The 72089-nt window shown below is 38.8% G+C and overlaps 1 protein-coding gene across 1 annotated transcript; it reads left to right on the top strand.

Moving 5' to 3' along the window:
- Positions 1-21693: 21693 nt before the first annotated feature.
- ERICH2 (glutamate rich 2) lies at positions 21694-60697 on the top strand (the record flags this gene model as incomplete). The annotated part of the gene is made up of 10 exons (XM_080799406.1): positions 21694-22268; positions 22394-22439; positions 31170-31218; positions 31447-31483; positions 33534-33629; positions 35635-35783; positions 39216-39403; positions 53145-53202; positions 59760-59831; positions 60489-60697. The coding sequence occupies 10 exons, from the start codon at positions 21694-21696 to the stop codon at positions 60608-60610; spliced, it is 1392 nt and encodes a 463-aa protein (XP_080655532.1). The 3' UTR covers positions 60611-60697.
- Between the last annotated feature and the right edge of the window lie 11392 nt (positions 60698-72089).

Here is a 72089-nt window from a genome sequence, read left to right as displayed (position 1 = left end):
ACAGCCCCTTCTGTACGGTTCCTTGACATCTGAAGACTTAAACCAAAGAGACAAGTGGTGCCTTACCATCCTTAAAAGGCCAATTATTTAAAAAAAAAAAAAAAGCCAATTATCTGTCTGAAATGGTTCATGGGGCACCGCTTTAAATCTGTCAGAGATCTTAAAAAGTATTTAAAGTCACATCAGTGGCTTCATTTCAACCCTGGCACTAGGTCTTCCTGACAGCACCTTGGACCTTTGCAGATCTTTCCTCGAGAATGCTTTACTGACTGGACGACTAGGTTGAGTCTTCCTGACAGCACCTTGGACCTTTGAAGATCTTTCCTCGAGAATGCTTTACTGACTGGACGACTAGGTTGAGTCCCCAATACTTCCTCTAAATTTTGCTGGAAAATTGAATGGTTCCTCTTTCTTCCACCATATTTTATCAGCAGTAACTGAAAGAAACCAGTTAGTCCTTTCAATTTTCTGCCAGGAAATCTTAGCCAGATCTACCAGTTCATTCAGTGTATTTTCTATTTCTCATGTTACTGGAGGTGACAGTGTTGCTAAACCTTTTGCTACAGGATAGCAAGGTCACCTTTTCTACTTTCCAACAATAATTTCCTCCTCGTCCCTCTTGCCTTCACTGACAGTCTTCTCAAGGCCCATCCACATTTCACCAACAAAAGTCCCAAGGTCATTCAACCTTGAGAGATTGAACATACAGATTATGGCCAGATAATACATAGAAATGGAACTCTAACTCACATTCTATAACAACCAGGCTAAAAAACTTACCCATAATCTACAGTAACAAGCCGAGGAAGCCAGCCTACTATAAGTCAAACTGGCAAGAAGTCAGAATGTCAATCACTAGAAAAATTCTAGAAGAGCAGACTTAGCCCTTATAACGATCAGCCTAAAGTGACCAGGACTTGACTAATAACTGATAGCTCTCCCAATTTTTGTCACTGCTTCCAACTTAGGACCAACCAGAAAAAGCTAGATGTGTACCCTAATCGATCACGCAGGATGTCCTGCTTCTAGCTGGCCCACCCACAGCAGCCCCAGGCCAGCAGCCTCTAATCAGAACAAACTCAATGTTTTCCCTTTTCGCCACTAAAACTATCCCACTCCTCTGCCTGCCTTTGAGTTTCCGCCAAAATTCAAGTGATGGTGGCTGACTCCCTGTAACAAGTTCTGAATAAGGTTTCTTGCCTCTTCTCATGTGGTTGGTCTTACTTTACTTCCACAAACTTCTTCCTGTTGCTCAGTAAAAAACCAATGGCTTCTGCTTTTGTTTGTGTTGTTGTTGTGATGGAATAATCCCACTTCCACATACCAAATTCTGTTCTGGTTATCTATTACTGCAGAAAAACCACTCCTACCAGGTGGTTCAGTAGGTTGTATCCAACTCTTGATCTCAATTCAGGTCTTGATCTCAGGTCATAAGTTCAAGCCCAGCATGGAGCCTACTTGGAAAAAAAAAAAAAAGTGACATAAACCAACCATTCTAGGGGCGCCTGGGTGGCTCAGTTGGTTGAGCGACTGCCTTGGGCTCAGGTCATGATCCCAGACTTCCAGGATCGAGTCCCGCATCCGGCTCCCAGCTCCTTGGGGAGTCTGCTTCTCCCTCTGACCTTCTCCTCTCTCATGCTCTCTCTCACTCATTCTCTCTCAAATAAATAAATACAATCTTAAAAAAAATTTAAAAAAAAAAAGGAAAAAAAAACATTCTAAAACTTAGTGAAATAAAACAAGTCACCTTATGTTCACAGATTCTGTGGATCAGGAATTCTTACAGGGCAAATAGGGATGGCTTATCTTTGCTCCACAATGTCTGAGCCCTCAGCTGGGAAAACTCCTATGGCTGAGGGCAGGAATCACCTGGAGGCTGCCTCATTCACATGTCCAACGCTGGGGCTGGGGCAACTAGAAGCCTGGGCTCCCCTGGGACTGGCAACCATTGGCTTGAACACTTGCCAGAGAGGTGGCTGGGCTCTGTGAGGGAGTGTCCTGAGAGATACTGCCAGACCATGTTCTAAGAGAGAAAGGCAAAAACTACACAGTCTTTCCTAAATTAGCCTTGGAAGTCCCCTTTGTCAGCTTTAGGGAAGCAAATCCCTAAAGCTCATGTAAATTCGAAGGGAGGGAATTAGACTCCCCTCTTAATGGGAGAGTGGCAAAGACCCTCTGCACAATTACACAGGGGATGGGTGATGCTGCTGCAGCCATCTTTGGTAATTGTGATTTGCCACTCCGGGTCACCTTCTTCCTGACATCTGTCTACTCATTCATTCCTACCATCACTTACTTTTATCCTGCTTCCTCTCAAAAATAATTTGAAGGCACTGGGTCATAGGTAGAAGGAAAGGGCTGGTGGGCATGGAAACAAAACAAATAAAGTTGATTGATCGCTGGTGAAAATCTCATACAGGTATTCATTTATTCATTCTATAAGCATTTTTTAAGCGTTAACAGTGGGTTGGACACTGTGATCACCTCAGGAGATGGGAGGTGAGCAAAATTAAGTCAGTTCCTGTTCTCATGATGTGTAAGCCCCACTGGGGAGGAAGACATTTAAAAATAATCCCACAAATATCGGGTGCCTGGGTGGCTCAGTGGGTTAAAGCCTCTGCCTTCGGCTCAGGTCATGGTCTCGGGGTCTGGGGATCGAGTCCAGCATAAGGCTCTCTGCTCAGCGGGGAGCCTGCTTCCCCTTCTCTCTCTGCCTGCCTCTCTGCCTACTTGTGATCTCTGTGTCAAATAAATAAAATCTTTAAAAAATAATAATAATCCCACAAATATATAGTGACAATTTCTTTTTTTTTAAGATGATTGATTGATTGATTGATTGATTTTTTGAGAGAGACAGAGAGAACACAAGTTGGGGGAAAGGGACTGAAGGAGAAGCAGACTCCCCACAGAGCAGGGATCCTGATGTGGGGCTCGATATCCAAACTCTGGGATCATGACCCAAGCCAAAGGCAGACATTCAACCAACTGAGCCATCCAGGTGCCCCTACAATTTCTATAATCTCATGAGTGTTACACAACAATGGTAACAAGTGGGCAACACAGAAGGCTGGTCCAGCCCACGGAATGAGAGATTTCCCTGAAAAAAAAAAAAATGCCGCTTAGGTTAATAACTCAAAGATGAATCAAAAGGCTGGTCACTCAACTAGGAGGTTGCCAAGTATGTTACATGAACCACTGGTAGCACCGAGGTGTGTTCTTGTTGTCATTATTATGCTTTTATTTTACAGCCTTGTGTGATTTGTAACAAGTGATACTGCTTTTCCGGATTTGTTAGCAGGTAAGGTTTTCTTGTAAGAATAAATATTTTTAAGTCTAACAAAGTTGTCAATTTAAAGAAATTTGGTAAGTTAAATACTAGGCTAAGCCTTACACAAGAAAGTCAAACATCACGTAGGCGATGGGTAGCTACCTGAAGCTTAGGATACACTGAGTTTAATGTGTTGGGGGATGGAGTAGGGAGGGGAGTCAGGGGCAGGAAAGGGAACATCCTGGTGCCAAAGCGCTGAGGTGGAAGCTGGGGGAAGGGCAGTCTGAGAAACAGAAAGGTAGCTAATATGGCTTGAGCAAAAAGCAAGAGAGAGTAGCTCCTAATGAGCCAGGGGAGGTTCAGGGACTTCAGCTCACAACTGAAACCTCCAAAACGAAAAATGAGCAATTGTACTTTTTTTTCCCAGCTTAAATATTATACCTGTAGTAGGTTTGTACAACATCACTGGCGTTTGATTAGTACCCTTATAACAGAACAAATTTAGACTATAGATAGTCATACTGACATTTCAGAGTCTGGGAGCTAATATTCAGTGGAAATGGTGTCGTTTAACATGTTTTTATTATCCTAATAGCAATGGGAGATCACGGAAGAATTTGGGAAAGGAGAGTGATAAGATCTAGCTTGCAACGTCTTTTAAAAAAAGAATTTTTATCAATATAATCCATGCATTTGAAAAAATTTGTACAGAAGAGCTAATAGTACCGGTGCCTGGGTGGCTCAGTTGGTTAAGCGTCTACCTTCAGATCAGGTCATGATCCCAGGGCCCTGGGATTGAGCCCCATATTGGGCTCCTTGTTCAGCAGGAAGTCTGCTTCTCCCTCTCCCTCTGTGCTCTCACTCTCTCACTCTCTCTCAAATAAATAAATTTAAATTTTTTTTTTAAAAAGAGGTAATAGTAAGTAGTATTTTTGCTCTCCAACCTCTTTCCCACCCCCAGAAACAACCACTTGAACTTCCGTTTTTATTCTTTCCGGACAGTTTTCTTATCTCTATATATGAACTATATATGCTTATCTCTCTATTTCTTTTTTTTTTTTAATAAATCTGATAACTGATAGGGCAAGTGTCCTCTTTTCTTTTTCTTTTTCTTTTTTAAGATTTTATTTATTTATTTGACAGACAGAGATCACAAGCAGGCAGAGAGGCAGGCAGAGAGAGAGGAAGGGAAGCAGGCTCCCTGCCCAGCGGAGAGCCCGACTCGGGGCTCGATTCCAGGCCCCTGAGATCATGACCTGAGCCAAAGGCAGATGCTTAACACACTGAGCGACCCAGGAGCCCCTCTCTATTTCTTGATCTATGGAGTTCAGGCTGTGCATAGCACACACCACATGTGCTTGCTGAGATGTCTTCGGGCTCACCTTCCTCCCAGATTCGTGGCTTGCCCTGCCTAGGCCAACCCAGTCGTGACCACTAAGTCTGAGCTTCTGGTTCTGCTGCAGGAGGCCATCAGGCCCGGTACCCAGATCTGGCTTCCCCAGTGGGACCACCTTGCAGGCAATATAACCTGCAAGGGGGTGAGGGTGGGTAACGCTCCCGGCAGCACATTTTGACCGATGGAACACAGAACACAAAAGGAGGTTACAGTTATACTTTCTCCTCTTTTCTCTCTCTGATGAATTCTTCCAGCACAGTATTTCCATACAGGTCCAAAGAGGTCCTTTGTGACTGAGTCGTCATCTGCTGAGGAACCAGCTACGCTTATTGGCAGCCCTTTATGAAACCAGGCTAGCACAGTGATTCAACTCCTTGGATTTGCTGCCAGTCCTTTCCAGATTCTCTTCTCTTCCTGTTTCCTTAAGTCTCGAAGAGCTGGGACAGCACATCCTAATAAAGCATTAGCTCTTGAGCTTTGCCTCAGGCTATTTTCTAGGAAAATTCGGCTCAGACAGATATTGCCAATCTTATCTATTGATTTACAGCTATGACTTAACACCATCACTCACATCTTTCTCCCGTGTTCTTCTAGTTAACTCATTATTCTTAGTTCTGTGAGCTATGTTTGTAGCTTCCAGCTTTGGGCTTATAACTTTACTTCTTTTTGGAACCACCAGAGACAGGATCTCTTGTCTCTGGTGTTCTGCAGGATGAAGACACTGGTATCCCTTTCCTTCCTTCTCTTGCCCTCCTTTCATTCCAAACTTCTGCATCATACTTTCTCGTGCTTAAACTGGACAGCATTTACATCCTGTTCTCTAATGATTGTTGCCATGAGTGTACTATGAAGGCGCACACTCGCGTTGTGTCTTTCCACGATGTCAGCTTTATTCAATCATAAAGCAGCATTAAATCACAATGATAAAACAGGTTCAGGATTCCAAACTCAATGGCAACTCACCATGTGATTAAACTTGGCTTCTCGCACAGCACACAAAGCAGGACAGGAGACACGCAACACAACATACAAGCTAACAGAGGAGGGCAGACAATTAAGGAACCAAACTTGAAGTCAGTCTGTGGGTGCACAGTTGAAATAAGGCCTTGGTCTGGTCCGGGTCAGCTCTCGGCCCTGACTGCTTCTGACGTTCAAGCAGCGAAGGATCTCGGTTCTGTCCGGAGATCCATCTGGCAAAGCCTTTGACGGCAGTTGCCTTTTTAAAGTTGTCAGACATAGAGGGGTCATGCCTGAAGAGTCTGACAGTTTGCTGCCAAAATCCTTCCCTTTTTAGGGGTGCTTGGGTGGCTCAGTCTGTTAAGCGTCTGCCTTTTGGCTCACGTCAGGATCTCAGGGTCCTGGGATCGAGCCCTGCCTCAACTCCCTGCTCAGCGGGAAGTCTGCTTCTCCCTCTGTGATCTTTTTCTCTTTCTCTCTCAAATAAATAAATAAAATCTTTTTAAAAATTAATTAATTTCAAAACCACAATGAGATACCACCTCACACCAGTCAGAATGGCTAAAATTAACAAGTCAAGAAATGACAGATGCTGGCGAGGATGCGGAGAGAGGGGAACCCTCCTACACTGTTGGTGGGAATGCAAGCTGGTGCAACCACTCTGGAAAACAGTGTGGAGGTTCCTCAAAAAACTGAAAATAGAGCTACCCTACGACCCAGCAATTGCACTCCTGGGTATATATCCTAAAGATACAAACGTGGTGCTCCGAAGGGGCACGTGCACCCGAATGTTTATAGCAGCAATGTCCACAATAGCCAAACTGTGGAAAGCGCCTAGATGTCCATCAACAGATGAATGGATAAAGAAGAAGTGGTATATATACACAATGGAATACTATGCAGCCATCAAAAGACATGAAATCTTGCCATTTGCGACGACGTGGATGGAACTAGAGGGTATCATGCTTAGCGAAATAAGTCAATCGGAGAAATATAACTATCATATGATCTCTTTGATATGAGGAAGTGGAGATGCAAGGTGGGGGGGTTTGGGGGGAGGTAGGAAAAGAAAAAATGAAAAGATGGGATTGGGAGGGAGACAAACCATAAAAGACTCAATCTCAAGAAACAGACTGAGGGTTGCGGGGGGGAAGGGGGATGGGAGAGGGTGGTGGGGAAATGGACATTGGGGAGGGTATGTGCTATGATGAGTGCTGTGAAATGTGTAAACCAGACGATTCACAGACCTGTACCCCTGGGGATAAAAATACATTATATGTTTATTGAAATAAAAAAAAATAAAAAAAAAATTAATTAATTAATTTAATTTTTAAAAAATCCTTCCCTTTTTAATGGATGTAATCAGTTTGGGGGTCTCTGCAGACCTCTTCTGGTTCTCTCCCCTAGCTGTGGTACCTTAACTGCTTGTGTCATTACTTGACACAGGCTTGTGCTTGACATGAGAGACTCCATTTTGTTCTCTACCACTGTCTTCTGTTATTTCCCTCAGTGCTGTGTCTAAATTTGAAGGTCAGCATGCAGTGCATATACTATGATGACTATCTGTCGAACAATAAAGGTTCACCAAGAGTTTACTGTACTTTAGGTGCTGTTCCCTAGGCTGTAGGGATAGAACCATGAACAAAACAGAAAGATCCTTGCCCTTGTGGAGCTCTCACTTCCGTGGAGAGACAAAGAATAAACAAGATAAATATGTAAAATATATAGTTAATGGGGAAGAACTAAGAAGAAAATAAAGCAAGGAAGGAGAACCGGAAAGGTCAGCCTAAAAGGCTGAAATTTTAGATAGGCTGGGCAGGGAAGGTAACCTTACAGAAGTGAGGGAGAAAGACAAAGCACCATCGGGGCAAAGGGAACAGCATTCAAAGTGAAAGGAACAGTAAGTACAGGGGCCCTGAGGCAGGAGTGTGCTTATCATGTTGGAATGACAGCAAGGAAGCCCATATGGTTGGAGCAGCTGGATCATGGAGGAGATGTAGAGGGGAACAAAGAGAAGAAATAGGGAGCAGATTGTCTAGGGCCAGTGAGGACACTGACTTTTGCTGTAGGAGAGATGGGACACCTTGAGAGGGTTTCGAGCAGTGGAATGACAGGATCTAGTATACATTTTGATGGGATCACTCTGGGTATCGTGTTGAGAAGAGACTGAAGGGGAGCAAAGAGGAAGCAGGAAAACTAGTGAAGAGACTGTTGAAATCATCTAAGCAAGAGAAAATGATGGCTTGAAATAGAGTGGAAGCAGTGGAAAAGATGAGAAGTAGTCAGAATCTGAATATACGTTGAAGGTAGAACTAACATAATCAGTGAATGGTTAGATGTAGGAGAATGGAGTTAATAGTGACTGTATGGTTTTTGACTCGAGCAATGGGAAGGATAGAGTTCTACGCTGAGATGAGGAAGACAGTAAAAGCAGGCTTCGAGGGAAAAGATCAGGGACCCAACTGTAGCGGGTTTGGGCTGCTATTTTGGTTATCTATTAGGGCATAGTAAATCGCCCCCAAAACTTAGTGGCTTAAAACAGCAGTAATTAATTGCCATGGCTCATGGTTTCTTTGGGTCAGGATTTAGATAGGGTTCAGCTGAACAGTCTTTATTTAAGGTTTCTCATTGAAATTATCCTCATTTTAGCACTGAAAGCCCTGGTTCACTGGGATACCCCTTCCAAGAATGCACAAAATCATGAGTCTCGGTGATGAGTGCCAAATTTGGTCAGGGTAGAGTATAAAACCCATACTCAAAACCCAAAGAAACCCAAAGAAATAGGGCCTGAAGGCAGCACTGTGTTTAGTGCCAATGAATATAGTATAAACTCTCAGCCCAAAGTAGCCACCACCACTGATTTCTCCCCTGACCACTCATGTTGGCAAACATGATTTTCAGTTCACAATAATGAATCACCCGTTGTTACCTCCTTTCAAGTGATAGGAGTTAAGTTTACAACTCAAGTGCATTGTGATCACATCATTAACAGTCCATGTGTGACATGGCTTGTGGATTCACTGTTGTACTTTGTATTAAGATTCTTGTGGCCCCCTTGGATAATCAGGCTTGAACCCCACCCAAAATTTGGTTCAGATGTTGAAATTGATGCACACATGAAGAGGCTATGGAAAAGATAATTTATTTACATCGTTGAAGTCTCTGAGGGAGAGCAGGACAGCCATCTCCCCCAGGTCCCAGGGAGGGCAGGGACAGGAGTCAGACTGGCTTGGGGTTTCTGTGGTGAGGGGGTGAGCATGGGATTAGGGTTCCAAGTGTGGGTACAGATTGTGTGGTTTGAACCTCCCACCAGCACCAAAAGAGAAAGCAGGCTTTCTAGGAGCTTGCCCAGATGGAGGGCAGAGGGAGGAGAGGGAAGAGAGGAGGTTTAAAGTTATTGGCAGCCCAATATAAAAAATGGAGTCAGCCTCCTATTACAGAGAAAGTACTAGGTTAAATTTCTTTTTGCATTAGGTTAATTTTTAACACTGAAAATATTGTGACAATATTTTTAAAGGTTCAGATTATAAAAATGGGAGCACCTGTAATATCACAAGCATGATCCAGATATCCCTGAAAGAAGGAGGTTAAATGTATTGTTTTATGACAGAGGAAAAGACACATCCAGCTGGACCAGGGAAATAAATAGCCCAAATAGAGCATGAGGTACGATATGCAGAAAATAATTTTAGGTTGGGCACCGCAGAAGAGGAGACTGTGAAAACACACACGGAGACTGAATCTGCCAAGTCTGGTATTGGACAAGGAAGCACTAAGTTAGTCAAACGTTTGTCCCTCCCAGGTGGCGATGCTCATTTAAAAATAGTGACCACAGGGGCGCCTGGGTGGCTCAGTGGGTTAAAGCCGCTGCCTTCAGCTCAGGTCATGATCCCAGCGTCCTTGGATCGAGCCCCGCATCGGGCTCTCCGCTCAGCAGGGAGCCTGCTTCCTCCCTTCTCTCTCTGCCTGCCTCTCTGCCTACTTGTGATCTGTCTGTCAAATAAATAAATAAAATCTTAAAAAAAAAAAAATAGTGACCACAGAGTCCTTGTGGGCATACCACATGAATGGACCCACATTACTTTATCATTCCTTTTCTGGCTCCGTGGTCGCGAGTGCAGTTACATTTATTGAGTCACGGGCTGGAACTAAAATGTCCTGTGGGGAAATTTGAGAACAGATATGCTGTCTCTGTCTGAGGTTGTTAGGGCCACCATAACGAAGTCCCACACCCCAGGTGGCTTCAAACAACAAAGAAAATGTTAGTCCCTCACAGTTCTGGAGACTGGAGGTCTGAAATCAATGGGTCAGCAGGGCTATGCTCCCTCTGCGGTACTAGGGAGGAATCTGCTCCCGGCCCTCGTCCCAGTTTCCGATGGCTCCGGCAATCCTCGCCCTTCCTTGACTTGCAGCTTCATCAGTCCGGTTTCTGCCTTCATCTTCCTGTGGCCGTTTTCCTCCTGCGTCCAAATTTCCCTCTCCTTAAAGGACACCTGTTATATTAGATTCAGGGCATGCTAATCCTGTATGACTTTATCTTAACTTGATTACATCTGCAAAGACCCTATTTCCAAATAAGGTCACACTGAGAGGTTTCAGAAGGACATGACTTTTGCGGGGGGAGGCTGTTCAACCCAGAACAGCCCTTCACAGTGTAGAACTCATTCTGTTGGATCGTACCTGTGATTGCACTTTCTATAATATACTAAATAATGTGTTGGATTCCAGCAACAACAAAAAATGTTCACCCCCCACTTAGGTATTTATTTTTATTTTTTTAATTTCTTTTCAGTGTACCAGAATTCACTCTTTATGTACCACACCCAGTGTTCCATGCAACACGTGCCCTCCACTATACCCACCACCAGGCTCACCCAACCTCCCACCCCCTACTTAGGTATTTTAATTTGAAAAGTGGAGTCTCCAAGGATTTTCTTGGTTTCTATGAAGATTTTAATAAAACTACAGAAGACAAAAGACAAAAGCTTGTTGATATCTTGCTCAAATAAAAACTAGACTTTGCTCATCTATCTGCATATTCAGCAGAGAGTGCAAATGTAAAACCTGGCAAATTCTTTTCAGTCTATAAATTTCTATAATGCAGACTCAGTACTAGCAGTTAACATGGATTTACATTTGACTGTATTCAGTTTAACCACTACATAAAAGAAAAAAAAAAAAACATGTCTTAAAGACTGTAGGCAGTTCAGAGAAATATTATCAGAAAAGGAAACAGAGATTCAAAATAACCTACTTATAAGACAGAAAAAAAGCATGTTGTTCTTATTTTTTATTAAATATAGGGTATACCTGTTTAATTAATGCTACTGTATTTATGTTCTTAAAATATCTTACATTTACATATCTTAAGATCTATAACTGCATAGCCTATAAAATGTAAATATCCAATATAAAGTTTCAAAAGAGATAAAATAAATTGCTATATCCAAGGACAAGAAGGAAATTGTTAAAATATTGTTGCTTTTCTCAAACATATTATTTGTTTAATTAGTCCTATTAATTACTTCTAAATGCCATTCTTGACTAGTCCTATTATTGTTTATTTATGTACTTACTGTAGCATTTATGTTTATGACCACATATTGATCTCTACCCTTCTGCTTTTGAGAGTAGTTTTCAAATAAAAATTAGAAAGAACTCCATCAATTTTAGACATCATAATCACATTTTCCTATGTATTTAATGAAATAATCTATAGCCAGATGAAAAAACAAACTAATTTGAAGCTAGCAACCATTTTTTAATAGGAGATAGACATATTTAACATTTTATAAGGTGACAATTAATTGTAACTGAAATAAATATTTCATTATATGATTTAATAAAGTGGGTACTAACTACGTTATTTAATAATGTACACCCAATCTGAAAGAAATCACATGAAAGCTTTATCTGTGGCTTTTATCTAAAGTGTCTTTTAAAACTCAGTAGTCCCAGGAATCCTGCCATTCACACTGAAAAGAATCCGTGTTATTAATTTACAGTGATTTGCTGTTCAAAATTCTTTCCTTCTAGCTAATGACTTGGCCCTAAGGATGAATACTGAGAATAGCTAAAAAGATTTGCTAATGTTTAAATACTTTTAAAAAGCCAATTTGAGCCTTCATTGTTTTTCACCAATCTTCTGTGGACTCTTTCCCAAGAATACCCTTTTCTTGACGACAGCCTGGGGGTGGAGGAAGCCAGGTCTTTCCACAAAGACTGCCCTCATTGGCCTCATTCCCACCATCCCACTCCACTATGTCTCATGGCTAAAAACATTTCAGCATTTCAAATACCCTATTTCTTTTTTTTTAAATGATTTTTAAATTTTTTAATTATAACTTTAATTAAGATTTTATTTATTTGAGAGAGCACAAGAGGGGGAGGGTTAGAGGGAGAAGCAGACTCCCAGCGAGCGGGGAGCCTGATATTGGACTGGATCCCAGGCCCCCAGGATCATGACCTGAGCCGAAGGCAGTCGCTCAACCGAGCCACCCAGGCGCCCTAATTTTTTTTTTTTTTTTTTTTGAGAGAGATAGAGGTAGCAAGAGAGAGCAGGAGCAGGGAGGAGGGAGAAGGAAGCTCCCCACTGAGCAGGAAACCTGATATGGGGCTCAATCCCAGGACCCTGGGACCATGACCCGAGCTAAAGTCAGACGCTTAACTGACTGAGCCACCCACGGCCCCAAAATACCCTGTTTCTGGGATGCCTGGGTGGCTCAGTCGGTTAAGCATCTGCCTTCGGCTCAGGTCATGATCTCATATCCTGGGATCGGGTCCCGCATCGGGGTCCTTGCTCCACGGGGAGCCTGCTTCTCCTTCTGCCTGTTCTGCCTCTCTCTTCTGCTTCTCTCTCTCTCTGACAAATAAATAAATAAAATCCTTCAAAAAAAAAAAAAAACCCTATTTCTAACACTGGTTCCATTTTAACTGAAATATACGTAGAACAGAGAAAGACAGGAAATCCAACATGCTGATGATGTCTTGATCCATTATGAAAAGGAACAGTCCTTTGGCTTGGCCCAGGAGGTATTTGCCATGCGACTACCTCTGAGCTTCAGATGGGTGAGAAGTATGTCTTTCTTTTGTAAAGTGAGAGGAGAAACAGAAACATTTTAGGAAAGAGTCCATACATATGTTGAGGATCCGGTGGCTGATTCCCTTAAACTCTTCTCTTCTTGGAAAGCAACCACAGTTTGAAGACCACTGGTGTAGGAAAGGGAGAGCAGATGGACTAAGGACATGTGGCCTGATAGTGGGGCAGCACTGAGGACCCCCTGGAGGTTAATGGTAATGAATTTAAAATGAAACTAGTCATGTGTTTTCCATCAGCCACAGTCTGCTGGACGGACACAGGCATGAAGAAGGCAGAGAACTGGATTTAACCAGGGTTGTGGATTTAACCAAGCAAGTAGTTTCAAGAATCTAAAGATATGATACAGTGGCCAACAGGAAAAAGAAAGAGAAAGGGAGAGGAAAAAAGAAAAGAAAGGAAATGGAATCACAGTGCCTATTAGATTCTGCAGTAATACATTTTTATATAGATTTTAACTCCTGACACATCACACCATCTAGGACCAACCAGTCTGTCTAATGGTCACCTCTCCAGCCTCATTCTCTTTTGTTGTGGATCTAGACTTTTTTATTCTTATATTATCTTGGTAAGTGTATTGAGAGAAAGAGGTAGGTGATAAACCTGAACATAGTTTCTCATTTTGAACAAAATTTCTCAAATTACATTTTAAAAGATCGCTCTGGCTTTCGAAGAATGGATGTGGTAGAAGAGACAAGACTGGATATAGTAACCTCAGGGTAATCTTTGTAGCAATCCAAGTAAAAGGTGCTGGTAACTTGGTCAAAGGTGGTAGACATGGAAATGGAAAAAAAGACATGATGTGGAGTTGCTCAGGATATAAAATTGACATGACTGGGTTATGGAATGGAAATGGGGAATAAAAAAGAGGAATTTTCCCAGGCTTCTTGAGAAGGGCTGTACTCACTAAGAAGGGAACACTGGGTGCATTTCTGGTGGAAGACAGGTTCTATAGTAGAGTTATTGAGCTTGAAGTATCGTTGATATATCCAAGTGAAGAGGTCAAGAAGGCACATGCTATATGAGTTTAGAGGTGAGGTCTGAGAAGGAGACATATATTATGAAGTTACTGATGGTGTATCAAAGGACAACAAGCCAAATGAATGGATGAAATCTGTTAGGAAATGAACACAGGGTAAGAAGGGAAGGGGGTTGCAGTATACTATAAAAAATAGCCATATGCTCCTCTCATCCTGGTTTGTGTGATTCTTTATAATGTGATTTTGTTTCCCATTTGCTTTGACAAATAGGATATAGTGACAATAACTTGGGAATCTGAGCCTAGATATCAACAGGGCTTGCAGCTTCTGCTCTTGCTTTTGAGACTACCATGTTAGGAAGCCAGACTAGCCTTCGTGAGGATAACTGACGATGAGAGGGAGACCCAGCCAACAGCCATCACTATCCACCGCACATGTGAGTGAGGTCATTTTAGATTATTTGGGCCTCCGGTCACCATCAGATGACATAGCTTCATGAGTGACCATAGGTAAGAGGAGCAGAATGACATGAAGATCATGACTGCTTACTCAAACCAAGCCCAAATTGCTGACCCACAGAATCATGAACAAATAAAATATTTGCTGTTTTGTTTTTTTAAAAAACATATTCTATTTTTAAGTCATTATGCTTTTTTTTTATTATGTTCAATTAACATACAGTACATCACTAGTTTTTGATATAGTTTTGGGGTGGTTTGCTGTGTGGCAGTAGACCACCAATGCAGGAGCCCGGGAAAGAGTCTTGAGAAACTCCAATATTTAAATAATGGGCAAAGAAACAATAGATGCCGCCCTCAAAAGTGGTAGCCAAAAAGATGGGGAGAAAAATCAGAAATGTGTTGCACCACAGCGACAGGCAATAGACCTGCAGAGACCAAGGAGTGTTTTGTGAATGAGGGAATGCCAACGGTATCAAATATGGCTGACAGGTCAAATAAGATGAGATGAAAACGGTCTATTGGATTTAATGACATGAAAGTCATAAAAACTCAGAGACAGGGGCACCTGGGTGGCTCAGTGGGTTAAGCCTCTGCCTTCAGCTCAGGTTATAATCTCGGGGTCCTGGGATCGAGGCCTGCATCCCTGCTGAGCAGAGAGCCTGCTTCCCCCTCTCTCTCTGCCTGCCTCTCTGCCTACTTGTGATCTCTGTCTGTCAAATAAATAAATAAAATCTTTAAAAAAAAAACCAGACTCAGAGACATTGAGGGCAGAGGGAAAATTGGTAAGTTCGGTTTTAGACAGGTACCGATATCTGAGGTGCCTAAGGTACGTCCAAGTGCATAGGTAGAATATATGAGCTTGGAGCTCAGTGGAAGGTTTACCACTAGTCAGCATGTAGGTGATAAAGGAACTAGTCCACATGTGGGTAGATGAAATCCATAGAGAACCCATGCAGCCTGGCATGGGGAGGGGATCGTGGGGGGCACACCAAGATTTGGGAGGGTAGGCAGAGGCAGAAAGCACTATAAAGCAGCCCATGGATAAGGAGAACTGGGAGAAAGAGGTGTGTGAAAGCTAGAATACTAGTATTTCAAAGAGGGTGAGAGGTAGCTGTGTCAGACGCAGCAGAGAGCTCTAGTAAGACAAGAACCAGGAAGGCACCCCCATTGAATATGACCCCATTTCCCAGAGAAGTTTCGGCAGCATGCTGAGCAAAGACTGATGTGCAAAGAGAATCCGAGAGAGAGAAAGAGGACAGTGTTAAGTGCCAAGTGTTTTGGGTTTTGGCTCATTCTGTTTTAAGATATTTGACTTAAGCTTGTTTATTAACTGAAGGGGAAAAAATGTAATTAAGAAAAAACAATAGAAGGTTATAATCTAAAGGGATTTTTTCCAACATTTGTTTTTCTAGCTTTCATGAAAAATCGTATTTGTATTTAGTTTTTACAGTATCACTCTTCATCTCAGTATATAGTTGGCTAAAATTCGCAGATTTGTTTGCTTTTTCCATTACAATTTTAGGTTAGCTGATTCCTGATTAAAGTGCAGAGGGATAAGGGGCGCCTGGCTGGCTCAGTTGGTAGAGTATGTGACTTTTGATCTCAGGGTTGTGAGTTCAAGCCTCATGTTTGGCACAGAGTTTACTTAGAAAAATAAGAAATTTGGGGAGGGACAAGGGATTTTTCTCACTTGGAGCTATCCTCTCAAGTCACAGAGGAAGTGTCTGGTGTTCCAAGAGTTCCCAAATGACACTAAGAAAAGATGTGAAATTCCCTGGTCAAATAAATTTGAGAAAGGCTGTACATTTAAAATCTCCCTCTGAGAGACTGACAAAGTACATTAGCATATTAAAGCCTGGAGAAGTCCTATGTTAAGCAAAACAAACAAACAAACAAAACCTGTTTAACAGTTTAACAGACTAGTTTCCCCCAGCGAAAGGCTTTTTATTCTGTATGTTGTTAGCGTGGCAGAAGAATTTCCCCTTAACACCAGTTTAGGAAACCCTCCCATAGCAAATTGATTCTACCTATGTTCTGTGATTCCTGTTAGGTTTTAGAATACAGAAGTTCTTCTCCATTTTATCTCTATATTTAGGGATTCACATTACCTCAGGGACTTTCTACAGTGAATGGTAGTGACACCACCAGTTACCTTGGGGACCCCTTTATAACACCATGGTAAAGGGAATTAGCAAAAGACTGGACAGACATGAGGCATTTGGGTGGCTCAGTTGGTTGAGCATCTGACTCTTGATTTTGGCTCAGGTCATGATCTCAGGGTCCTGAGATCAGGCCCCACATCAAGCTCTGTGCTCCAAGCAGAGTCTACTTGTCCCTCTCCCTCTGCTCCTCCCCCTCCCCCATGCGCTTCCCTCATGCATGCTCTCTCTCAAATAAATTTTTAAAATTAAAAAAAAAAAAAAAGATTGGGCAGAGGATGAAGATGGTTGAGGAGAGATCAGCAAGAGACAACATTTTTAATTAATGTTAATGAAATTTCCCATTCTGTGAAACAATTGATAATTTTTTTTTTTTTTTTTTTTTTTTTTTTTTTTTTTTTTTTTTAAAGATTTTATTTATTTATTTGTGAGAGAGAGAGAGAGAGCGCGAGCGAGCGAGCACAGGCAGAGTGGCAGAGGGAGAAGCAGGCTCCCTGCGGAGCAAGGAGCCCGATGTGGGACTCGATCCCAGGACGCTGGGATCATGACCTGAGCCGAAGGCAGCCGCTTAACCAACTGAGCCACCCAGGCGTCCCGAAACAATTGATAATTTATTAGAAAATTTTTTTTCTAGAAAGATATGATTGAGGACAGGATCAAAGTGCCTCCTTACATGTCTGGAGGAAGTGATCTGCTAAACTACAGTTACTTTAAATTAAGACCTACCACTGGAGATGGTAACATATTTTGAGGTTCCAATGAAATAATCATGATAGAATCCTCACAGAAATGGGTGACCTAATTATGGAGTAAAAGGGGAAAACTGTGGAGCCCAGATATGTAATCGTGGCATGTGCAGGCTCCAGCATCATGCAGAGAAGAGCAGAAAGCAATGGGATTCAGGGTGGTCGCAGTGTGAACCCTGAAGGGGCCTAGCCTGAACTGGCAGCCAACCTTACCCTGCTCATCTTTTAAAGTAATTATTTAGGGGCGCCTGGGTGGCTCAGTGGGTTAAGCCTCTGCCTTTGGCTCAGGTCATGATTTCAGGGTCCTGGGATCGAGCCCTACATTACTTAAGGGGCACCTTGGTGGCTCAGTCATTAAGCATCTGCCTTCAGCTCAGGTCATGATCCCCGGGTCCTGTGATTGAGCCCTGCATCAGGCTCCCTGCTCCATGGGAAGCCTGCTTCTCCCTCTTCCACTTCCCCCTGCTGTGTACCTGCTCTTGTTATCTCTCTCTCTCTGTCAAATAAATAAAATCTTAAAAAAAAAAAAAAGTGATAACTACAACCTTTTTTTTTTTTAAGATTGCTATTCACATATATACTAGTATTTAAATTCATCCACACGTCAAGAATTGGAAGACAATCATCATTAATGTGAGGCTTAAAATAATGTTTTGGCTCCAGGCTCCCTCTACTGTCTTTGCAATAATAGACAAACATTTTATGGCCCTCTCCGGACTAGATTCCAATATTTGTGAAAGTCGAATAAACACAATCCTTGCACAATGATAAAGGATATTCTCAGTATAACAGTCAGGAAGTTCAATATTTGGAGAGAGTTGAAAAATTATAAACTGGTTAATGAAATATTTACATAGATGGAACCATATAACGTTGTCATGATTTGACTGTGTTTAATCCACAAATGGTTATTTCACATGGATCCACCTTATAGATAAACTGCAATTGTCAAAGATTAGTAAGGGCTGTGTATGTGTGTGTGTTGGGGAGTGGTTATTGCTTTTAATCTCTATTATGAAATCTCCTAAATACATTGGTTAATTTACATGATACTTCTTACCAAAATTAACTAAAGGATATGATAAATCCAGTGTCTTTTACATATAATATAGTATATCCTGTAACTTGGGTTTAGAAGAAAGAAATCTGCTTTCAGGTTAAAAAGTGTGAAGATACAAAATGTTTCACACGGGAAAGTAAATGAAACAGATGTTAAAAAAAAAAAAAGCCTTATGTTTACAAGAGGAAAGCTGGAAATAAAATAGTTAACATTTTAACAGTGAAAGGAGGAAATAGGGCACTTTGCATATACTTCAAACAATCTCACACTATTGTGAAAACCTGCAAATCCTGGAAAGAATTAGAGGTAGAAGCCAAAGTCAATACACTTCAAATACCCTTGATGTTTCACAGCCACTGATGAGAAAGCATCTTCTGAGTAAGTTCACACTTGGCACAAAATAAATATTAATTCTGTTTTTGGTAGTTTTCCAAAAAGTTAATATTTTACAGTTCAGAATTTTATTTCTTAAGTCTGCCTTTGAAGCTGGGAAAATGCTTTTTGAAGTTCTGTTTTCATTGTCCTAGGAATTAGTTTAAGAATGAAAGATGCTATCAAAGATTTATTTACAAAGATTTTCATCAAAACCTTCTTTTTATAGTTACTGTCCACTTGAGTTTTATGCCTAGCACAGTGCCTAGTATATAGCAAGCACTCAATAAGTGTTCTTAAAGAATTACCAGAGAAAAGTTGGGAATTTCCACATTGGGAACTGATTGAATAAATTATGAATAAATTATGGCTTATACGTATTATATAACATTACATGGCCATTAAAAAACGTTTTGAAGACTTTTTAAGACTTTTTTTTTTCTACTTGACAGAGAGATAGAGAGAACAGGTAGGCAGAGCAGCAGGCAGAGGGAGAGGGAGAGGGAAAAGCAGGCTCTCCACTGAGCAGGGAGCCCGATGTGGGCTTGATCCCAGGACCCTGGGATCATGACCTGAGCCGAAGGCAGCTGCTTAACCGACTGAGCCACCCAGGTGCCCCAGTTGAAGACTTTTTAAAGATATCAGGGAAATGTTAAGAAATTGGAGAGAATGTTAAGCAAAGAGAAATGCTAACAATGTGTGCACAATACAAACTTTACAAATATATGCACACGAAATGGCTAGAAGGAAAAAATTACTGACTGAAGTGGTTTTTATTTTTTTTCTTTGTGCTTCTATGTTGCAAATTTTCTATCATGAACATGTATTACTTTTGTAATCAGAAAAAATCAAATGTTGAACTTTTTATGATGTTCTGCTAACATTCAGATCTGTAATAAAAATTTAGCCATTAAAAAACATGGAATGTAAAAAAAATAAGTGAAAAACATAGAGTGTAATAAGAGATCGTTGTTATGGGGCGATTCAGTATTTGGATGGGTGTTTGACTTTGTTCCTTCGCTTTGTCAGAACAAATCCTTACTACATAGATACTTTGAGCAATTTATTCTGTGGCCTGAATGCAGGAGCCAGAACTAAACTATACTCTACTGCTGAGTATTACACCAGTGATAACTTACTTCTGCACAGAGGTTATAGAGGGAGGTGAGTTATTTCTAAAGTTATGCAAAGATGAAATGTGATATTTTTTCATCAGAGGGAAACAAAATAACCATCATGGGTTCAAATAGGCACTTTACCTAAATGATCTTTAATCCTTACAGCTATCCTGGAAATAGGTACTTTTATTCGTATACATAATATTATAGTATAAGTAGTAATAGCTAAGTGTTACTGATCAATTGCCATGTGCCATGCTCTATCAGAGACTTATTCTCTCTCATTTCATGTTCTAAGTTACCAGGGCGAATAGTGTTATTATCCTGCACTTTGTATTTGAAGACCTTGAGGCCCAAGGTGGAAGCCAGATCTGTCTAACCCGTCCTCCACACAGAGATAATATATATATATTTATTTATTTATTTATTAAAGATGTTTATTTATCTATTTGACAGAGAGAGACACAGTGAGAGAGGGAACACAAGCAGGGGGAGTGGGAGAGGGAGAAGCAGGCTTCCAGCTGAGCAACTGATGCAGTTCTATCCCAGGACCCTGCACTCATGACCTGAGCCAAAGGCAGATGCTTAATGACTGAGCCACCCAGGCACCCCTTAAGTAATCACTTAAGAGATAGTACATTTATTCTCCAAGGTCGTTAAACTATTTTTGCCCCTTCTTTCAGAAACAATAAATAAATACTGAAAACACTGCATTCTACAAATGGACTTGAGCTCTTCTGTTGGGGGAAAGAGTGGTAGGAAGAGGAAGTTTGATCAGTTAAATATGAGGTTTCATAACATCTCTGTGAAGTAGGATAATGGGGATGGCCAGTCAGACATTGCTCATTTATCAGTACTAAGCAAATTCATCAAAACTAATGTTTTAAGGGTATTGATAGAAAAATATAATGAATTTCCCTTTGTCTTGCTTGAACAAAAAGGCTTCAAACTTAATACATCAGTGATGTAATGGTGTTCCTGCAATAGTGGGGATAGTAGTTTTCTATGTCTTTATCAAACTGGGTATGTATTTGTCAGTAACTTATTGAGCTCTTAAAAAATTTCCATTCTGGGGGCGCCTGGGTGCCTCAGTGGGTTAAGGCCTCTGCCTTCGGCTCAGGTCATGGTCTCAGGGTCCTGGGATCGAGCCCTACATCAGGCTCTCTGCTCAGTGGAGAACCTGCTTCCTCCTCTCTCTCTGCCTGCCTCTCTGACTACTTGTAATTTCTGTCTATCAAATAAATAAATAAAATCTTTAAAAAAAGAAATCTTAAAAAAATTTCCATTCTGGCTTTTTTTTTCCCTTTGCCTCCTTCCCTTCATCCAGGAATCCAAGGAGATTGAGTGAACATGGACAGATGATTAAGATAATTTAAAGATAACTAAGTCTCTATATCCTTGGTTCCTGAAATGGTCCAAGCTGTTCAATTTTGATGAGGATGATGATAAAATTTACCATTTTTAAAGCATCTTCTACATGTCAGAGCTTTATATACTTTGTTATTTGAAGCACACAATCTACCAAAGTACATATTCCCAAAAAGGTACCTAACCCCAGAGGCTAAATACCTATTATACCTCAGATCATGTGGCTACTTAGTGAAATTCGAATACAGATTTGTTTCCAAGAAACGGGCATCCTTTAAAACCTATTGCCTAGCAACAAATCGATCCTAGAGACCTCCCCATCCCAAGTGGAGAAAAGCAGACAATTCTTTCCTAGAAGCCAACCTTGAGGGACAATTAGAATTTTCTAATAGAAGTGCTCCCCCACCTCCTTTTGTGACCCAAACAGTTATTTAGGACATAAAACCTCTCATTGGCTAAGGTCAATTTCACATCCTAGGACTTGCCCCCCCGCTGGTGGAAGAGAAGGGTCCAAGACCCCCCAGGAAATTCTTAATTTTCTTGGGGTGACCTCAAGTTGGGGACCAAGTCCTGCAGGCGACATTTGTTCATCCACATCTAGGGATAAACCTCTCTCCCAACTCAAGACTTCTTTTACTTCACAAGTTTAAAATAGGAACGAGGTCACCCCCCCCCCGCCTTTTCCCTCTCCCTGACAAGGAAAGGATCAGGTATGGACGACATTCCAATCCCTCTCCTTTCTTCATTTGTCAAAGTAACGTGTGCAAGTGGGGACGTGTGTCCGAGATTTTGTACACCTGATGCGCAGCGCGGCGGAACATCTGGGCTGTCCCGAACCCGGGTTTCTCGCCCCGCCCCCTTTGTTATTCCCCGAGCTTGCTCCGCCCACTCCCCGCCCCCGCCATGCCCCTCAGCCCCGCCCCAGGCTCGCACCGCCCCACCCCCTCTGCCCCGTTCCGGGCTTGCACCGCCTCCTCAGGCTTGCCTCGCGGGCCAGCCAGAGGCTCGTCCCGCCCGGCTTCTCGGGTGTTGCGTCCTCCAGCGCTACCCCGGCGCGTCCCGCCTCCTCCCCGCCCCTCAGCAGCTCTCCCAGCTTGCCCCGCCCCCACCCGAGCGCTCCTTCCGCCTGTGCCCTCCGCTGCTCCCCCGGCTCCAGCGGCCGGCGGTCTCGTCTCCATGGCGACGCTGTGTCTCTGGTTCCCCGCGCCGAACTTCGCGCGACCCGCGAGCTGGGCTGGCCTTCGGTGTCTGCCCTGACGACCGGCGGTGTGAGAGGACCACGAGCGGGTAAGAGGCACTGCGGCGACTGAGGGTCGCCCTCTCCCCAGCCTCGCGTGCGGACAGACCCAGCCCTGGCTTCCGACTCCCCCAGGCCGCGCGCCTGAACGCGCAAACTTCTCTGCCCCCTACAGGTTCGCGCTCCGGAGCTCCGCGGCTGCCGAGGCGGCGCGTGAGAAGGTAGGCTCCGCGCCGCTGCTGGTGCACCTGGGACTTGGCTTCCTCCTTTGGCTGTAGTCAGGCACTCGGGAAGGGGTGTAGTCTTTGTGTGTACATGGGTGTGAGTGATAACTGGGCAGTTCTGACCACCATTCTCGGACCAGCCAATTCGCGTGCGCAAACTGCTCCCCCCACCCAACAGTGAAAATAGCCTTGTTGCATCTCAGAGCTTCCAGCTGCTTCGCTCCATCCTTACCCCCCAAGCCCCCACCTCCTTTTTAAAAAAAAAACTTTTTGCCCCTTTTATCTGTTTTTTTCTTCTTACATTTTTTGGGAAACAGCTTAATGACCAGTAGGAGCCAGCATTCACTGACTGTAAAGATGTCATTACTTGCTAGACTTAACTTGCTCGACCATAAATAAAAAATTCTTGTGGAATTTGGGTAAATCATTGAACCTCCCTGGTCCGTGCTTTTATGTTATGTAAAATGAGGGGCTAACAGTGGATCAATCACTTCTAAGGTCCGGTCTTCAGCCTTCTGTGAGGTGACGAAATTGACTTGAGATTTCCAAAATCAAGATGTGTGGCCTTTGATTACTCAAACTACACTGCGCTGCGCTGGCACTTAAATTAACGCAGGGCAAAATTATAAATTTATCATTTTCCTTCCCAAAGGGCATAGGTGAATTGGGCCAGTTTGTTCTTACCCCAAGAGACCCCTGGAAGTGGCTTTTAAAAATAAACCTGAAAAAGGCACTAAAAATGTCTGTTGAATTGTTTCCTTCTAATTATAATTGTAGTAGGAGATAGGTGCTGTTATTTATTATTAGATATTTATATTAATCTTCACCATAACCATGAAGTGGGTAGTATTTTGTTCTCATTTTACAGTTGAGGAAAGTGAAAAATAGGTTAAGGAACTGGCTCGAGTTCACAATAATTTGCTGAGGTTTGGACGTAGACAGTCTGACTCTGGAGTCTGGGCTCCTAGCTCTACATTATACTGTAAAGGAAATATATAAAATTTATATGTCATCACTTTTATTTGTTTATTTTTACAGATTTTATTTATTATTTGATAGAGAGATAGGGAACACAAGCAGGGGGAGTGGGAGAGGGAGAAGCAGGCTTCCCGCTGAGCAGAGAGCCTGATTCGGGGCTCCATCCCAGGACTCTGAGCTGAAGGCGAAGGCAGATGATTAACGACTGAGCCACCCAGGTGCCCCATGTCATCACTTTTATGTATGAATGTAAATGGTAGAAGATCATTGAAACCATTTTTATACACGTTTGAGACTATGCAATGAAGATTGCCCCTGAATCCTATTGTGTCCACAGTAGACTCCCGTAGGATGGAGGACGGTGCTTAATCAGCTCTCTCATCACAGTTGCAGGGCCTGAGCATGTGGCTATTTCTTAATTCATTCTTTGCCTATTAGAATACTAGGTGACTTTTAAAAACAAATAGCCCAAAAGGATAAAATAATTGCACAAATGGGATGGAGGAACATGTACGTATCTTCCAGTATTACAAGAGAAACCATTGAATTTTGAATGCTTTAATTCATTTTATGAAAGGTTTTTTGAAACCTAGAAAATCCAAATAAAGCCTGTGTGGCCTGTTGACTGCTGGTTAGTGAACATTTACCTAGAGGAGTAAGGGAATGAGATGTTTTCTGTTCTTTTTTAAGGACTAAGTCCTTATAATCGGGTGATTATATCTTAAATTGAACCCATCACAGCCACATATGTCTAGGGGCTTTCTTCCTTCCTATTCAACAAATATTTATTGAGCACCAATTTATGTGGTATGTGAGTTTTTCTGTTCTTTGTAGCCCAAAACAAAAAACCTAGCTGAACTAATTGGGCCTTTGACTCTTGTTTTTCTTGAGAGAGTCAATTTTTCCAAAAGGCTACAACTATATCACATAAAAGTCATGTTTTGTACCGTGTGTAAAAAATCTGTCTGCAATGAGAGAAGCATGAGGTCCACCTGCAGGGAGAAGTTGAGATGAACAGGGAAGACCCCCATGCTCCTCCTTGAACACAGCTGTATTCACTGTTCTGACTTCCACAGAACTTGGGTATTTAACTCTTGGATTCTGTGAGCCAACCCTTTTCTTCTTTTGCCTAAGCTAACTTGAGTATGGTTTCTGTAACTTGCAACCAAGAGTCCAGACTAATATAGCGAAGAAGTCAAGAACTAATCCTTTTCTTTTAGAAATGAGCCCATAATTGGGGCACCTGGTGGCTCAGTCAGTTAAGTGTCTGCCTTCCACCCAGATCATGATCCCAGGGTCCTGGAATTGAACTCCATGTTGGGCTCCCTGCTCAGAGGCGAGTCTGCTTCTCCTTCTGCCCTTCTGCACCCCGCCTCTGCTTGTACTCTCTCTTTTGCTCTCTCTCAAATAAATAAATAAAATCTTAAAAAAAAAAAAAGAAATGAGCCCATAATGACCCCTACCCTGACCCCCAAAGTACATTTTAATTTACAAAATAAACAGAATATTTTCAAACACATATGATCACATAATTATGCCTTTATAAATCACTTTGTCATGTACATTTTTAATATTTAATGGTATACATTTATCTTCTGATGAATACTACCCATTTTTCTATATTAGTCATTCAGAATTTTTTTCATAATAAAAATAAATCTATACCTGCTTTTCCCCAACTCTTTTCTCAGAATCATCCCTCCCAATTCTGTGGGCCTTTCTTTTTTATTATATATAAGAGTATTCTAAGCCAATTAAATTACTTATATCATTCCAGTGGTTTTATTCATATAGTCAATATCTGAGTGCCTTTGAAATGATATGAGACCCATACTCATGAATAAGAACCAGTCTGTGCTCTCCAGAAACTTCTATCCTGGTGATATAATCATTCCACCACTCTGTAGTTATCCGTCTACATATTGCTTATGGGCATGTCCTTGACTGATTCTTTTACTCCACTTGCTTCTTAAATGTTGGTATTTCCCAGGATTCTCTCCTGGGCCTTGTCTTATTCTACATGGGCGATGCCATCCATTCACATTTTTTCACAGCTATCCCACACATCATCTTTTCTCTTGAGTTCTAACTCTCTGTAATAGAACTGGACAACATTTGATTTCAGATGACTTACAGACATCTCCAACCCAGAATTTCCCCAAAACAAACTCACTATCCACACCTCCCCCAAGAACGTTCCTCCCCTGGTACCCTCATCCTAATCATCCACACGAGAATCATCAACTTCTTTTCTTCTCCCCCACTTCTATGTCTAGTGATCCTCAGTTTTACCTCTCTTTTGGTTCCAAGTGTACCTTCCTGGCTTTGTACACCACTTTTTTCCCTGGACTAGGGTTTGGCAAATTTTTTCCATAGAGGGCCAGATAACATGTATTTTAGGCTTTGTAGGTCATACAGTCTTTGTTGTAACCAGTCAACTCTGCCACTGTAGCCTGAAAGCTGCCCTTGACAATGTACAAACATTGTATTCCAATGAAATTTCATTTATAAAAGTAGGCAATGAGGGCGCCTGGGTGGCTCAGTTGGTTGAGTGTCTGCCTTTGGCCTCAGGGCATGATCTCAGAGTCCTGGGATTGAGCCCCATGGGGCCCATGTTGGCAAGCTCCCTGCCAGCGGGGGCGGGGGGGGCTGCTTCCCCCTCTCTCTCTGCCTGTGGCTCTGCCTGCTTGTACTCTCTCTCTCTGTCAAATAAATAAATAAAATCTTTTAAAAAATGTAGGCAATGAGTCATATTTGGCTCATGAGCTTTAATTTTCCAGTCCCTGCTCTGGACTATTTCATTGGCCTTGTAACTGGTTTCCCCACCTCCCATTCTCTCTCAGGTTTACCCTCCACAGACTTTCTTTTCTAAGATAGATGTAATCATATGATTGGCTTCTTCAGAGCCTCGGTTTGCTTTCCATTGACTACTGGTTAAAACCCCACATCCCTTACACATGGTAATTAATGACTTTCCAGGTTTGCTCCCACATATATATCCGACTCCATCTATTACCGTTTTTCTAAGACACCGCTGTTCTTCCCCTTCTGTTGACTGCCTACTTGGCTAAATAAATAGCACCTCCATTATGAAGCCTGACTCTTGCTTCCCATAGCAGGTAGAATAATATCATATTCTAGGGATACTTGTAGAAATCATACCTGTGGGAATACAGCAAGCCTGGAAGACAGTCCTCAGAACTGTATTCTGGAACTGCAGAGTTGTTCAGGGACAGCTCTGTTGACTAGACTCTCTCTTCCTTTGTCTTTCCAGTTCTGTTTCCTTGGGCATCCCCAGTCCATGAGCTCAAAAGAAGGGATTTGACTGATCTGTTTGGGCAGTATGGAAATTTTATTAGAGGGAAGCATTTAGTACGATACTTTGAAGTTTGTTCTGTCCTGTATATGGAAAGTTAATACTTGTTTCCCCTGTAAAATTCTGAGCTTCTCTTGTATCCCCAGAGCGTATCACAGACATATTTGTGCTAAGGTACATGGTAGGTGCTCATCAAATATTTGTTGTAAATAGACATTAAATTTCGGGACATGAAATAGACATGGAAATCAGGAACCGTCATAACTGTGTTGTTCCCATTACCACTGGGCCTGTTGAAATACATCAGAAGAGTCTGCCATGTCCAAAAACCAGCGAGTATACTTGGTAGAGACTCCAGAGGCTGATTAAATGGATGTTGTGATGTTAACATTAACCATATACAATAGTAATGAATATACAAGGTGTGCATCTCTATACTATTCTTTCTGGATACCATGACCCCAATTTGAATAGGGACCACTGGATGGAGAAAAGAATTAAAGTAGCACAAGGCCAACATACAGCTTACATGCCTATAAGAGACGGATAAACAGAGATAAAAACAGTGTTGCAAATTTTAAATGGTATTTGTTTTGTTGTTGTTGTTGTTTAAGATTTTATTTATTTATTTGAAAGACAGAGATCACAAGTAGGCAGAGAGGCAGGCAGAGGGAGAGGAAGGGAAGCAGGTTCCCTGATGAGCAGTAGAGCCTGATGCAGGGCTCGATCCCAGGACCCTGGGATCATGACCTGAGCCGAAGGCAGAGGCTTTAACCCACTGAGCCACCCAGGTGCCCCTAAATGGTATTTTTTTTTTAATAGATAATACATGTATTTTGTTCAAATGTCAAGAGATACAAATGGACATAAAGTAAAAAAACTCCCGCCTACCCCAGTCCTGCAGCCATCCCTTTTTCCTACTCAGAGTCAACTATTATGTTTCTTTCGTAAAAGCATTTCCTTTCTGAGATTTTTTTTGCATACTAATAGTTATTTGAAAAATACGTATTACTTATACAACGGTTGGACCTCATTCTGCTCAACTTATTAGTCACTGCCTTAACTCTACCTGTGTTCTCAATTACCCTGTTTTTTCCCTGCAGTCAATGATCTTTTTTTAAGCAACTATCATTACTTTGGAGCTGATGTGGTTTTTTAATTAATTAATTAAAAGTCTTCAGAGCTAGTCTGCTTGTCTCAATCACAGTAAAACCTTCTTTTTTGTTCCCTAAGCAATCTTAACCAGCCCCCTAGGACATCTTGCTAGCTTTTCCTTTAGATAAAACATCACATTGTTTCTACAGCATCCCTCCTATATGCCAGGTGCCATGCTAAACACTTTAGTGCCATGCTAAACACTTAGTGCCATGCTAAACACCAGATCATCCTATTTAATTCATACAGTGATCCAGTGGAGATGGCACTATTGTGATTCCCATTTTACAGATGGAGGAACTGAAGCCTGAAGAAGTTAAGTAACCTGCTGAAATTTACATGGGAAGTGGTAGAACTGGGCCATGAATCCAGTCTCTTTCACTAAAGAGCCCCAACTCTCGAGTGTCACTCTGTACTGCCCCCCACCCCCATAGAATTCAGTTTTATGGAAGGAGATTAAATGGACATTTCCTAGGTAATGATAAATCCATACCTAGCAGAGCTTGAGTTTCCATCAAGGGCCGGGATCTGCCCATCCTAGGTTTTTCTTTTACCAGGTGAAAATGAGAGAATTATAAACACATTATATATAATGTATATATTATATAATGTATATAATATATACATTATATAATATATACATTATTATATTATAATATAATATATATTATAATATATATTATATATATTATATTATATATATTATATTATATATATTATATATAATATATATAATATAATATATATAATATAATATATATTTTATATTCTATTATATTATATAATATATATTATATATATTATATAATATATATAATATATAATGTATATATTTTATATATTATATATTATATATAATATATACATTATATAATATATACATTATATATTATATATTACCTGACGTTTCATCCAGGTAAAAGGTAGAATGTAGCAATTCATAAAGATCCTAGAGCTAGAAAGGAGAGAATATAAATATAAAGAGGATGTCTACTCAGACATATGGGTTACCACAGGATTGTGGAAATCTGCAAAGTACCTCTCACGACAGGTCATCTTGAATTTCTTTTGTTAGGGACTTTATTGTTTCAGCCTTTGAGCTCTACTGCCCTAGAGAAGCATTTATCCTAGAGTATGGTCTTCAGCAACTTTTTTTTTTTTTAAGATTTTATGTATTTATTTATTTAGAGGGAAAGTGTGCTCCTATGAGTCCCCGGGGTGGGGCAGAGCAGAGGGAGAGGGAGAATATCAAAGCAGATTCTGTGCTGAATGCTGAGCTGACCACCTCTGGGCTCCACCTCAGGCAACCCAAGAGTCAGATTCTTCACTGACTGAGCCACCCAGGCACCCCTGGTCTTCTGCAACTGTATTTCCTGAAAAGATACCTTGCTTTTATGATGGACTTTAGCTGTCTCTGAATTTCCTAGAAGGATAATCAGATTAATAACATATATAATAAAATAAATAAATAAATAAATAACATATATAATGTCTGGCTTGATCAGGATTTCCCAGAAAACAAAGCCTGGGGCAAAAATTTATGTACCCATGCTTTATTCCAGAGTGCAAATCGGTACGAGGGAGACAGATTTAAAAAGAGAAAAACTTAATACAAAATAGGAGCTTCTCTTTTATTGTCCACAGTTTTGGCCCTGAATTTTGTATTCCAGAAATCCCTAGTATGTACTACTACCACCAGTTTTTTAAGTCTTGCTTGGGATGTGGGGACAGCAAGTGTTGGTGAAGGAGAGGGCAAGTGAATTGTTATTTATGAAAAATTTAAGTGTGGTCTCTCTCATACTTAAAACAAAAACCACTAAAAGTTGATTTTTGTCTTTACAATTAAAATTAAATTTACCCAAATATGTAAAGGGCTAATTATAGGAAAATCTATTTAGGGTAACCTAAGAAAGGCAAACATTCACAAAGAAAATATTGTAATTTATAAGTATTAATAAATATATAGGGGAACTTATAAGGTAAGAATTGCATTTTTTTTTAAGAATTGCATTTTAGGGGGTGCCTGGGTGGCTCAGTGGGTTAAAGCCTCTGCCTTCGGCCCAGGTCATGATCCCAGGGTCCTGAGATCGAGCCCCACATCGGGCTCTCTGCTCCACAGGGAGCCTGCTTCCTCCTCTCTCTCTGCCTGCCTCTCTGCCTACTTGTGATCTCTGTCTATCAAATAAATTAAAAAAAAAAAAAAAGAATTGCATTTTAAAATGTGTCTTTGGGGGGTGCCAGGGTGGTTCAGTCATTAAGCATCTGCCTTCCACTCAGGTCATGATCCCAGAGTCCTGGGATTGAGCCCCACATGCCCTCTCCTACTCCCCCTGCTTATGTTTCTGCTCTCGCTGTTTCTCTATCAAATAAATAAATAAAATCTTGAAATAAAATAAAATGTATCTTTGGATAAAATAAAAAACATTTCTAAATGTATTTATTGAAATAAAAATATTTTATTTAAAATATCTCTTATCTTGAAATACCATGAAAAATTTTCTTGTCTGGCTTAAATACAGTTTTTCATAACACAGATGAACTGGAATGTGGCAGTTAGTTTGATTTATGTTGTTTTATTTTGCTGAAGTAGGAGAGAAAAGTGGTGTTAGAAGGATGAGCCAAGATGAATTTATGATTTCTGGGGTCAGCTCAGTAGGAAAGGGGAATCCTTAACCTGCTGTTGATTGTATTTGGATCTGGATCTAGAGTCCAAATTATGTAAAACCAAAACAGAAGCAGAGAATTAGAGGCTTATTTAATACATCACTTTTCTAACATGCAAAATCATTCCTATAGCTCTTTTTACATAAGCTCTGACGTGAAATGGGGAGAAGGGGAAGGGCTACTTTCTCTAGACTTTTTTTTTTTTTTTCAACCCAATTTCATAATCCAAAAGAATTAGGTTTTAGAGTTAGGATGGAAGTGACACTACTATATAAGAAAGCCAAAATATTAAATATCCTTCTGACAGAGTCCTGCATTGTTTTATTTATAGTCTAAATTTATACAGTATTTAAAGACTTAGGAAGTTGGGGTTTTTTTTGCAAGAATTATCTAGACAGGACAGATGCTGTAAGATAAGACTATATAAATTATTTTTAGGATGTTTTAAATCTCTTTTATTACCAATTTACATAGTTTCTAAAAAATTGGCTTTAATATAAAATTATATTTTAGCCTAGATAATAGAAATGTTTATTTAAAGGCTATGCATAAATTATTTCAAATACCTCAAACTAAAATAATAATGCTAGTTTTTATTTTTGCTTCTATTTTAGGTACAAAAATATAAACAGAATGGCAGATTGCTAGTGTTTGACTCAACGGGTAAATGATTCATTACTTAAAAAGAGCATGTTTCATCACCATTTGGTCCTAAATATTAAGAAGATAGTCTGCTGGAGTGATTGAATATAGTTGAAGTCTTAGTAGTTAAATCCTTTATTATATTGCTTGTCATTTAAAAAACGCTGAAATGTATTTGCGGATCAGGAATTTCTGTTAGGAACATCATGACGGATGAAATACTGAGTTGGTTTTTTTCTTCTCTTTCAGGAAAAGTGATGATTGAACCAAATGAAGCAATGTCAGAGTAAGAAGATGTCTCTGGTTGTGCAGCTGATCTATCACATGCCTTTTAAGCAATTAGAACTAGATAATGCAATCATTTGTCATCCAATTAAATTTGAAAGGCCAGAAATGCATGGATTAGCACTTTAGCTTTTGCTTCAGTGAAAGCAATTGTTACTTAGATAAAAGAACATTTAATGAAAAATGAATTTTGATAAAAATTTAGAGGTATAGATAATAGTCATTTCTACTTTTTAAATGCTGAAATACCAAGTAGTCTGTATTTTACTTATATTACTTTCATTGTTCATTCCTATTTCCTTTTGGTACTTGCTCATTTCTTTCAGAATTTCCCTTTAAATGAATATTTACTTTAAAATTATAGATTCTTTATTTACTATGAGATGAATCATTACTACTAAATAAGGGAAACTGATCACCCCAATTAGTTGAAGGGGCTAGTGTTAAAAAGAATCATAGTCCAGTTTCAGTATAGTAGCTAAATATTATGTACCTGCTTTGTTCAAGGCACTAATTCTGAGAATTCATCAAAACCCTTCCTGATATGATCGTCTCCTACCTCCTGAGGAAAAAATTCTATTAATTCCATGAAAAATTATACTTTGAAAGTTGATCATAAAACACATTCATAGAGATCAATTATTGACAGATTGGTAGAATGGTGCCAAACTGATATTATTTTGGTTTATTCTGAATAAAATTGGGAAATTTTTCATATTATGCAATATACATTTTAATTTTCATGCTGTCAAAGCTAAAAATTAAAATTAGAGTCACCTTGGCCTTTGTTGTAAATTATATTTAATTACATATTTTTGTATTAAAGAGAATGTATAACAGATCAAAGACAGAGAACCTATGTTTATTACAGATTATTATAGATAATCAGAAAAAATAAATGCCCCATTAAGTATATTAATCTATATGTGAATATGTATCTATATCCAATTACATGGTTGAAAAATATTTAAATTTTAAAAATGTAAGAAAATTTTAGTAGTCTTTGAAGGAAGTATGATATAATTTTCAATAATAATAGTAGGTCATTAATGAAAATATATTACTATTGTGTCTGTGAATACTGATGTTCATAGACTGTGATAAGCAGTGTTGGAACTGAAGCAAGGGGAAATCCACATCCTGAGTTAAACCCCAGGGATAAATCAAATGTAGCCTGGCCAAAATAGAAAAGCAGAGTGATTACTTGTTCTCTTGATCTCATTAATAATTGCATCTGCTTATCAAATTAATTTTTACAAGGACAAAAATCACCTTCCCTTCAGTTCACTTGCAGAGAATAGTTTGGGTTTGGTTTGATTGTTGTTTGGAGGGAGGAGGAGGAATGGTTAGTGTAGCCAATAAGTTTCACAGGTATGTGACTTTGTCACCTGGGTACCATACCCATAGTTCAAAGTAAACAGGGCCAGTCCTGGAAAAAAAATGATCAAGTAGGAAAATAGAAAATCATGGAGGACCTTTGCTTGAAGAGCAGTGTGACCTGGAAAGTTGATGCATTTTCTCAGTATAGCTTTCATTCCACTCTCCACCTCCTTCTGGAGGCACCTCCTCCTATGTCCTCCCAAACCCCGCATCTTCTTTGTCAAGTGAAGCAGTGGCAGTGGATTTGCCTTAATCTTCTGACAACCACTTTATTCTACTCTGAGGCATAAGGAGTACATGGACTTATAAACAAAGGGTTTCAGATTTTTGTGCTGCAAAGCCCACATTTATTATTTCCTCTTTTCCCATGGATCCCATGTGTGAAAGATTTTGTCTACCCAACAAATTGCATGTAATTAACAATTTTCAGCAATAAAAGTAAAATATATTTTTAAGGCTTGATGAAGTTTTATAGATCTTGGACCTTTGATCTGTTGGGTTTGGGGTCAAGCTTTCAAGCATATTAAAGATGTGGGGGGTGGGGAATGCCTGAAGTAAATCCACAGCATTCAATTGAAAAAATTGTATCTATAGGTTTTCCATAATCGTATGTTTTATCTCTTCTAAGATGAATGACAAGTCTGTTTTTTTATTTCTATTTTTATACTAAGTAAATGCCTCTTTGGACGTAGACCAGGATTGGCAAGCAAACTTTGTACCTTACCAACACAAGTCTCTCTAAATGTAGCTAGGATATTCTCAGAAAAGTAAGTTTTAATCAATTTCAGTTTTAAGCCTATGTTTGACAAGTTTAAATGATTTTTAAGACAAAGTTTGAAATCTAAACTTACTGAAAAAATTATCCCAATAGAAATTTGGCTAAATAAATATGCCTAAAACTCTTAACAGATTTTTAGGAACAGTCCAAAATCTAGGTTATCTATGTTCTAACATAAATATGTTTCAGTAGGATATCTAACTTGACTGACTCTCTAACCTAAGTAGAAATTAAAATAAACATCTTCCATTTCCAAAGGATATTATATAAAGTAAAAATTTGAATCTTTCCTCAACTGTAACTATTTGAATTAAAGAAAACAAATCTTTTAGAGTATACCAGTTCAGTTATGTATTTTTCTTGAATGCTAGAAGCATTACCATAAATAATGTCACTTTCTCAAATGGAAGTCGAAAGATTGTAGTTGAAGCGGAGTTTGGACCTCGGGCCTTTGATTCTTTAAAACTGGATATGAGAAAGACTACAGAAAGTGAGCAGAAAAGGAATTCATATTTTACTGTTAAAATGATTTTGTTGATTCTCATATGTATTTTTATGACATGTTCACTGCTTCCAAATAGTAATATCCCATTTAATATTGGGCATTGGTTTCCTCCATGTTGTATCATTAAGGTTTATTAGAGGCATTTCCAATTATTTAAATACTCAAAACTAGACCAGATAAATTCCCTCTTTTAGGGATATAATTAGTGAATATCTAAGTACCATATCTCATAGACTCTAAAGCACACATATTTTCTTCATATTTTAACATCTCTTACAATTGATGGCATCTTAAACTTCTTTCTTAAATAACAGTATATCTTATAATAAATACATGGTATCTTGGATTCAACTAAACATTAATTTGTTGGGGGGAGACAGCAAAGTTATTTTATTAAGATTAGATATTAGAGCATATAAATTCTAGTAATCACTTGTGGCAAGCTGTAACATAACAGGAATCTCACTAGAAATTAAATAACTGATTTCTCAAATTTTTAGATGTAGAGTTTCATCTCGGATGCTTTTTTTTTTTTTCCAAAATTAGAAAATCGAGGAGGGCAGAGGTAGAACAAATGTAAATCAACTTTGTATTTTTCATTACTAGAGAGGGGTTTTGCTTTAGGTGTATATATTAAGGAAATGAGATTCCGTTCCCTCCCATGATAGGCTGTTCAGCCTGTTTGCTAAGTCACTGTACAAGATCACTGACTTAACTGTACTCATGTTCTGGATTCATATGTCAGTGGGAAAAAGAGCCACCATAACTGGGGCAAGAAAAATGCTTCACATCTTTTTATGTCTTGACATGCAAAGTAGAAGTTGAATTTTTTTTTTTAATTTGGTAAAGGAGACATATTAAAAGAATCTTAAAAACACAGAAAAGAGGCTTGGGATTATTTTTCCAGGAGCAGGAGTATCTGTCTCTGTAAACAGAGTGCACCACACAAAAATCCTCTGTCTTAATGCATTATTAGTGACATGAAGTTTCAGGCTTAAAGGCTAAAAGAGAAAATTAACTCACTTTTATTTCGGCTACTTAATGAAAAAGCAGGCTACTTTATGTTATGACCAAGGTTTGATATTAGTGTTGGACTCTCTCCATAAGTGTAGCATTTAGCAATGGTGAGAATTGGTTTCTAAATCTATAAAAACCTCGAGGCTAATATTCCTAGTTTTATTCCAACATATTATAATGATGTGCCAAAGACATTCATATAATTGATTGCTTGTATGCTCTATGTTAAAGAACCCTGAGAAGATTTTAAGGATCATTACATAATGACAAATGCCAAGTAGAAATAGAATTCTAATCATCAGTAAAAATTATTTTTAATACTTTTCCACAAAAAAAATTACATTTTAGCTATACAGTTTATTGTTGATATATTTTGTGTTTATATTAAGTGTGTATGTATGAATGCTTGTGAAGCTTTAAATAGAACTGTGACCTAGGAAAGTATTTTTTCACTATTTATGTTAACATTTAGGAAGGAAGTCTCTTCAAAAAATATTGAAAATACAGCTCCTTTAAAGAACACTGAAAATAGAGCATCTTCAAAGAGTATTGAAAATAAAGATACAGAAATGAATCTACAGTCTAAACTATGGTCATCTTCCTTCTTAAAGGAAAGCACAGGTGATAAATAACATTTGTTTTGTGTGAGTAAATGTAGCTTCTAATTGAGGCCTCCTCCGTGACCTTTGGGATATTGATAATTCTATAGGTCTGGAGCAAGTCATAGGAGCCAGTAATTTTTGAAATTCATGTACCACATGATTCTGATATGCAGTTGGGTATGGAATCCATGGTGTACATTATATAAAATGATAATGATGAGGTATTAAATTTTCAAATGAACTAAAATACTTGTGAAAGCATTAAGTTCCATTCATCCAACATGGTTTATTGAGTCCCAGGACTGTTTTAGAAGCTGTAGATACTGGGGCGCCTGGGTGGCTCAGTGGGTTAAGCCTCTGCCTTCGGCTCAGGTCATGATCTCAGGGTCCTGGGATCGAGCCCTGCATCGGGCTCTCTGCTCCGCAGGGAGCCTGCTTCCTCCCTCTCTCTCTGCCTGCCTCTCTGCCTGCTTCTGATCTCTGTCTGTCAAAATAATAAATAAAAAATCTTAAAAAAAAAAAAAAGAAGCTGTAGATACAATAGTTCACAATAGGCAAGATCCTTGCCTTTATGAAGTTCACATTCTAGTGGGAGGTAGTCAACTATTAAAAATAAATAATAATAAAAAGTAAGACAATGACACGTTGTGGTAGGTGCTATAATATAAATAAATTGCACCTGGGGGAAGACTATCTTAACTCTAGGGATCCAGAAATTTCCCTTGATGCTCAGTGTTTGTGAATTGAAGGAGACCCTGTGACATCACATAAAGTCCTTAATTCCTTATTATGACCTTCCCCTGATGACATCAGTGTGATGAGTCTGTGAGCAGGCTGGGTACCCACCAGAAGATCAGGGTGGCTGTGAGCTGAATGGAGACTGTAAATGAAAGAGAAGCAGGTAGATGTCCTGAAGAGCCTAGCCATTCTAGGAAGGACTGGTGACCCTTTCCAGGGTAGCATTTTTTTGCTTAGTCAGGAGTTTGCTTTAGTGTGGGGAATTTTTATCAGCTTTCTCTTTTCTTCTTTCTTTCTTTTTCTTTCTTTCTTTTTTTTTTTGCCTGCATTTTCTTAACATTGTCCTCTCTCAAGCTCTCCTGGATTTCCTCATTTTCTTTCTAACAAGTGTCTCTACATGATTTGGAGTAGCTAATGGCCGAACTCCCATGTCACAAGACCTGTACACTCAAAATCTTACATGAAAGCAAGGTATCATGCAAGTTCTGTTTGAAAGATATCAGGAGAGCCAGAGGAGTTGACAAGCTCACTCAGTAGTCTTTCCCAAAGAGAGAATTTTAGGAAACACACATTTTTTCTTATTGATTAGTTTAATGGAACTGTATATCCATATGTGTCAGAAAACGGTAAGCCACGGTTAGGAATATGAACTCGAGCCAAACTGACTCCCAGATCTGCCACTTAATTAGTGTGTGAAGTCGGGTAGGTTATTTAACCACTCTGTCCCTCAATTTCATCTGTGAACAGAGTAATACCTCACTGAGATGCTGAGAGAATTAAATGAGTTGATATACATAATGTTCAGAAGAGTAATGGTATATAATGTTTGTTAGGATAATTGTATGTTATTTTTATTCATACATGTATCAGTTTCATGGATGGTAATATTATGACCTGATAAAATCTGTATGTTAAAGTAGATTCAAGGAAAAATATTGAGTAAATAGTTTAGGTGATACTCATATGGCAAAGTGAATGAAGATAGTGTAAGAATTATACTATTGGAAAATGTTCTAATAGATTCTATCATGGAGATTTTACCTTTTTTTTTTTAAGATTTTGTTTATTTATTTGACAGAGATCACAAGTAGGCAGAGAGGCGGGCGGGGGTGGGGGGGGGAGGGAGGCAGGCTCCCTGCTGAGCAGAGAGCCCAATGGCTTGATCCCAGGACCCTGAGATCATGACCAGAGCCAAAGGCAGAGGCTTAAAGCCACTGAGGCACCCAGGTGCCCTGAGATTTTACTTCTTAAATATTTCTATAAGCTCTCCCTCTTCTCCATCCCTATTTTACCAGTGCCCTATCATTAATCATCTCTCTCACCTGGACTTTTTAAAGAGACCTCTGACTTCTCTCTCTCCTTGCTTTTTTTTTTTTTTTTTTTGGTCTCCCCTCAACTATAATTTCCACCGTGCTAGCCAAGTGTTCCTTCAGAAATGCAGAATTGGGGGCACCTGGGTGGCTCAGTTGTTAAGCATCTGCCTTCACCTCAGGTCATGATCCCGGGGTCCTGGGATCAAGCCCCGCATCGGGCTCCTTGCTCGGCAGGAAGCCTGCTTCTTCCTTTACCACTCCCCCTGCCTGTGTTCTCTCTCTCTCTCTCTCTCTCTCTCTCTCTCTCTCGCTGTATCTCTCTGCCAAATAAGTAAATAATAAACCTATTAAAAAAACAGAAAAAATACTTAAATTAAAAAAAAAGAAATGCGGAATTGATCATACTTGTTTTCCTACTCAAAATCCTTTATTAGTAGCCCCTTTATTCTTAGAATATGGTCCTAACTTCAAGGCTCCTGGTCCACAAAACCCCATGATCTACCTACCCTTCCAGACACATCTGTCACCATTGCACTTTCAACCTTGACCCCTAAGCAGCATCAAAATGCTTTCTCAACGCCACACACATTCTTGTTTCTGTGTTGCCTCGTGTTGTCCTCTCCCCTTGGAAAAACTGATCTGCTCAGAGTGGACGATTCCTGACCACTCTCCAGAGTGGCATGGGGTCCTCCTTTCTGCTATCACTTACCTAGTACATGTCTGTCACCATACTTCTATGCTGTTTTATAGTTATCCTTTATGTTTCTGACTCCCCAGTTAGAGTGTGAATGAGTACCCGAGGTCAAGAACTGTTCATTTTTGAGTTCTTGTGATTCCGCCTAGTGTTGAGCACTGGATGGGTAGTCATTGGTGCTTATTTTTATTTTTCAGGTCCAAGCAGTGACCTGACCTGCCTAAGAATTATTTACTGTTTAGCCTCTCCAGTCTTATTTTACTCTCCAAGAGGCTTTATTTCATATTTACCTTCCTATGTGAAGGTAATGCATTTCTGGAAATACATTATAACATATTATATATTATAATATATATAGTATATAATACAAATGTATTTCTGGAGATAGAATAGCATTAATTTCTTTTTCCTTGAAATCATATTTTTTATAAACAAATGTTTTCCGTATATTAAAATTTTAAGCATCAAACAACACTAAGATTAATTCAGCATTATTGGTTTGGGTTTTTCTTCACGGCAGTTTTACTACCTTTTTTGGAAATGGAAATCACGTAAGATCGTTGTGCCATTTAGTCATGAAAAAAATAAACTACAGGAGACCATATAGTAAACATGTACATTTGTTACATTTTAATTTAGGAGTAACCATTTTTAATTTTTTAACTTTTCAATATTTATTGATTAAATTATGTATATTCTATCTTAGGTCAAGTGGTTAAAGATACAGTCCTTGCAGAGCGGGAGAAAAATAATGAACATTGCCTTCAGGATATTGATGACAAGTTGTCTGAATCAACAGACGGTGATGGTGAAGATGATACCAATGCTGAAGATAATGATGAAGAGAGTAACCCTAGTAAGGATACTCATGCCCCATTAGAATTAATGGCAGAAGTAAGTTTAACTTGTGCATTGTAATTTAAGAAACTTAAAAATGCTAAAATTACTAGTGTATAGCCTTGAAGATTTAAAAAACAGTAAAGAGATCCTTGCCCATATACAGATGCTTACCTAGCTTCTCATCTCTCTCACTACCTTCATGAGGTTAGAGGTGAGAGAAGATTCTGGAAGTGGCTTACAGTATTCTGGTAAAGGCAGAAGCAGAAATAAAAGAAGTTTTGGCATAAAACTCTGCAAGGACTGCTTTAAGGAATGCTTTCTGCATTAACTGGGAACTGTGCTAGTTTGGAGGGATATTTAGAGATAAATAAGAAAGATAAGTCTTTACCCTTGAGAACTAACAGGTAATATTATGTATATAGTACAGTTTTATAATAAAATGAAACGTGTGCTAGCAGAAGTATTTATGAGGTTCCCTGGGGATAGGGAGGATTAAATATGACTAATTGAGAATAGAAGTAGGAGAAACGGAATAAAGGAAGGATTTTTAGAAGAAGAGACGTGGAGTCTTAGGTTCCTGAAGGAAGAGGGAAGCTTAGGAATTCATCTGGTAGAGTGGAGAAGGCATTCCTGGCATAGGAAACAATATGTACAAAGACACTGAAGCCTGAAACATCACATGCAAAAACTGTACATAAACATTTCCTGATAATTCTATGGAGAGCAAAACAGTTTTATCCCACTTGTGGTATCACAGTCTAATTAACATTATATAACTTCATATATATTGTAAGAACTTTATAACAGAACATTTTAAAACCCCCTTCTTATCCTTTATATTATTGTCATACATTTTACTTCCATGTATATTATAAACCCTATAGTACATTGTTATTATTTTTAGTTTTAGTTGTCGATATTTTTAAAAGTTTTTTGAATTGGAAAATATCTTTTTTGGAACACATTTCTGGTGTTCTACATAGCTTTCTGTTGATCTGAATTTTCACCTGATATTATTTTCCTTTTACCTGAAAAACTTGCTATAGTATTTTTTTATAATGCAGTTCTGCCAGCAGTGAATACTGTTAGCTTTTGTTTGTCTGAAAAAGTCTTAATTTTATCTTCATTTTTAAAGGATGCATGAGCTAGAGATTTATAAGTAACCAGGTATTTTTCAGTATAGATGGTCCCTGACTTATAATGGTTCAACTTAGAATTTTTTTACCTTACAATTATGTGAAAATGATACGTATTCAGTAAAAGTTTTAAATTTGAATTTTCATTTCCTTCTCAGCTAGTGATGTGTGGTATGATTACTCTCTCATGATGCTGGGCAGCTGCAACTCCCTGCCAGCCAAGCCATCACGAGGATATGTTTATATCCTGATACACTACAATCATTATGTTTTTCATTTTTAGTACAGTATTCAGTAAGTTACAAGAAATACTCAATACTTTAGTATAAAATAGGTTTTGATATATGATTTTGCCCTACTGTAGGCTAATATAAGTGGTCTGAGCATGTTTAAGGTAGGCTAGGCTAAGTTATGTTTGGTGGACTAGGTGTATTAAATGCATTTTTTTTAAAGATTTCATTTACTCATTTGACAGAGAGACACAGCGAGAGAGGGAACACAAGCAGGGGAAGTGGGAGAGGGGACACAGGCCCCCCACAGAGCAGGGACCCCCCCCCAATGCGGGGCTCGATTCCAGGACCCTGGGATCATGACCTGAGCTGAAGGCAGACACTTAATGACTGAGCCACCCAGGTGCACCTTAAATGCATTTTCAACTTATTTCAATTTATGAGCGTTTATTGGGCTATAACCCCATTGTAAATTGAGGAAGATCTGTACTTCGAAAGACTGCTTCGTTGTCAAATAGTTTGCATTGTTTCAGACAAGATGTCTGCTGTTACTACTTTTGTCCAACTGTATATGTCTTTTTCTGAGACTTTAATAATTTTTTTTCTTTTGTATTGTTATTTTTGGCAATTTGATTATGATGTACCTTGATGTGCTATTCTTCATGTTGTTTCTGTTCATTGAGATTCTTGGATCAATGAGTTTATAGTTTATACCAGATTTGGAAAATATTCAGTTATCAAGTCTTCAAATCATTTTTTTGAACTCTGCTCTCCCTTTCTTCTTCTGAGAGCTACAAGTTACATGTAAGATCACCCAGTGTTGCCCCAAAGGTCACTGATGTCCCTTTTTTGTTTGTTTTCTCTATATATTTCATTTTAGAAATTTCTCTTACTCTGTCTTCAAGTTCCGATCTTTTCTTTGTGGTTATAATCTGCCATTTAATCCCAACCTCCCACCCTTTCTCTCTCCCTCTCTTTTTCTCTCTCTGTGTGTGTATATATAAAATTGCACATATTTTATCATCTCTACAAGTTTTATTTAAATATTTTATATCTATTTTCATCATGTTCATATTTTACTTTTGAGTATATGACATATTTGTAATGACATATTTTATAAGACATTAATAATGACATATATTAACATGCTTCTCAGCTGTGCTGTCATTTTTGTAATTTTTTAATCCTGGGTCAGTTTCTATTGATTAAGTTTTCTCCAGTATATGGGTCATATTTTTCTGCATCTTTGCATGCCTGGTAATTTTTTACTGAACCCTAGACATTATAAATTTTATGCTCTTTGATATAAGTTTTGTTGTTTTCCTTTAAATATTTTTGGATTTTTGAACTGAGACATAGTTGAGTTTCTTGGAATCAGGTTTCTTTTAGAGTCTTGCTTTTTATGCTTTGTTGGGAGGGTCCAGAACAGCCTTTACATTATAGGGAGATGACTAAGGCAATGCCCTAATGGGGACTCTGCCCATTAATCTGTGTATTAAGATGACTTTCCACTCAGGCTGGAGAAAACCTGATCTCTGTTCAGCCCTGTGTGAGATCCATTGGTTGTTCTACCTGCTCATCAAAAAGTTCTTTTTCTAGCCTCAGATCATTTCTGCATACTCATATGCAGATGAATTCCAGCCAAAGGCTCAAAAAGATACCTCTGCAGATTGCTGGAGCTGCTTAAAAATATAATATTGGCCTTTCTGAACTTCAGACTGTCTTATTTCAACTCAGATCACTGGTCTCTGGATGCTGCCTGCCTGTGCTGGTACCTGAAGACAGCCCACAGCTGTAAACTGAGGCAATCATAGGACCCATCTGTTTCCCTTCTCTCAGATCACTCTCCTGTGACAGCTGCTGTCAATTACTGAAAACTCTTGTTTCATATATTTTGTACAATTTTCTGGTTGTTTTAGGAAGGAGAGTAAATCTGGTCTCCGTTAACTTCATCACGGCTAGAAGCCTCAATTAGAGTTTTCGCATAAAGAAAAATACTGATGTGCTTGCTTGCTTTTTTTTTTTTTTTTAAGATTTTATATTTATTTGACAGAAGGGGAGCAGGAGCACATAAAGGGGGAACAACAGAGGGAGAGGGAGAAGCAGCCTCCCTGCTGAGTAGGGAGCCTGATGCAGGGCTCTATCCCAGGACTCTGGGATCATGACCTGAGCCCAAGGCAGTTGCTTAACCAACTGGGCCTCCCAGGTGCCCCTATGCTTGCCTTTTTATATAATTTAACCCAAATGCTAGCCATGGAATCATATAAAGAAATCAGATACATTTGTTATATTTTCCTCCTAGAATAAAGCATATAGAAAGAATAAAACATAAAGAATATGGAATAAAGAATAAAGCATATAGAGAGAGTTTTGAAACTTCCTTAATATTATAAGTTGCTTTTAACAAGGGAGAAAAAAATTGATGCCAGTATTGGAAAGATTTTACTTAAGCACATTTCCTTTGAATGAACATCTAAATCATTCATGAATCATAAGGCATTCAAATTCTATTTGCCATAACCAAACAACTCTTTAGAGTTGTTCATTTTATTTCTATTTGCTTTTTGACATTTAATTATAAAAGTAATCCATGACTTCATTTTCAGATAAATATCCAGACAATATGAGATTGCTTATTGTCATATCTTAGGCTATACCTGTGCTTAAACTCTGTTTTCAGAATGCATCCCTTTTTAATTTTCTCAACTTATAATTTTTTTTTTAAGATTTATTTATTTGAGAGTGAGAGAGTTGGGGGGAGGGGCAGAGGGGAAGAGAGAGAATCTCACGCAGACTCTGCTGAGTGTGGAGCCTGACACAGGACTCAGTTTTATGACCCATGACATCTTGACCTGAGCTGAAATCAAGAGATGGGCCCTTAACAGACTGAGCCACCCAGGCACCCCTCAATTTTTTATTTTGAAAATTTTCAAGCGTATAGAAAACTTGAAGGATTAGACGCAAACCAAGAAACAAACAGTTAACTATAGAGAATAAACTGACAATTACCAGATGGGAGGTAGGAGGGGTATGGGTGAAAGAGATGATGGGGATTAAGGAGTGCACTTGTGATGAGCAGTAGGTGATGTATGAAATTGTTGAATCACTATATTATATACCTGAAACTAATATAACACTGTATGTTATCTGTACTGGATTTAAAAAAAAAAATAAAAGTGGTTAACAACTAAAAACATGAATTTTCGTGGAATCCTGACGGAAAAAAATCTAACTATAGAAGCATTTATAGTTATAGTTTATAGTTATAGTTTATAGTTATAGACAAATTGGGAATGCTCAATTTAAATGTAATATTTTATTACAGAATTATTGTTAATTTTCTTAGATGTGGTAAGGATATGATGTTACAGTGAAGCATAAACTTAGGAGACCCATGCTCGAATATTTCAGGGTGAAGTTTTATGATGTCTGAAACTTACTTTCAAATGTTTCTTGGAAAAATATATATATGTAGGCTATATCTACACCTTATTTATCAAAAGAGAGAGATAAAGCAAATGTAGCACAATGTTAAGAAACATTGAATCTAGGTAAAATGTGTACATATATTCATTGTTACAATCTTTCCTTTTTTTTGTCATGGCAAGTGTATTCTTTAATCCATAATATTCCATCATATATATATTATAATATTTTATATTATTATTATGTATTATAATATATAGTATTATAAATTATATTTTGTTACATTATAATATATTATGATATATTGTGTATATATATTCCATTCTTTAGCCATTTTTCTATCAATGAACACTTGGGTCTGCATCTGTAATTTGGCTATTGTAAATAATGCTGCAATAAACATTGGGGTGCATGCATCCCTTTGAATTAGTGTTTTTGTGCTTTGGGGGCAAATACCCAGTAGTGCAATTACTGGATCATAGGGTAGTTCTTTTTTTTAACTTTTTGAGGAACCTCTGTACTGTTTTCCAGCGGCAGCACCGGTTGCATTCCCACCAACAGTGCCGGAGGGTTCCTTTCCCTCCATACGCTTGCTGTTTCTTGTGTTTTTATCATTCCAACAGGTGTGAGGTGATATCTTATTATAATTTTGATTTGCAGTTTGTATCACCAGGGGATGATGAGTGATACTGAGCATCTTTTCATGTATATCTTGGTCATCTAAAGGTCTCCTTGGGAGAAATGTTTGTTCATGTCCTGCCCATTTTTTTAATTGGATTATTTGGTTTTTGGGTGTTGAGTCGTATAAGTTCTTTATAGATTTTGGATACTAACCCTTTATCAGATTTGTCATTTGCAAATATCTTCTTCCAATCAGTAGGTTACCTTTTAATTGTGTTGATTGCTTCCTTTGCTGCACAGAAGCTTTTTATTTGGATGTAGTCCCAGTAGTTTATTTTTGCTTTTGTTTCCCTTTCCTCACGAGACATACCTAGAAAAATGTTGCTATGGCTGATGTTAGAGACATTATTGCTTGTGTTCTGTTCTAGGATTTTTATGGTTTCATGCCTCACATTTAGGTCTTTAATCTATTTTGAGTTTATTTTTGTGTATAGTGTAAGAAAGTGGTCCAGTTTCATTCTTTTGCATGTGTGTCTGACCGGTTTTCCCAGTGCCATTTGTTGAAGACTGTCTTTTTCCCATTGGCTATTCTTTCCCACTTTGTTGAAGATTAATTGACCATATAATGGTGGATTTGGTTCCTGGCTTTCTATTCTGTTCTGTTAATCTATTTGTCTATTTTTGTGCCAGTTCCATACTGTTTTGATTTCTATAGCTTTGTAATATAATTTGAAGTCTGGAATTGTGATACCTCCAGCTTTGTTTTTCTTTTTCAAGATTCCTTTGACTATTTGGGATATTTTGTGGTTCCATACGACTTTTAGGATTATTTGTTCTAGTTCTGTGGAAAGTGTTTTTGATATGTTGATACAGATTGCATTAAATGTGTAGATTGCTTTGGGTAGTATGGACATTTTAATAGTATTTATTCTTCCAATCCATGACCATGGAATGTCTTTCCACTTCTTTGCATTGTCTTCAATTTCTTTCATCAGTGTTTGGTAGTTTTCAGAGTATATGTCTTTCACCTCTTTGGTTAGGTTTATTGCTATTATCTTATTATTTTTGGTGCAATTATAAATGAGATTGTTTTCTTAATTTCTCTTTCTGCTGCCTCGTTGTTAGTGTATAGAAGGGCAACAGATTTCTGTACATTGGTTTTGTATACTGTGACTTTACTAAATTCATTTATCAGTTCTAGCAGTTTTTTTTGTGGAGCCTTTTGGGTTTTCTATATCTAGTATAATGTCATCTGCGAGTAAAGTTTTACTTCTTCCTTAACTGATTTGGATGCCTTTTATTTCTTTTTGTTGTCTGATTGCTGTGGCTAGGACTTCCAGTACTATGTTGAATAAAAGTGGTAAGAGTTGACATTTTTGTCTTGTTCTTGTCCTTAAGGGAAAAGCTTTCAATTTTTCCCCATTGAGGATGATGTTCGCTATGGATTTTCATATATAGCCTTTATTATGTTGAGGTATGTTCTCTCTAAACCTACTTTGTTTTGCAGGCTTTTATCATGAATGGATGTTATACTTTGTCAAATGCTTTTTCTGCATCTATTGAAATGGTTATATAGTTTTTATCCTTTCTCTTTTTGATGTATCACATTGATTTACAAATATTAAACCGCTCATGCATCCTGGGAATAAATCCCACTTGATAGTGGTGATAGCTTTTTTAATGCCTTGTTGGATTTGGTTTGCTAGTATTTTATTAAGGATTTTTGCATCTATATTCATCAGAGGTATTGGCCTGCAGTTCTCTCTCTCTCTCTCTCTCTCTCTCTCTCTTTTTTTTTTTTTTTTTTTTTTGTGGTGTCTTTTTCTGGTTTGGGTATCAGAGTAATGCTGGCTTCCTAGAGTGAATTTGAAAGTTTTCCTTCTTCTTGTACTTGTTAGAATAGTTTGAGAAGAACAGGTGTTAACTCTAAATGTTTGGTAGAATTAGCCTGCAAAGCCTCTCATCTTGGATTTTTGTTTGTTTGGAGTTTTTTGATTACTGATTCAATTTCATTGCTGGTACTCAGTCTGTTCAGATTTTCTATTTCTTCCTGCTTCAGTTTTGGTAGGTTATATGTTTCCAGGAATTTATCCATTTATTCTTGGTTGTCTGATTTGTTGACATAAAGTGTTTCATAATATTCATTATAATACTTTGTATTTCTGTGGTATTGGTTGTTATTTATCTTCTTTCATTTCTGATTTGTTTATTTGAGTCCCCTCTCTCTCTCTCTCTCTCTCTTTCTCTTTTTATGACTCTGGCTAGAGGCTTATCAATTTTGTTATTCTTTTCAAAGAACCAGCTTCTGGTTTCATTGATCTGTTCTATGGGTTTTTTGCTTTGTTTTGTTTTAGTTTCTATATCACTTGTGCTCAATCTTTATCATTTCCTTCCTTCTGCTACTTTTGGGTTTTGTTTGTTGTTCTTTTTCTAGCTCCTTTAGGTGTAAGTTTAGGTTGTGTATTTGAGATTTTTCTTGCTTCTTGAGGTAGACCTCTATTGCTATAAACTTGCCTCTTAGAACTGCTTCTGCTGCATCCCAAAAGTTTTGGATCATTGTGTTTTCATTCTTCTTTGTTTCCATGTACTTTTTGATTTATTTGATTTCTTGTTTGACCTGTTCATTATTTAGCAGCATGTTGCCTGACCTCCATGTATCTGTGGATTTTCCAGATTTTTTCTTATGGCTGATTTCTAGACATAGTGTTGTGGTCAGAAAAGATTCATGGTATGATTTTGATCTTTTTGGATTTGTTAAAGCTTGTTTTTGGCATAATATGTGATCTATTCTGGAGAATGTTCCATGTGTACTTGAAAAGAATGTGTAGTCTGTTGTTTAGGATGGAATGTTATGAATATATCCATTAAATCCATCTGGCCCAGTGTGTCTTTCAAAGCCACTCTTTCCTTGTTGATTTTCTGTTTGGATGATCTGTACATTGATGTAAGTGGGGTGTTAAAGTCCCCTACATTCCCTACTATAATTGTATTACTGTTGATTAGTTTCTTTATATTTGTTATTAACTGTTTTATGTATTTGGGTACTCCACATTGGGTACATAAGCATTTACAATTGTTATATCTTCTTGTTGGATTGTCCCCTTTTTATTATTAAGTGTCTTTCTTTGCCTCTTGTTTGTCTGATAAGGTCTAGTTGTCCATTATAAGTATTGCTACTGTGGCCTTTTGTTCTTCTTGTTGTTGTTGTTGACATCCAATTACATGAAGAATGTTTCTCCATCCCTTCACTTTCAATCTGAAGGTGTCTTTAGGTCTGAAATGAGTCTCTTGTAGGCAGCATATAGATTTGGGTTTGGTTTTTTATCCACTCTGTCACCTTGTGTCTTTTGATTGGAGTGCTAAGTCCATTTCCATTCAAAGTAATTATTGATATGTATTTATTGCCATTTTGTTACTTGTTTTATGGTTGTTTTTATAGTTTTTGCTGATCCTTCTCTTGCTCTCTTTAATTGTTCATTGACTTTCTTTAATGGTATACTTGCACTCCTTTTTCTTTATTCTTTGCCTATCTGTCTATTAGTGATTTTTGATTTATGGTAACTATTAGATTTATTTATAACATCTTCTGAATATAGCAGTCTATATTAAGTTGATGGTCACTTAAGTTTGAATCCATTATTTACTCCTCTCCTCACCATGTTTTAAGTATATGGTATCATATTTTACATCCTTCCATTTTGTGAATCCCTTGACTGATTTTTTATAGAAATATTTAATTTTACTGCTTCTGTGTTTCCTACTTTCATACTCTCACTTATGGTCTTTCCACTCAAAGAGTTCCCCTTAATATTTCTTGTAGGGCTGATTTAGTGGTCTTGAACTCCTTCAGTTTTTGTTTGTCTTAGAAACTCTTCTCTCATTCTATTCTTCATGATAGCCTTGCTCTGGATAAAGTATTCTTTGCAGCGAGTTTTCCCCATTCGGCACTTTGAGTATAATGTGCAACTTTCTTCTGGCCTACAGAAATTTCTGCTGAAAAATCTACGGATAGCCTTACGGGTTTTCCCTATGTAACTGTCTTCTTTTCTCTTGCTCCTTCAAAAAAACCCTTTTTATCACTACTTTTTGCCATTTTGATTACTGTGTGTCTTGGTGTGGATCTCCTTTGGTTGATTTTAATAGGGGAGGTCTCTGTGCCTCCTAGATCTAGGTATCTGTTTTCTTCTATAGATTAGGGAAATTTTCAGCTATTATTTCTTCAAATAAAATTTCTGCCCCTTTTCTCTTTCTTCTTCTGGGATCCCTGTAATGTGAATGTCATTATACTTGATCGAGTCACTGATTTCCCTAAGTCTATTTTCATTTTACATGGTCCTTTTTTTTCTCATTTGTTCAGCTTGATTACTTTCCATTACTCTGTCTTCTGGTTCATTAATTCATTCCTCTGCTTAGTCCAGCATGCTATTTATTCCAAGTGTATTTTTTTAAAAGATTTTATTTATTTATTTGACAGATAGAGATCACAAGTAGGCAGAGAGAGAGAGAGAGGAGGAAGCAGACTCTCTGCTGAGCAGAGAGCCCAATGTGGGGCTCGATCCCAGGACCCTGGGATCATGACTGGAGCCAAAAGCAGAGGCTTTAACCCACTGAGCCACCCAGGCGCCCCAGACCAAGTATATTTTTAATTTCATTTATTATGTTCTTTATCTCTGATTGGTTCTTTATTATCTCTGTGTTAAAGATCTCACTGATGTCTTCCACTCTTTTCTCAAGTCCAGTGAGTATCTTTATGATCATTCTTTAAATTCTCTATCAGGCATATTACTTATATCTGTTCCACTGAGGTCTTTTGCTGTGATTTTGTCCTATTCTTTCATTTGTGACATATTCCTCTGTCTCCTCATTTTGCCTAACTCTCCGTGTCTGTTTCTTTGTGTTAGGAACATCAGCTACAGTCTCTTTCTCTTGAAAGTAGTGGGCAGGATGTGCACTTTTAACTAGGTGGCACTGGCCCTCCTCCATGGGGGATGAACAGCCACCATGGATATAGGGCTAGCTGGGTGCTCCACAAAACACACGTGGGCAGGGGGTGCTGTTTTAACAAAGGTGCACAGGTCCTCCATGAGAGGCCAGGAGAGGCAGTGTTGGCAAGTTTTGCAGGGGTTTTCTGGAGGAGGGGATCTGCAGCACCAGCACTAAGTGCATGCCTGGCTGCAGGGGGGATGTGGTGTAAGCAAGTTAGGTAGAGAATGCCACTGCTGTGCCAGTTCCCACAGGTGGTTGTGTGTTCATGATGGGGTTGGGAGGTAATGGAGCCTACCAGCTCCTTTGTTCCTGGAGAAGTTCCTCAGCGAACTCTCAGCTCCTTAACTCACTCTCCCTCCCATAAGCCCCAGGTGCCTTTCAAACTGCTGTTTCCAAGCTGTATCTCTGCAGGCTCTTTGCTCTGCTCTCTCTTTAATGGTAGGGGCTCAACTTCCTCTTGCCCTCTGGGTTGTCCCAGAGCCAAGCCTGCTGATTTTTAAAGTTCCAGGCTTTAAGTCCCAATGGTTGTAAGCACTCACAGAATTCAACCCCTCTGAATTTTGAAGCCAAATGCTATGGGGATTCCTCTTCCCCTTGCAGGCTCCCCCATGTGAAAATCTGTTTCTCATCCCTCTTTATGCCCGTATCTCCCTTGGCTACCTCCCTCCAGTATTCAGATCCATTGAGTTTAGGTTCCCACTGAGTCCTTGCCCTCTCAATCCTGGTCGATGTGGCCTCTTCTCTACATCTAGTTGTGGAGTTTGTTTGGCCAGTCTTTGGGTCATTATATGTGTTGTTGCAGTTATGAGTGTTATCTAGTTGTATCTGTGGGATGAAGGAGTTTAGGGTCCTCCTACTCTGCCATCTTCCCTGAAATTCCTAACTCTTTATTTTAAATGTCACAAATAATTTCAAACCAATTTTTTAAACCTTTCTTCTCATTTTAGCTTGACTTTGAAGTTTAAAGCAATTCTCATGAAAGTCTTCAGCCAAATATCCATTGCATGAATTTAATTTCACTGCATTTTGAACTGTTAAGAGGAATTTATGTATATTTTTGTTAACACAACAACAACAAAATAGGTCAATGCAAAAGACACTTTGAAAATGATTCCATTTTCCTTATCATTTTCTGAGGCTAGTACTGTTAATATAATGTTTCATTAAATAGACTAGATCTTAGCCGATATTGAGAAATTCTTGTTAACTTTGTTAGGTGTAATAGCCATAGTGTCATTGGGTTTTTAATTTAAAGTGAAATGAGATGATATCTGTAAAAGGCTTTGAAATAATTTGGCAAAATAATAATAATAATAAATAATCTAGGCAAAGTAGGGAAAAGAGAGTATGTAGTGATATTGATAAAATCAGATTGACAAAATATTAATTTTTGAAGGTGAGATTTGGGGCCACGTACTACTTTTACTATTTTTTCTACTTCTGTGTATATTTAAATTTTCCGTAAAGATTTAAACATAAACAAAATGACTTAAACATAAACAAAATGATTTAAACATAAACAAGATAAAATAAGCATAAACACAAACAAATAAGGACATAAACATAAACACAACATTAACATAAGCAAAATAAAAACATAAACCAAAGCTGTATATTATACTGGTCACATTCTCTGATTATGATCAATTAAACTACACATTGAAAACAAAAATAACTACAATAAAAAAGCAAAACTACTTAAAACTAAAAGATATTCTTCCAGATGATACTTGAATTAAAAAATCAAAATCAAAACTAAACACACAAACTATTTAGAAAATAGTTGGGGCTCCTGGGTGGTTCAGTCATTAAGTGTCTGCCTTTGGCTCCTGTCGTGACCCCAGGGTTCTAAGATTCAGTCCTGCATCAGGTTTCCTGGTCAGTAGGGACACTGCTTCTCCCTCTCCCTAACCCCTGCTTCTGCTCTCTCTCTCACTCGCTCTGACAAATAAATAAAATCCTTAAAACATAATACTATTTAAAAAGGTAAAGTAAAGGAGAAATGATAACAAATGAACTAAATATTAATGCCAGAAATGGCATTAATGACATTAATGCCAGAAATATTAATGCTAGAAAAAGAACAAAATAAATGTAATGTAAATAAGAAAAATAATTAAACAAACAAAATTCAAAGTAAAAACCAAATTAATGTATCTGTTTAAGAGCAGGATATTTGAGAAAAGAATATAGATAAACCACAAAGTATCATAATTAAAATGGAAGGAAACCACAAATAGGAGTAAAAATGGATGGATCTTAACCTTAGACAAAAAGAGATTTTAAAAATGCAGAATTCTGTATAATGAGTTTAATGGAGCACTAATTAATATGACAATAGTGGGGATTGTGGTGAAGTAATGGCTTGTAGAAAAATCTTCAGAAGAATTCTGTTTACATTAGAAAAATGTAAATAATCTAATACTCAAGGAAGAAACCAAGAAAACTGGTAAAGAACTTCTTAAAATGGTGCCTGGGTATGTATCACATGTCTGGAAATGTGTGGGAAGTGTCTTTTCTCATAATTCATGCCCCTGTCTCTTGCCCAGTAAGCCTACCGTACCTGCCAGTGTTCAGAATAAATCTCGCAAAAGCAACAACAATCATCCAAGTATAGGGTTATTTTTTTTAATGGAAGCAGTCTAAATAAGTTAGACTAGATTAATAAACTACAGCCTAAGTAAAAAAAATATAAGAATGTTTAATTTTATGGGGAGAAAATTATCATGATATGTGGTTTATTTTTAAAAGTTACCGAATAATGCTAATTTTTGTAAATATGTGTTCATTGATGGAAAAACACTAAAATGGTACACATGAAGATGTTAAAAATAAACATCTCTGGATGGTAGAAATATAAATGTTTTTTAATTGGGGACAGAATGTGTTTATTTAGTTTTTAAATTTCCTACATACAAAAATATGTACTACTTTGTAACAATAAAAATAGTAAAACAAAAATTGGACAGTAAAAGAGCTGCAAAATATTACATATACATCATTGTAAATTTTTTTTTACTAAATATTATAATGTAATCATGGATGAAGTTTACAAATAAAAGTTGTATCTGAACCAAAGGGATATTTAAGTGATAGATGTCTTTACTATCTCTGCCAGTTGAATCAACCTATGTATTCTCAAATTGTTAAGTAGTATATATGTAGTATGACTGCAGCAACATGGAGGTATCGTACTTGTTCTCTGTGGCCTTGCCATGGGAAGTCCTTAAATATTCTTGGATTGATTTATTGATTATAGATTCACTCCTGGAAAAACCTGTAAATGTTAAAAGCCAAATAGTTCATCATTAATGGAATATTTTTTAGGGGGTTTATAATTGACATTTAAATTCTCTCTGGAAGTACTTATCTGAAGAATTTCTTAATGTTTTCTAGTTCCTGAGAGCAGAAATGGGCCAAGACTACCATTTGGCCAAAAAATTATGTCAGATGAGTAAGTACAAAATACTTCTGTTTTCTAATGTTTTTTGTTTCTAAATGCATTCCATAATATGTAAGATGACCTGATTATTGTAGCCTGGTGAATTCCTTGATAGTGTCTCAGTGATTCCTTATTAGTAAGTTGATTGGTATAAAGACTAATTTAGACTTCTAGAATAACTTTGAGTGGAATAAACTAACAAAAACTAATCATCACTGGAAAATAAGTCAAAATCTTTACCTTCATGATAGTTAGTAACTTTATGCCTTTAGTTTCAAAGAAGTGTCAGGGAGTGCAGCAGACTTTACTTAACATGCATTTAGTCCACAAATATTTGAGTGCCTACATGTGCCAGGCACTGTTTTAGGCACTGGAAATATAGCAGTCAATAAGATATCTAGTCCAGCAGATAACAAATTCATACATAATTAACATGTCATAAATGAGAGGTACCATGGGAAAAAATAAAGTAGGGAAGAAAGAATAGAAGTACTAGAAAGAGGCAAAGCAGTTTTGGGTAAGATGGTTCAGGAAGGCAGGACTCATAGCATATATGCTGAGATGTGAGTGTGCCTGAGGAGGAACAGCGAGGAGGACTATGTAACCAGCATAGAATATGCAAGGGGAAGTGTGACAGGAGATGAAGTCAAAGAGGTTATAGTTTGGAGGTTCTGTAGGTTGCATAGTACCTTTCCACAATTTAAGGACTTTGGCTTTTTCTCTGAGCAAGGTGGGAAATCATTAGACACTTTTCGAGTAGTGTCGAAAAGTAGTAGCTCTACCTTATTTTTCCTTCTTTCATTGGTTTTTAGTGATTTGACTGATGTGTCTTACACTCAGCTCCTGTTTTTCTATTTCTTTTTATTTCTATACTTCATTTTGGAATTTTTCTATTGACCTACCTGTTTTTGAGTTAACCTATCCTGTCTTCTGCTGTGTTCAGTCTGCTGTTTAAACTATCCAGTGGTAGTCAGTTAAGCGGCTGCCTTTGGCTCAGGTCATGATCCCAGGGTCCTTGGATGGAGCCCCATGTCAGGCTCTCTGCTCAGCGGGGAGCCTGCTTCTCCCTCTGCCTCTGCTGCTCTTCCTGCTTGTGCTCTCTCTCACTCTCTATCTCTCTCTCAAATAAATAAATAAATGTTTTTTTAAAAGTAATAAACTACCCAGTGAGTTCTTAATTTCAAAGTTTTTAATTTCCAATTTTAGAAAGTCCACTTAATGATTTTGAAAGATTCCTGCTCTTTTGAAATCCAGTCTTTTTAACTATTTTACCCATTTTTCTATATTAGTCAAATTACTTTGAAAGAGCAAATGGCAACTCTACAATTAAACTTTATTGATAATAGGACTCAAAATATTAACTAGTGTTAGACCTAAGTCTTACAGTAAAAAGTCCTTGAGTGAAAACTTACTATTAGGATTGTGAGGATCTGCTCTCACTTGCCTCACACAGATTCTCCACTATGGATGCAGTATTTCTTAAATCATTGGCTAATTTTTAAAAGTGGTTTCTTGAATGCTTTAACACTAATTTTTTTATCCAAAATAATTTGCCTTGTATAATCCTCTTATCCAAAATAATTTGCCTTGTATAATCCTTTCAAGCACTTTGACCTTTAGAGCCATCAAATAGATATCCTGATTAAAACTATTTGGGGGTGGTACATAAGCATAGAATTTCTGATCAGAAGGAATCCTTCAAGAGAATCGTGTCCAGTTGTCTATTTTTATAAATAAAATAGAAGCAGAAGCAGGGGCGCCTGGGTGGCTCAGTGGGTTAAAGCCTCTGCCTTCAGCTCAGGTCATGATCCCGGGATCCTGGAATCGAGTCCCGCATTGGGCTCTCTGCTCAGCAGGGAGCCTGCTTCCTCCTCTCTCTCTCTGCCTGCCTCTCTGCCTACTTGTGATCTCTGTCTGTCAAATAAATAAATAAATAAATAATAAAAATCTCAAAAAAAAAAAAAAAGAAGAAGCAGAAGCAGAGAGAAGATAAGCAGCTTTTTCAACTCTTCAGGGAGCTAGTGGTACAGCCAGAATCAGAACTCAAGCTGCTGCCTCCCATAGCACCTTTCCTGCCTGAGGACTGCAGTAGAAGTGGGTGAGTCTGTAGCTTTCCCCTTCAGTTCTCAGAGACTCCTGTGGAGCCTAATGATGGAAAAATTTATATGTATTTCCATATCCACCAATCACTTTAGAAAGCCTCTGACTGAAGCTTACAAAATATATGCCCTGATATCACCACATCTATCGGTCAGTTTTGGTTGTTGGCCTGCAGTATGCTACAGAAACAGTAGGTGCTCAATAAAATGCTTATTGACTGGACTAGAATCTGTGAACACACATTAAGTGCCAGGTCAGTGGGGATGAAAAAGTTCAAGCTGATCTATCCTAATGGGTTTATGTCCCTGTAAAACATGTCTCTTCCTTCTTCCCTTCCTTCCTTCCAACAACTACCCATCAAGCACCAGCTCTGTATCAGACATTATGCTGGGAGCTGGAGAGGAAACAGGAATCATAGCACACATGCTCTAAACCATTTTGGGGTTGACATTAACTATGGTTTGCTTTGGTATTTTACTCCTACTGGCTCATCCAGAAACACTAGTCACTCTTTTCTGTCAGTGTCAAATAGCAGTGCCTCAGACTAAGGATTAGACTACAGGAAAGGAGGCATGGAGAGCCCTAAGACAGGCCCCTGATCCAGGGAGCCAGTTGGAAAAGAACGCTGCTCCCTACAAGAAGAAGGAATTATTAGAAACTTGGGCAGAGAGGCCCAGAGATGGGAGTAGGGTGTGGGTGCATGAAAAATAGAATTGGCTACCCCTGAGGCAGATTCTAGCCAATGGTATGAAATTAGGGAGACCCCGGATTAACAATGTCAAACAAGTTCAAGAAAGAACAGAGAATTGGGGCTCCTGGGTGGCTTTGTCCTTGAGCGTCTGCTTTCAGCTCAGGTCCTGGGATTGAGCCCCGCTTCCTCCTCAGGCTCCCTGCTCAGCATGGAGCCTGCTTCTCCCTCTCCCTCTGCCTGCAGCTCCCCCTGCTTATGCTCTCTTTCTGTCTGTCAAATAAGACCTTAAAAAAAGAAAGAAAAAAGAAAAAGAACAGAGAGTTGGAGACACTCTAGAAAGTACTAGTTTGATGCTAAAAGGAAACACTTAGCTGAGGACTGCCCGAAGTTGTTCTCTATATTCAGAACAACAGACAAAATTAATTTTTTTTTATCTAGGATGGACCCCAGAATATTGTATATGTATGTGATTACAGTATATTGTTTTGTCTTTTTTTTCCATCTTCTAGCTCTTTTACCAGACATTTCCCTTTTTCTCTCTCTATTTGTATATTTATGTATGTAAACAGATTATTTATATATTTATGTATTTGTATATGTATGTATTGAGCACTTACTAACAATGGGCGCATTCTTGAACACCTTGTTTAATTCTTAAAACAATTCTATGAGGCAGATACTTATGAACCCCACTTTACAGAAGAGAAAACTGAGTCTTAGTGAGGAGTACTAATTCACCAGTCACAACTACTAAGAGATAGAGTTAGGATTAGATCCTAGGCCTGGCTTGAAAGCCTCTGATATCCTACTATATTTCCATTTCCTCACTTGGTTAATAAAATTATATTTCTGGTAGAGGAGGCAGGGATTTGGAAAGGGGATACTTTTTTGGGTCAATCAGGCTTAAAATGTCTCCTGTGGTCAACTAATATATTTTCTTTATATCTAAGGGAATTGATTTATATAAAATAATGCATACTTGTCCCTCCTGAAATGTTTTATAAACTCATTTTCTGAATAAAGCCACTGGTTGCTAGTATGTTTCCTTGCTATCCAATCACAGTAAAGTCATTTATATCTCCATTGGTCCATTGGGCTTCAGGGCTTCTCTCCTGGCATTCCACGTGCTTGTGGTTTCTTTTCTTTGTCCTGATTTTAAAAAAACAAAAAAACAAAAACAAACAAAAAAAAACATATTGGGTTCCTCTAAGAAATTTTATTTGTCAGTGAAGGCTTGAATTTTATCTGTTTTCCACACACAATATTTCCTCAGCCGTTTTCCTGCTGTGTGGTGCAGAACTGATATCCCAGCCATATGCCATTTCTTGCCAGGCATTGGAGGCATCCTGGAAAAGTGGTTTTTAAATTAGACTGAAAGTCAAGAGTCCCAAGTACTTTTCTTAGTTCAGCTCATGATTGACTATGAGATTTGTGCCAGTCAATCTGTTTATTGTTCTCTTCACCTAAAAGAAGGGAACCTGAAGCTCACTCTCTTCAGGGCACAGCAGTGCTGCTCACAGGCAGCACAACATTTTACACACAAAAATCATTTAGGCCTGGAAGACCTACTTCATCAATTATAATTGTAAGTATATAAAATAATGGCCTCAAAGCCAAAATATTTCTTATCACTTTGGTCTTACACAAATACAGATAGATGTATCTTCAGAAGGATAAATACAATGAAGTTTGTTTTCTTTCTTCCTTTCTCTCTCTTTTCCTTCCTTCCTTCCTTCCTTTCAAGATTTTATTTATCCATTTGTCAGAGAGAGAGCACAGGCAGAGGGAAAAGCAGGCTTCCTGCTGAGCAAGGAGCTGGATGCAGGACCTGATCCCAGGACCCTAGGATCATGACCTGAGCTGCAGGCAGACGCTTAACCCACTGAGCCACCCAGGCGTCTCATCTTTTTTTGAGTAAAATAAATCACTTTTTCCTATTAACCTAGGGTATAATTTTATCTAGGCATGAAAGGACTGCTTTCTATTATGCACTTATTCCATTTTTTAATGTTTTGAGAGCTCCAGCTCTGTGTCATGCACTCTCCTAGGCATGCCACAGTAAACAAGACCAATGTTCTGTCTAGCCTAGAACAGCCTCCAGTCTGAGGGATTGAGAGCAATTGAGAGCAGTCGAACAGCAGAATCCCCCAGCTCCTGCCCTGGCTCTTTAGCCAGAAGGAAACATTCACTGAATGTTTAGGAAGGAGCCAAGCCTTTCTCTAGATCCAAAACCATTTCCAGAAAACTCATGATAACCAGCAGTTATCTGGGCACTCACCATGAACCAAGGACTGGACTAAGTACTTTATCTACATTATCTCATTGATTCATCAAAACAGCCTTAAGTCGCCAATGGTGTTATTACAGATAAAGAAACTGAGATACAGAGATATTAAATATTTTCCCCAAGGAGACCCAACTAGACAGTGGCAGCACCAGGATTCACATCTGACAGTCTTTCTGCAGGGCCCATACTGGGATCTGCTTATGGGCTCAGGTTGGGAACAGCTCCCAGGACACTACCTGAATGTGCTAGAGGCTTTTCTTACCCTTTTACAAACCCTACTAGCCTGTGAAAGAGTAAGGAGAATTTTTTATTCATCACCTAGAATACATACACTTCTGGGCTAAGTTTCAAAGCAGATACCTTTCCCTCACTTTGGGAAAATTGACATTTGCCAGTGGTTTTTGTTAAACCATAAGAGTAGCTGATCCCATACTCTAGTTTCATGGAATAATCCTAATTCCAACATGAAATTTTCTAAACTATATTTAAGATTTCTTATTAAGTGTTCCATCAAAAAGGATTCCATGGGAATAATAAGTTGGGGAGACCACATTTTCCACTTTATAAGATTCATAATAGTTATGAACATATTAATGGTTCTGTAAAATCCTGCCGTTGCTTCTACTGTAAACTTTCCCTGATTAACCTCATTTGACCTAGTTTCCCAAATATGTATTAGTATCTTAAGAACCTAGTATCTCAAGGGGCGAGTTGGAGAAACTGCTCTGTAAAAAGGCTCGGAGCAAGATTTAGACTGCTAATGATAAGCATATTTTAGTCCAACTTAAAATGAATTGAAAGATACTTTTATTAGAAACCTTAAAAGGTGTCTAAATACCTATAGGATCCTTAAAAGCAGCTTCTGAGCAGGCGCACAGTCATGCTAACCTAGATCAATGGTAAAGTTATGTAGGTAGATTAAGAGAGATACTGGTTTGGTGTGTCAGAATGAAAGCCATATGGGATGATGTCCTAGAAGCACCAGAGCCTGGATGAACCATCCACGATTATTTGTCTTACTGTTAGCCAGGTGAATGGCACACTTGATGTTTCAGTGCCCCCTGGGGGCCATTAAGATATTACATGGGAGTCACAACATTAAGTGGATAAAGCAGAATTATGAATACTACTCAAGGCACACAGTCTTCTCATTAGTGAAGCCTCCACATTTTGCCTGATATGTCCCTTGTTTGGCTATAGTCAAAAAACACTTCGTCTACAAGGCATGTGAGGAAAGCCTTATGTGATGGAGATTGCATTTTTGAGACAGGAGGTAGAAAATATAATGAGAATTCTTTCTCTTACAATGCAGCTATGATAAGTAGAGCATTTCCTCTATTTGCACTTAGGTATTCCTGCAGAATAATTGTTGGTATTTATTGCTTATGTGTGTTCACTTACTCTGATTGACAGCTCCAGTCTCACTCTGAGGAGCCTTTTTGCTGAAATACTTTGAAGATTATTAACAAATATTCTGTTGTTTATTTTCAGTCCTAATCTATGAACCAGAAAATCCTGAGGCCAAGGAGTTTTTCTCACTTATCGAAGAAATGTTGCTGATGGGTAAATTTTAAAAACTGAAGTTCCTTCTTTCTCAGAGAACTATGAGCAGTCACTATTTAAAAACCAATCATCCCAGGGAATTGGTGAAGCACACCCTCAGGAAGTGGTTAAGAAAAGGCTAACTATTGTCTTGGGATGGTTTAATGAACCTTTGTGAGTGGTCCTTTATGGGTGGCCCAGGTAACTCCCCTTCCCCCATTGTGGGGTAGAACTGCCCAAGTCAAGCAGACCCCCTGGTCACCAGGCATCAGGCACTGGCAGAGTCTTCACAAGGAATAGAACATACTAACTGCTGCACATGTTAGAGGAGCTATCCCACAATTCCAAGGAAAACCAATACCCTCTAAATTACCCTACATCTCACTCCTATTCTATTTAATTAAGAATTATGGTGACAATAGTAAAAAAAAAATTTTTTGTATAGACCTATGTTTTAAATTTACTCTAAATCCATAAACATCTTTATACCAGTAAGACTATATTCTTCTTCGTACCACTACCTACTTTGACCCTACATCCAGTCAGCAAAGTTCATCTCAGTCCTCGTGTTCCAAAGATAGATATTTCTTAGTAGAGGGAGAAGCAAGAAGAGTTAAGATTTTGAAAGAGTAGTAATGTCAGGAACATTTTAAGCAATTCTCTTCCTTTCCATGGCAGAGAAATCTCAGAATCCTGAGGAAGATGATGAAGATAGTGAAGAAGACAGTAGCGGTGAGAGTGAAGGAGAAACCAGTGAGGAGCTAAGTGAAGAAAGCTCTGACGAATGTGAAGAAGGGTGATGAAAGTTGCTGCTGTGGTTCAGTCTTCATGTATTTTCATTACCGAATACCATGGAAATATAAAGGACAAAGCTGCATTTTAATTTGATCCTTATTTGTCACACAGTTATAATTTTATCCATATTGGTTTGAGCTCCTTCCTAATATTTAGGTTCTTCCTCTATGTGAGTTACTCAGAGAGGAAATTAATAATTGAAAATGCTTACATAGCACTCATTGTGTGCCAGGTACTGTTCTGCACACATTAGTGCACTTAATCCATTCAGCTTAAAACAACACAAATTTATTATCTTACAGTTCTGGAGGTCAGAAATCCAAAATGAGCCTCACTCAGCCAAAATCAGGGTGTCGGCAAGGCTGCACTCTCTGGAGACCCTAGGAGACCATCTCTTTGCTTGCTTTTTCCAACTTCTAGAGCTTATGCACAGTCTTGGCTCAAGGCCCCTTCCTACATCTTCAAAACCAGCAACATCTCGCTGAGACCTCCTTATGTTACCTTCTCTCTCTTTTTTTTTTTTATTATACTTTTTTTTTAAATATTTTATTTATTTGACAGGAAGATCACAAGTAGGCAGAGAGGCAGGCAGAGAGAAGAGGAAGCAGGCTCCCCGCTGAGCAGAGAGCCCGATGCGGGGCTCGATCCCAGGACCCTGGGATCATGACCCGAGCCGAAGGCAGAGGCTTTAACCCACTGAGCCACCCAGGCGCCCCTGTTATCTTCTCTTTAATCCTCGCTCCCTTGTGTTGTCATTTTTGCTAAATTAACATCTGTTAAGGAGAGCCCTGGTGTGTCAGATGATGCTTCCAGAAAGACCATAAGGGAATGTGAAATAGAGAAGTTTATGACAGGTCCTGGGGGAAGGACATGGCATGCATCAGAGGGGCTACTTAGGGAGGTCAAGTTGCAGACCAGAAGTGGACAGCAGGACCTGGGGCATGCCTTTAGTAGGGCCTTGAGTGGGGTGATTTTGGGGTTCCCAGGCTAAGGTTGGATTGACCAAACAAAAAAGATCAGGGTTTTGGTAAGCTCCGTGGGAGTCTTATCTAAGGGGTGCACAGGGGAAGCAGTTGGGAGGTAGGACAGATTATCACCAGGGGCATTGGGGAAGTTGTATCCGTTTACACTTGTGATTCTGCAAGCTAGTATCTAGTGCATGGGTGGTTATGTGCTTGAGAGGGGACTAGTGTGCTTCAAAATGAATATGAAGGCAGCAATAATATGGAATAGTTTAGTTAAACTCTCAACACTCTGCCTCCTCCTTCCACTTTTAAAGATTTATTTGGGGCTACCTGGGTGACTCAGTTGGTTAACCATCTGCCTTCAGCTGAGGTCATGGTCTCAGGGTCCTGGGATTGAGCCCCACATCTGGCTCCATGCTCAATGGGGAGTCTGCTTGTCCTTCTCCCTCTGCCCCAACCCCCTGCTCATGCTCTCTCTGTCTCTCTCTCAAATAAAAATCTTAAAAAAAAAAAAAAATTATGGGGGAGGGGCAGAGGGAGAGAAACAGACTCACTGCTAAGGGAGGAGCCAGACTAGGGGCTTGACATGGGGCTTGATCTTATGACCCTGAGATCATAACCTGAGCTGAAATCAAGAGACAGATGCTCTGCTGACTGAGTCACCCAGGTGCTCCACCTTCCATTTTCAAAGACACTTGTAATTCCATTGGTCACATCTAAATAATCCAGGATAATCTGTAATCTTCCCTATTTTCCAGTCAGCTGATTAGCAACTTTAATTCAACCTGTAATCTTAATTGCCATTTGCCATGTAACCTCATATACTTAGGAGTTCTGGGGATTAGGACATACACATCTTTGAGAGTTCTGGGGGGGGCATTATTCTGCCTACCATAGGAAGCATTGGGTAAGTATTCATTTTTTGGAATTCATGGTATGGAGTTGGAAGAAACACTTTGGTTGGAAATAGATGCCCTAATTAGGAGTCATCAGTTTAGACTCGATTAGATAACACATAAGGGAAGTATCTCTTTGATTAGAGATAGTAATGAAAGATAAGGAAGTGATGGCTCACAGAGAAAGTATAGTCTGACTAGAGGAGGACTGAAAATACAATTATCTTAAATGATAAACAACATTAAAGTGGTAGTCCAAGAAAGAGAAGTGCACAAAGGAGAGAAAAGAAGAGCCAGCAGGAAAATCAAGAAAGTGAATATAGTGGGTGCTACGGTTGCCCACTCAGCATCTCTCCCTCCCTGCATCTTTGCTGAGAGAGCCCTGATTCTGTTAGGGTCTTCACTCCACACACACATAGCCATGGGACTCAGGAAGGATGGTCTCAGCCAGTCAGTACATGGCATCTTTTTGGTAACTGTTACTGTTCCAAAGGGGGACACGTGACCTACATTGGCCCAACCAGACCAAGGACTTTATTTCATGATTGAGAGGAGAGAGTCCTCCATCCCTCTGGTTAGGAACTGGGAAGCATGCCACCCTACTTACTGCTGGCAGTGACTTGGTGATGATGAGGGGACTGAATCTTAGGATGAAGCTGATGCTGTGGACGGTAGAGCAAGAAGAACCTAGACTTCCGGTGATGTTCAGCCACACAATTAACTGCTCTAGAACCCTCTCTCTGTTAGGTGAGAGAGCTTTCTTATTATTTAAACTGGTTTGGATTGAGGCTTTTTAATTTGCTGCCAAAAACATCCTAACTGCTTATGAGTACTGCCATAGAAATGCAGCAGAACGTCTAGGTCCAGAAAGACCTGCTTGGCCAAACGTCGTAAAGAGGACAAGTAAGATAAAAACTAAACAAGGTGTTGGAGAGCAACAAAGAGTCAGTTGGGGACTTTGGGGAGAGTAGTGTCAGTCCAGCAGGGTGGGGGAGAGCCATGTTTCAGGGAGATTTCCCTGGAGTTGAGGAAAAGGAAACCAAGGAGTCTGATTATAAAGGAAATGATGAAAAATTGTTGGAAGACACAAGGGAAAAGGAATTTTTTTTTTATGTTTAAGATGAGCAGGTTTAGTAGGAAGGATGATGATTACATGTACTGATTAACCATTATGCATTAGGCACTGTACTAAGCATTCCATACGTTAATGTTTTTCATCTTTATATTACCTGTACAGGGTGGGCATTATTATCTCCCATTTACATTTGAAGTAACTGGGGTCTAGAGAAATTGAGAGTAACTCTCTCAAGATCACATACCTGGGAATTAACAGATTCAAATCTAGGGGATCTTTTTGGGTGTGTGTGGTGGTTTCATGACGTTTGGCCATCTGGTCATTTCTTATCCACACTGACTAGGTTTTTGAAAGTGGTGGTAGGTACATAAGTATCTAATGTATTTAGAGTTTATGTTCAAATCTTCATCCTCATTCCATTTTCTGGCAGATTGCACGTAAATACAGTATATTCCTTTATGGGGCATTCCCTATTTTCTTTGTTGAGTCTCGTGTCGATGAGTACATCAGGAATTCCCATCTCCTCCATGGCAGATTTCCAGATCTCTATGAAGGCCTGAAGAACATACCTCTTAAAGCTTACTACGTGGATGAAGCACTTGTGAACTTTGATGCTGTGTTCCGTGGTCTGGTCACTAGCTCACTGGTGGCAGAGGCGCCCTTCTCACTGCCTCACTGCTCTTCTTTGTGAGAGAGCCATTCTGCTGGGTCCAGGTTGGAAAGGGAGAGTGCAAGGTATTCCAAGACCAGGTTATATTAATCTAACACTGCCCTACCCTTCATGCCTGTGCTTTCCTCCCTAAAAGGTCAGTAGGGAGAAACAGTTTGAAGAAAGGGAGATGATTTGTGAAGTAAAGCCCATCTAATATCTCCGAAAATGCATGTAACATAACCTTATTGTGTGGTGGTTGGTTCGGGTGCCCCAGCAGTCCAAGCATGGAACCAGAGATGCGCCTCCTCCTCTCTCCAGTATTGGTCCTTATAAACCCTTCAGTTATCCTTTAGTTCTTTATATATTAAACAAGGTGACAACCTGCATTCCTTTCACTGAAGTGTGGGTTTTTTCCTTTTAATTTTACCCTGCTTGATCTGTAAAGTATATGTCATTTTGGTATTTGCCTAAAATACTGATGTTCAATAAGATTGAATGCTTGAACATAACTCATAGTGCCAGATGCGAAGGAAGCCTAGATCTACTGGGAATGTTTTGGGTTTCTGGACAAGTGTCCTATATCATGAGGAAATGAGAGTTCACAGGAGGCAGGTAGGATGAGGCTGCCAAGGCCAGTCTAAGGAGAGAACATTCTCTCTGATTGGCTTTCCTAATGAACTCCCCAGCTGCCATGGGATAGGAGTTGTAATGGGGCTAACTTCGGTTTAATACCTGCCGTATCTCTGAATGTCCTAAGTAAGACAATGTATTTTCTTACCATTCAATCCCATTTGTTTCAGATTTTCTATTGCAGTCAAGAGAGTCCTACCCAATGCCCATGCCACAGCATAACAAGCGTGAGAACAACAGAATCCTCTTAAGCCAAACTGGGCTCTTAAGGTTACCCTCAGGTCTCCAAGGAATCATGGTTACTCAAAGCCGAGAAAGGGGAATTGGTGGATCCTTGTGCCAGTTCATAGTATGTGTAAAATAGAAATATAGGCCTACCTCATTTTAGCGTGCTTTGCTTTATTGCACTGTGCAGATACTGCAGTTTTTTACAAATTGTAGGTTTGTGGGAACCCTGCATTGAACAGGTCTCTTGGTGCCTTTTTGGTAATTCCCACAATATTTTAAACTTTTTCGTTATTATTATATTTGTTATGGTGATCTGTGTGTGATTTGGTGTCAATATTGTAATTATTTTGGGGTGCCATGAACTTTGCCCATATAAGACAGTGAACTTAATCGATAAATGTGTATGTTTTGACTCCTCTGATGACCTACCCTTCTCTCTCTCTCCCTGTCCTCAGGCCCCCCTATTCCTTGAGACACAATAATGTTGAAACTAAACCAATTAATAACCCACGATGGCCTCTAAGTGTCCAAGTGAAAAGAAGAGTCACATAGCTCACACTTTAAGTCAAAAGCTAGAAATGATTGGGCTTACTGAGGAAGGCATGTTGAAGGCTGAGATGGGCTAAAAGTTAAGCCTCTTGCACCAGTTAGGCCAAGTTGTGAATACAAAGGAAAAGTTCTTAAAGGAAATTAAAAGTGCTAATTCAGTGAACATACAAACGATAAGAGAGTGCAACAGCCTTCTTGCTGATATGGAGAAGGTTTTAGTGGTCTGGATAGAAGATCAAACCAGCCACAACATTCCCCTAAGTCAAAGCCTAACCCAGAGTGAGGCCATAACTCTCTCCAAGTCTCTGAAGGCCGAGAGAGGTGAGGAGACTGCAGAAGACGAGTTGGAAGCTAGCAGAGGCTGGTTCACAAGGTTAAGGAAAAAGCCATCTCCACAGCATAAAAGTGCAAAATGAAGCAGCAAGTACTTGTGTAGAAGCTGCAGCAAGTTATCCAGAAGATCTGGCTAAGATAATGAAGATGGCTACACTAAACAACAGATTTTCAATGTAGACAAAGCAGCCTTCTATAGGAAGAAGATGCCATCTAGCACTTCCATAGCTAGAGAGAAGTCAATGCCTGGCTTCAAACCTTCAAAGAAAAGGCTGACCCTCTTATCAGGGGCTAATGAAGCTGGTGGCTTGAAGCTGAAGCCCATGCTCGCTCACCATTCTGAAAACCTAAGGGGCCTTAGCTGGCGAGGATACCGAGGAAGGGGAATCCTCTTATGCTGTTGGTGGGAATGCAAACTGATGTAGCCATTTGGAAAACAGTATGGAATTGTCTCAGAAAGTTAAAAGTAGAACGACCCTACAACCCATCAATTACACTACTAAGTATTTACCCGAAGGATACAAAAATAATTCAAAGGGATACATAAACACCTATGTTTATAGTAGCATTAGCAACAATAGTCAAATTATGGAAAGTATGCAAATGTCCATTGACTGATGAGTGGATAAAGATGTACACACACATACTGGAATATTACTCAGCCATCAAAAAGAATGAAATCTTGCCATGTGCAATGATGTGGGTGGAGCTAGAGAATATAAAACTAAGCAAAATAGAGAAAGATAAACACCATATGATTTCACTCATATGTGGAACTTAAGAAACAAAACAGACAGACATAGGGGGAAATAAAGAGAGGAAAACCAAGAACAGACTCTTTTTTTTTTTTTTTTTTTTTTTTGACAGAGATCACAAGTAGGCAGAGAGGCAGGCAGAGAGAGAGGGTAAAGCAGGCTCCCTGCCGAGCAGAGAGCCCAATGTGGGGCTCCATCCCAGGACCCTGGGATCATGACCTGAGCCGAAGGCAGAGGCTTTAACCCACTGAGCCACCCAGGCGCCCCCCAAGAACAGACTCTTAATGATAGAGAACAAATAGCTGGTTACCAAAGGGGAGGTAGTTGGAGGGATGGGTCAAATAGGTGATGGGGATTAAGGCGTGCACTTGCTGTAATGAGCACCGGGTGACGTATGGAAGTGTTGAATCACTAAATTCTACACCTAAACTAATATTACACTGCATGTTAATTAATAGGAATTTAAATTAAAACTTGAAAAAAATAAGGGCCTTTAAGAATTATGCTAAATCTACTCTGCCTATGCTCTATAAATGGAACAACCAAGCCTGAATGACAGCATATCTGTTTATAATATGGATTACTGAATATTTTAAGCCTACTGTTGAGACCTACTGCTCAGAAAAAAAATACTTTCAAAATATTACCGCTCATTGACAATGCACCTGGTTCCCCAAGAGCTCTGATGGAGATGTATAGTGAGATTATTGTTGCTTTCATGCCTACTAACACATCCAATTTGCAGTCCAGGGATAAAAGAGGAACTTTTAACTTTCAAGCCTTATTGTATAACAAATACATCTTACGGACTATAGTTGCCTGCCATTGATAGTGATTCTTCTGATGGATCTGGGCAAAGTAAATCGAAAACCTTCTGGTAAGGATTCACCATTGTAGATGTCATTAAGAACATGTGTGATTCATGAGAAGAAGTAAAAATATCAACATTAACGGGAGTTTGAAAGAAGTTGATTCCAACCCTTGTGGATGACTTTGAGGGGTTCGAGACTCAGTGGAGGAAGTAATTGCAGATGTGATAGAAATAGCAAGAGGACTAGAAGTGAAGCCTAAAAATGTGACTGTATTGCTGCAATTTCATGATAAATCTTGAACAGATGAAGAGTTCCTTTTTTTTTTTTTTTTTTTTAAGATTTTGTATTTGAGAGACAGACTGAGAGCACAAGCAGGGAGGAGAGCCAGAGAAAAGAGGGAAAAGCAGACTCCCCACTGAGCAGGCAGCCTGATGCGGGGTCTCAGGGTCCTGGGATCATGACCTGAGCTGAAGGCACATGTTTAACCAACTGAGCCACCCAGGTGCCCCTGGGGAGTTGCTCCTTTGGCTAAGCAACCAAAGTGGTCTCTTGGGATGGTATCTATTCCTGATGAAGATGGTATGAAGATTGTTCAAATAACAAACAAGGATTTAGAATATTATATAAATTTAGTTGAAGAAGCAATGGCAGAGCTCGATAGATTGACTCCAGTTTTGAAAGAAGTTCTGCTTTGGGTAAAATGCCATGGAACAACATTGCATGCTACAGAGAAGTTGTTCGTGAAAGGAAGAGTCAATCAATGCAGCAAATTTCATTACAGTTTTATTTTAAGAAATTGCCATTGTCACCTTAACCTTCACCAACTACAACTGATTAGTTAGCAGCTGTCAACATCTAGGCAGGAACCTTCACCAGCAAAAAGATTATGACTCAGGGGTGCCTGGGTGGCTCAGTAGGTTAAGCCTCTGCCTTCAGCTCAGGTCATGATCTCGGGGTCCTGGGATCGAGCCCCGCATCGGCTCTCCGCTCAGCGGGGATCCTACTTCCCCTTCTCACTCTGCCTGCTGCTCTGCCTACTTGTGATCTCTCTCTCTGTCAAATAAATAAATAAAGTCTTTAAAAAAAAAGATTATGACTCACTGAAAGCTCAGATGATGGTTAGCATTTTTTAACAAAGTATTTTTGAGTTAAAGGTTGTATGTTAGATTTTTTAGATATAATACTAACACTTAATAGACTACAGTATAATGTAAACATAACTGTTATATGTGCTGGGAAGCAAAAAAATTCATTTGACTTGCTTATTGTGATATTTGCTATAGTGCGGTGGTCTGAACCTGAACCCTCAATATCTCCAAGGTATACCTGGTGAAACTGGTTTGAATGGTTATCCCCGGGTTAGATAGTTGAGGAGGGGAGGTAGGTAAAAGAATTTATTTTTAAATTTATACTTTTTATTTATCCTCTTTTTTTTATGGGCATGCATCACTTTTTTATTGTGATAAAATATTCATAACATACATTTTACCATGTTAACCATTTTTAAGTGTATAGTTAAGTAGCATTTAGTATTTTCATATTGTTGTAATATCACCACTATCCATCTCAAGAACTTCTTCATTTTCTCAGACTAAAACTCTATGCCCAATAAATAATAACTTCTATTCCCCCTCCCTCCAGCCCAAGACAACTACTGTTCTACTTTCTATCAGTATGAATTTGACCATTGTGGGAACCACATGTACATGGAATCTTACAATATTTTCCTTTTCCTTTTTTGTGACTGGCTTATTTCACTTAGCATAACGTCTTCAAGATTCATCAGCATTCATAGTATGTATCAATGCTTCATTCTTTGTTAGAGACAAATAACATTCCACTGTGTATACATCACATTTTGTTTATCCATTCTTCCATTGATCGACACTTGGGTTGGGTCCACATTTTGACTATTGTGAATGATGTTGTTATGAACATGGGTGTACAAATATCTGTCCAATACTACAAACTTTTTAATTAAGCCTAGACATGAAGTTGGGGGGGGAGACGGAAATCTGGAAAAATTTTAATAAAAAGTTTAACTACGGTTGTGTTTGGATGATGGATGAAGTTATTTCATTATAGAGTCATAATTTCTTTAACAATAACATATTATCTTAAAGGGAAAAAAATATGTATTGTTTAAAACAAAGAAACTTTAAAAAATTTAAGGTAAAACTGACCTGAGGTATAGAAAAGTTAACACAAGGCAAAAAGAAACAACAGATCAATATTTGTGTATGTGAGCCATTTTAGCAGGCCTTAGTATTCTTTTTGGTATGCTAGAAGCTTCTAATGAGGATAAATACTGATAAGTAAATAAATAGTTCATTATGTCCAGAAAAGAAATGTCATCTGATATAGAAACTTGCTGACCTTCATAGAACAGTTAATACACTCACAAACTTGCTTACCCTTACACTTAATTGGATAATTTAAGTAGCAAAAATTGCAATCTATCATCAATAGTGCCCCCCCAAAGTCCCTATTTTCTTAGAATTTATTATGTAGCTTCTATTGCTGAATAACTGTACAAATATATTTTCAATTGTAGGGGCCAATGGCAGTCCACCCCAAGATAGGTCACTTTGGCATAAAGATTCTTTTGAGTTAAAAAGCAATTAAAAAAAAAAAACCACAGAAAACCCCAGCAGATTCAGAAAAAGCCCTTTACCTCCTCATCAGCTGCCTAAAAAGAATTTAGATAGAGGGCCCACTCCAAGAAGAGAGCTGTCACCATACATAACTACAGTATAATATGGAATAGGTGTTGTAGACAAGGAGGAACCTAACAAAGCCTATTTGATCAAATCTTCTATGTCGCATTGTTCCTAAGTGGCTCAGCAAGCATTTGTTGGTAAACAGTGTTTACTCTTTTTCACCTTCCTGTGAATTGCATTCCTTCCCTTTGAGGTCCCAGACTCCTAATCTCTTCTCCTTAGTTCATGATGATATATATTCCTCATTTTGCCTGCCTATCTTTGGAATTTCATGTCTGTGTGGATTTCCTATAAGTACAAAATGAAATTTAATTTTCTCCTGTTCATCTGTCTTGTATCAGTTTGATTCTTTGTCCAACTAGAAAGACCTTGAAAAGGTCTTCCCAACAAATAGCTGGTTAACTTCATGGGCCCCTTTCCTCCTTTTTTAATATTTTAACTTGCCTCCTCTTCTACTCTGAAATGAAGTTTTTTCTGTTTCATACTCTCAGGTCCCTAAGTGTATTTTCACCTCTAATAAAAATTATTTTAAGCATCTTTCCATAAAAAGGATTATTTGAAAATGATAACTCTTGATAAATTTCATTGTACCCTGTCTACCACTGGACAGTGTATTATAAGGAAAATCTCTTTTTCATCCTAACAGTCACCAAATTCAGTTTCTTCCTGTTGGTGTCAGAAGAACTTACCCAAAGGTGAGGCAGAATACACAAATCAGCAGGTAGCATTATCATCCTAAAGCTACCTTCTCTTAGTTTGTAACCCACCAGTGAAAGAAAATAAGAAGAAAAATATTTTTAAAATAATGTACTAAACAGAATTAAAAGAACACTTTGAGAAAGCCTCAAAGTAAAAGTAAAACTTGCTAAGTTGAGATCTTTTACAACCATTAAAGTGATGGCTTAAATACTAATGTAACTGGTGGCTCTTCGTAGGCTAGTTGAGGTCCTGTAGATGACTCTGACTTTTTCAGACTTATTTCTTCCTTCTCTACATTTTCTATCCAACTCATCTGAATCCAGATATAACAAGAAAAACAACGGATGCAAAATGACCGCACACTCATTCCTCAGTTGCTAGGTGCCTTCCAGACGGCCACCTGAAGATTTTAGGAATATACTGTCTATTCAGCTGCTTGTCTATGATTTGTTCCTGGCTTTGAAGTTAAGATAATGTTCCTATAGCCCCAGTGAGAAGATGTTGATTATCATTTAACCCACATATTTAGGCATTGCTTGATATTTCAGGTTGTGCAGATCTAAAGCGTCCCCGACTTACCCTAAGACAAAGAAAACAGGACTTCAGTCTTGGAACAGAAGGTAAGATAGAAAGAATGAGCTCTAGGTGACTAACTGCTTTGGAGAAACCCATGGTACTGATTTGCAGATGATACAGGTGAGAACTTTGGCTGGGCATACATTCCAGTGAGTTCTTATTTGTAAGTTCTTGACATAAAAGGGACTAAATTTCCAGTTTTCTTCCGTGAGTAACTGGCCAGGATAAGGGAACGAACCCAATCTGAAACAGAAATTTAAGTTCTCGGATTTTCCATGACTGAGTCAGAACCTTCCAGAACCTTCTCATAAACAATAGTCCTGGTCACTTACATCTAAAAACAAAGGCTAACTTCTTGTTATGTTAAACAGTTACAAGCTTTTGCACTGAAAGAAATGGATAAAATATTGTAGCCATTCTCCCATTCTATACCATTTCACCAAATCATCTTACGTGGGAAATCAACTTTCTTGCATCCCACTCTTTTGAGAAAAGACTGATTTTTGCCTTAGGTTTTGCTGAGAGAAGAGCACAAAACATAAGATACATCTTAAAAGCTCTCCGTCAGAATTGCAGTCCAGATTTGCTACTTCT

Source organism: Martes martes, assembly GCF_963455335.1.
Source record: "Martes martes genome assembly, chromosome: 3".
Taxonomy (NCBI): domain Eukaryota; kingdom Metazoa; phylum Chordata; class Mammalia; order Carnivora; family Mustelidae; genus Martes; species Martes martes.
This window is presented reverse-complemented; position numbering and strand designations above follow the sequence as displayed.